The sequence below is a fragment of the Gymnoscopelus braueri genome (assembly GCF_963280865.1).
Source record: "Gymnoscopelus braueri genome assembly, chromosome: 2".
NCBI classification, from domain to species: Eukaryota; Metazoa; Chordata; class Actinopteri; order Myctophiformes; family Myctophidae; genus Gymnoscopelus; species Gymnoscopelus braueri.
In genome coordinates, this window is record NC_137604.1 from 24,191,952 (window position 1) to 24,264,040 (window position 72,089).

Genomic DNA, 72,089 nt, shown 5'->3' on the forward strand with positions numbered 1-72,089 from the left:
TAGGCTGCTGGACGACATAATTCTACGGCTCCCACCATCACCTCTCACCCAACAAACACACCCAAGTGGGGCGGGGATAAAGACATGTGTGTGTTGTTGCATCCACGTGAGGGTGTGTGGGGGTTAGTCAATGCTCACTATTGTCTGAGCATTTGCCCTTGTCAAGTGGGACAGAAAGAAATGTGAACATGGGTTCTTCTGTACAGATGCTGTGATAGTTCTGTATCAGTACTATGACGATAACTGTTGATGATAACTGATGATACTCATGATGATAACTACTGCTCCATGTCCAACTGTTCAAGGCCCATAGATTTGATAAAGTGTTGTCATTATCTGGTAGAGCAATAAAGCGAAAGAATCAGTGCAGACAAATACAGAGACATACTGACACGTGTGTGTGTGTGTGTGTGTGTGTGTGTGTGTGTGTGTGTGTGTGTGTGTGTGTGTGTGTGTGTGCGTGCGTGTGCGTGCATGCATGCATGTGTATATGCGTGCATGCGTGTGTGTGTGTGTGTGTGTGTCTGTATCTGTGCACACACAAGTCAGTGCGTCTCTGTATTTGTCTGCATGTGTGTGCACAGACATGTGAATGTACTAGCACAAACTGATATACATACACTCTGATATACATACACTACAATGTTCTGTGATAGTGATATCACATCAGATATACGACTAACCACATAAACCCTAGCGTCCCTAGTCTGGGGCAAACATTTGTCGGAAATTAGCTAATCTAAATGCTCACAACGTGTTGCGAGTTTGCGAGGATGTAAATCTGCAATTTTCAGTGAAGGGATTTGGTGTAGAGGGAAAAAGGAGCAAGCCAAGTATAAAGCCCTGGGGACTCCAGAGTCCAGTCAACGAAGTATGAATAGCATAACAGAATAGTACTTGGAGGCCAGTCACGTTGGTCACATGATGCACACACTTGGGAGAGTTGGGGGATCTCCATAGGCAAACGTGTCAACCAATCAGAAATGTTGTGTGTGTGTGTGTGTGTGTGTGTGTGTGTGTGTGTGTGTGTGTGTGTGTGTGTGTGTGTGTGTGTGTGTGAGAGAGAGAGAGAGAGAGAGAGAGAGAGAGAGAGAGAGAGAGAGAGAGAGAGAGAGAGAGAGAGAGAGAGAGAGGAGGAGAGAGAGAGAGAGAGAGAGAGAGAGAGAGAGATGAGAGAGAGAGAGAGAGTGAGTGTGAGTGAGTGAGTGAGTGAGAGAGAGAGAGAGTGTGAGTGAGTGAGTGAGTGAGTGAGTGAGAGAGAGAGAGAGAGAGAGAGAGAGAGAGAGAGAGAGAGAGAGAGAGAGAGAGAGAGAGAGAGAGAGAGAGAGAGAGAGAGAGAGAGAGAGAGAGAGAGAGAGAGAGAGAGAGAGAGAGAGAGAGAGTGTGAGTGAGAATGAGTGAAAGAGAGAGTGACAGAGAGAGAGCACCAGAGTGTAGCTTTAGTTTATGTATAGATTTTCTTCCTTGTTAAACCATGTCACATTACTTGCCAAAATCACTCATCAGCAAAACATCCAAATGGATCTTGGAATACAAACCGTTCCATTCAATTGCTGTTCCCTGGCTTAGAGCATGAAAGCATTGTCGCTCATACGGTAGAACAGGGGTTTTCAATTGTGAACCAGGGACCACCACCCTGACTAAATATCTTCCTGTGGGGATCACTGTTGTGTTGGGTGGGGAATGAGATATGGTCTAAGATTAGTTTTAACACTTGATCATGCATCCCATGTCTACAGGCATTATAAACATACTGATCTGCTTATACGTAACACTGTATAATTAAGAAAATAAGACTCATAAACATTCATAATGCTTTATAACACTGGTTTCTCAACCAATGATATGCAGGTGGTCCATGGGGAAATGTTTTAAAATGTAAATACATAAATAAATTGTACCTTTGTTAAATCAAATGTATTAAAATATGTTTACATAATACTTCATAAGTCCATCAAATGTAAGAAAAGCATTTGATTTAATAGGCGTGGTGTTGGGGAAAGCTTGAATTTAAATAATGACTGTTAAGGGCTTGATATAATTTGTTGCACGATACTTCCCCTTCTTGAGATTCAAACTCTCTTTTGTGAAACATCATCTAAGGTGCAACATTTCTCAATAAGTGTGTACTAGTGTCTCTTCCTGGCTATAGTGGACAGGGACATACGTCATTTTCTGGCTCCAACCTTGCCCTGTACATATTCTTCAGGTTTTCCAGTGTGGAAATACTTTTGTAGTTACAAAAAGTCAAATAGATTTTTTGCTGCAAGCTCTGGGAATTCTACCTGACAACCCATATTTGGATTGTGCCAAAGTGTCATTGAGCAAGACACTGAAACCCCTAACCGCGCTCTTGCAGGTTAGTACATTGCTTGCGAGGTTGCATCTACTGCATCATCGGTGTGTGACTGTGAATGGGTGTGTGAATGGGTGTGTGTGTGTGTGTGGATGTGGGTGTGTGAGTGGGTGTGTGAATGGGTGTGTTAAAGGGTGAATGTGATGCACATTGTAAAGTGCTTTGGATCGATGGTTCCCAAACAATTTAGCTCGAGCCCCAAAAGAGTAATGTGGTGTCTGCCCGGGACCCAAACGCCCAAAAATACATCATGAATGAACCACTTAAGCCCCATTTAATAATGAAAATCACTACTTTCAAGTTTTTAACATTTATTGAAATGTATTTTTGTTGTTGGGTCCAGAGCCCATTGGTTGGGAAACACTGCTTTTTTATAATACAGTTTTACATTGAGTGAAGCAGTGAGTTTTTGTCCGGTGTGTCTTGCAAATCTTAACAACATGTGTTTGTGTAGCCTACTGTACCGACATTTAGTGACACCACCAGGCACGGACTGGCACAGAAAATCGGCCCTGGCATTTGTGATCTTCACCGGCGGGGGTCGCCGCCAAAAAATTGGGGTTAATTGGCGGATCATGTTAGTTTTAGGTTTTTGGTGACTTTATTTCGGTTTTAGGGTTGGCCGCGGCCCCAGACTGCCCGGCACTTCTGGCATCTGCCAGAAGTGCCAGACCGTCCAATCCGGGCCTGGACACCACCACTTGAGGTGACTACTACTACCATGTGTCTTGTTTTGGGTCAGGGGTCGGCCCTCTTATCACCTAAAATGCCCTGCCGCCCCACCCCTCCCCCTCTGGCAGATGTCAACAGCTGGTTTTGAGTTTCAAACCTCAGGGTTCCTAGAAGTCAGGAAACCCATTCCACCTTCCTCCCACACTCTCCTACAAAGTTAAATCCTGAGCGTTAATTTAACACTGACAAATGGATCTGAAAGGGTCCATTTGGGTCCATTTGTACACTCTCAGGGTTGAATTTTGCTCAAGATTTTACAGTGCACTGTCTGAAGAAAACATTTCCAAGTTAAACACACTCCACACTGTCAAAATACTGTTGAAAACGCCCACTTGCTCACACATCCACGTGTGTGAGACACACACACACACACACACACACACACACACACACACACACACACACACACACACACACACACACACACACACACACACACACACACCATGACATCTCCCAAAGGGAGACTGTACACTGGTTCTTTCTGTGCCCGCTAACATTCTGAAAAAATAAATAGAATTATCAGTGGTTTTAGCAAGGCTGTTTATATCACCTGGATAAAGAAGTATTCATTTATTGGCAAGGAAATATAACTTGAAAATGTGTGTCAAAGGGTAGGCACTAGGCACATGGAGTTACTGGCCAAGATAGTTAAGGTCATACATACTGAACTAAACACACATCTTAATAACTAGGAATAAAAAAACAACAATAGTGATCCCTCCAGGTTGAAGGTCTGAGCATTTTCAAACAGTAGCATGACGTCCCTCTTTTAATAATTATTATAAATACCTTCCATATAAATCCCAAAGGAAAATCTGCTGGCCAGCACAGGCCCTTGTATACTGTATGTAATTTTTCCACATCCTACTGTAATACTAGTAGTTGTTGTAATTGTATGAGATTACCTCCTAGTGGACAGGCCAGGACATTACATCTCCCAGTTCTGTCAGACTAGGAATGTTCTAGTCTGACATGTGTCCAAAATAGTCCTGCCTAAATCCATGACCACAAGGCGTCTTAACCAGAACCAGTTCCTGTATATCCTTCATACTGTAATTCTTTAAATTCTTTCAAGTTATTTGAGAGTACATTTGTGACAGTGGCAGTGCCATTGCAACACAGGCTTTCGAGTAATGAGGAATGTAGACATCATCCTTCTAATCCTCCTCATTACTCCAGGCATGCAAACAGCCCTGAGGTGAAAATAATTGGGTTAAAAAAGGTGACTGTATATGAAAAGTGACACTTTTGCATGTCTGTTACTCAATAACTGTTGCTGCACAACCTAAACATGACCTGTTAGTCACCTGGGCCTGAACTTCTATCACTCCATTCAAGCCACATAACCTAGACCTCCCTTGACTTCAGCACTTAAAACATACATCCAAAGTGATGTATAAACAAATCACAACAGGAATTATACTGAAATTTATTGTGGGTTATAATTTTTTCCCCCTTCAAGTGACAATGTCCACCACACAATACAGGCAGGTCCCAATAAACAAGTGGAGAAAATACCAATGCTTTGGTTATATCTTCCAAATTCGAGTTCCTCATGATGAAAAAGGTACTGTACTATAGAATGGCATTCTACACACGCACACTCACACACGCTCGCACACACACACGTGTGTGCGCGCGCGCGCACACACACACACGCGCACAACTCTTTTTCACCCACACACATGCATAGACATTATTGATAAACAAAATGAAATAAAAAAAAATCTATACAGCATATCCAACACCATAAAGCCATAAGGCATTCACAAACAGAGAAGAACAACTGTCCCTCTGGTCCTTTGTCTTAAAATTAAAAACGTAAAAAGTGCCTAAGTATAAGTAGATCTGAACTGTCAGCCATTTGGAAAGTCAAAACTCACTACACAACACCGAAATAGAATTGTTTTAAGTTACAGTACTGAACGATGAATTACAACCTCATGAATGAATTTTTCTTTTTACAGTGAACAATTGCAAGTGCTTTATATTAGAAGAGTAACACAGGTACTGTAAGCAGCAGCAAGGTGGAATATGTAGTCTACAGTTGTACTGTAGTACGGTTAATATATCAGATATGAGAGTGAAGTGAGGTCAGCTCCATTAAGGCTCAGTCAAATAAATACAGGGAGTTGATAAAACAGATTCTGAGAAGTTTGGACACCGGCCTCCAACCACAGGATGCTATATTTCCAACTCAAACAGAGAGGCTGTGTCAGACCTATGTGATGTACAAACACCTAAGTCTCCCCAGTGGCTGATGAGAGCATACCGTTGAAAACATATTGCCCCAGTTACCCAGAAATATCAGAGTTGTTTACATCTGCAACCATAAGGTCAAGTCAGGTAAGCGACTTCCGTCTTAAGGAGAAACAACATAATATGAACGTTGTTTACATTAAGACGGGAAAAACAAGTTGTTTCCGTCAATTCTAACTTCACAAGTCTGTCTTTCATTTCTAGTAACTAGAGAAATAACATGTTTGTGTCAACCCAAGTACAACAGCAGATAGACGGCTGAACTGGCTATGTGATGAACTATAACCGAGTTGGAGTTCATTTAAAAGTTCAATCTGGGATTGTTTGGAACATACAAAGAAGGATTATATTCACATACATTCTGAAATAGTTCAATTCGTAGATGGAAAAATATGCTATTTGGAACACTCTTATCCTATCATCAATCAAAATATAGGTCAGCTTTACTTTACTTTAATGTTTACTCTCATTACCAATGTAAACAAACCTATTAAAGCCACTAAACACAGCAAATAGTTTAAAACCATTACCTAGAAAATAAAAACATGTCCACTTTTTTCATTTTTGGTGGCAGGGCATGCCGTTTGTTTACTTTGTATCAGAGATTGAGTCTTTATTAATCCAATATCTGTTCCATTTAAAGTGCAATTCAGTTCAGAAGTAGGTATTAACATGATGTCACGATATATCGCATTTTCCAGGTTCAGAAAACGCCTTCTTTATCTTTACACCATGTCTTCCTCATTACGTCACGTAATGGACACGATTATTCAGGTAAGAGTGCATCGTTTTCTTGCAAATGACATCTGACTGAGGGTGGATGGAGCTGACAAAAGGAGGGGGGGGGGTATTTGCTGCAAGTAGTTTTGGTAGAATATTCCTCATATTCATTGCTCCTTCAGTGCATTCTTTCAGTTTAGGACTCTTCATCTGTGGCACTCGGGGAACGCTCCTGGATAAGAGGAGGGGAGATGAGACAAATTAATTATGGTATCAATCACCTGAAGGCCTGCTACTGTGTACCTGTGTCTGTGGATCACCACTACAAAAATAAGTCACACTCTGTTAACTGACAAATACTTGCAATGCACGCACGCACGCACACACACACACACACACACACACACACACACACACACACACACACACACACACACACACACACACACACACACACACACACACACACACACACACACACACACACACACACACAGATATACACAACGTACACACCTCTTCCGGCTCCTCCTCTGTGTCGTCATCACTGACGACAGGCTTGGCTCTCGTACGTCCTGTCCGTCTGCTCCGGCCCTTCCCGCGCTCTCCGCCCTTCTCCTTCTCCTTCTCCCTCCGACCCAAACGGATCTTCACCTTCACAGAACGCGCTGGAGAGGAGAACACACGCCATCACACCTTACTGTTTACTGTGGACCACTTTCATCATCATTAGGGGTGCAACATTTAATAGCTGCGTGACACATTTGTACGATGAAGCATAAATATATATTGAATATAATAAATTAATAATTAAATCAGACAAAAGAAAATTGTCAATTGTGTTTTTATTTTATTTTTTATTCATTGATATATAAAGAAATGTCATCACTAGAATAATCGCTAAGGAAACAATCAATAGTTGCAGCCCAAATCAACATTCCAATGAACCCTCTTCGCTCACTCCGGACGTACTCACTTTCCGACTCTGAGCCTTCCTCCTGCTCCTCCTCCTCTTCCTCACTCTCCTCTCCCTCGCTCTCCTCCTCTTTCTCGATCTTCTGTCTCAGACTGGTGAACACCGACTGCAGCACAATAGAGTCCTCATAGATCTGCACACATGAAGACAGACAGCTAGTACACACTGCAGCAGTGGTAATGATTTGAAAATATTGAAAATATTTTGTGCCAGGGACGCCCAGAAGAGAAGATTGGTGTTAAAAAAAATGCAAACATTATTCAAAATCTTCTAAACATTTTCGCGATTTTTCAAGAAATGTCAAAACCCCCGGTGACCTTGTACAACTGCTATTTTTGAATAGCCAACGTACAAATGAATAAAGTGGTTAAAATGATTGTGATGCTGCATAAACAAATTAATCTGGGGACCCCCCCCCCAAGGACCCATGGGGGTCCCCGGAACCCACTTTGAGAACCACTACACTACACTACAGTACAGATCACATTACTATTACAGATGCCTTACTCTGGCACATGTACACACTTACTAGGACGTACACTGTAGTACCATAACAGTTACCTGTTTAGGATAACTGCTGGAAATGTTTCACAGTTGATAGATTGAATATTGGCCATTGTATTCACTGTTGATTGACTGTAGATATGTACAGTATTGGTATACCCACTGTGTAGGCTGGTTGACACTGTACATTTATCAGCCTCATTCACTGTCGATAGTCTGTCCATTTCCTTTCATGGATGATTAGATGTATGTATATTACTGGTAATAGATTGTACATTATTTTAATATTATCATTATTATTATTATTATTACTATGTGTGTGTGTGTGTGTGTGTGTGTGTGTGTGTGTGTGTGTGTGTGTGTGTGTATGTGTGTGTGTGTGTGTGTGTGTGTGTGTGTGTGTGTGTGTGTGTGTGTGTGTGTGTGTGTGTGTGTGTGTGTGTGTGTGTGTGTGTGCATGCTTCTCACCAGTGATCCCTCCAGGTTGAAGGTCTGAGCGTTCTGGAACAGCAGCATGACGTCTCTCTCCAGGTCACCTAAAGTACGGTACCTGTGACCACGGATCCTTTCCTGCGGCCCACCGGACACAAAAAACCACAAAACAATTAACAAGAAAATAGTCCTAAAGACGGGACAACTCCATGATGTGGGGATCACTTTGAATCTCCATTTCTTTATTAATGAGGTGGGGATCGACTGACATGTCTTTATTTAGGTTTTATAAAGACATAAAAAAAACATCCTCAGCTGCTTAGTCAACCGGGAGGATACACAGTCAAATTCTCAGTGTTCATTTATCCATTTGTAACTCAGAGAGTGTACAAATGTAATCAAATGGATCATCCACTGAAATGCGATTAGATAGGTACTTGTTTGTGTGCGCGCGTACCTTGATTTTCCTGAAGTCAACAGGCTTGCGAATCAGTTCATAGTACTCTGGTAGTTCTTTGCGAGATGGCAGCTGGATGAAGACCTCGCTTAGCTGGCGCCCGCTAGCGCTGCAGAGGGTGACATCATCAAGATGAGACGACAAGTTGCTATTATGTGTGAGCAGTTTATATTAACTTTCTATTGCATGCGGTTTCGACTTCTAATCTCTTAGTATCTTGGACACTGTTTTAAAGTTTTTACGTTTTTGTTCAAAAGTGTTAGCTCTATATTCTGATAGTAATCATTGCTATAGTATTTGTTCAGTAACTCTCCAGTTCTTTAGTTAAAGGTAGGGTAAGTGATATTTTTGGGTTAAAACTAAAAGTATTTTGTTAAAAGGTTAAAGCACTATATTCTGATAGTAATCATTGCTATAGAGTGTTTGTTCAGCAACAGGAGTCTCCCCGTCTCTCCAGCTCTTTAATAAACAGAAAATGCATTTTCCGGTAGGTGTCTGTCAAAATCTCAGCCAATCAGGAGAAAGTACCCATTTTTAAGCTTCATTTTTATAATGTTCCAGTTCAAATTTTGCCTGCTCATTTCTTGGTGTCATCACTTCCAATTTCACTTGTTTAATCTATATCCTGATTGAGTTCTCTATCCTGTTTGGATAAAATTGGAAATTAAACTGAAACTGAAACGAAAATGCATTTTCTGTTTTATAAAGAGCTGGAGAGACAAGGAGACTCCTTTTACTGAACAAACACTCTATAGCAATGAGTACTATCAGAATGTAGAGCTATTTAACACTTATTTTAACCAAAGAAAATCCCTTACCCTACCTTTAACAGAAAAGTCATGATATACATTTTATTTATTTATTCGTTCGGACCTTAAGTTCACGTTGACAAACCTGTCTTTGTACTTGATGACGGCATCCACGATTTTCCTCATCTTCTTGGTGAGGGTAGGGGGGTTGGGGGACAGCTTCTCCGTAGGGGGTCGCCCCCTCTTCCTCTGCCTCTTCCCGTCCTCGTCTTTGTCGGCCCGCCCGCGCCCCCCCGACGAAGATGAGGGACCGGGTAGGTCCAGGTCGCGGTCCCGTTTCCTTTTACGTGACGTCTTTTTGTGACGCACCTCCTCCTCGATTTCCTCCAATGTGCCTTCCTCTACTGCCTAGCAGACAGGAGAAGGCAGAGACACTGTGGTTATTTCAAACTTTTGATCACTTTCCCCCCAAAATAAATGTTTTGATTGTGAAACAATCATCTAAATGATTTTTTCTGTAAGCTGTCGGCGGCATGTTGCTTCCGTTTTCATTGGCGAAGGTATTTCATTAATATACTGATGACAGACTTGGAGGCAGGCTCCGTGGTACGCTGGTGCAAACTGACTAGAGGTGACTCAAGGAAATAAGGAAACTCATGAAACAGATGTGTTGTGATATGGAGTGTAGTGCGACATCTAGTGGCTGAACGTTGTATGTTTTTTACATGTCATTTCTACTCTGACCTTCCTCAAATGGACATCTGTTACTCAACCACAACCCCTGGTAAACTCAATCCCTAATACAGTGGTGGGGTCCAGGGACCCTCAGGGTTCCTTGAGGGGGTTCCAAATGGACCCAGGTCTGTGACTCTCAGAGTTATGGAGGTCCCTGAAATTAAAACAGTTTGAGAACCACTGGCCTAATATCTCCCACGTCCATCCTGTGCCTTCTTATGCACATTCCCCTGACCAACCTTGAGCCACTGCTTCTCAGTCAGCGAGTCGCTGTAATCCACTTCCTTGCGCTGGCGGGAGCCTCGTCCGAACAACTTCTCCTCCTCCTCCTCGCAGGTCAGCCGCTCCACCTCAGCGTCGTCCTTCATGATCCAGGTGGGCAGCTCGTCCTCCTCCATCAGACGAGGCTTGCGCCGCGGGTTACGCGCATCCTCGCGACGCCGGTCCAAGTCCATACGCTACGGAGGTACAGGAAGAGAGAGGGGCGAGATGAGATGAGACTGGAATTCAATGTGCTTATATGTTCATTCTAGAAAGTAGCCCCAATAGCACTGGATCTCAAAGTGGGGACGGAGTTCCTGGGGGTCCCCAGCATAATGAGGAACAGTTTAAACATTGAAGCCCTATTATATTGTTTGGCTATTTGAAAATAGCAAATCTACAAGCTCACAACCTGGCACGACACGACATGTTGTGAGCTTGTAGAGCTGCTATTTTTGTAAAATGTTGACAAATGTTGACAAATCTCTTATGGGGGTCTCTGGTACAAAATCTTTTCAAATAAGGCTTGCGGCCAAATACATATCAATTTGGGGGTCCTTGACATGAAAATATTTTGAGAACCACTGCCCTATAGTATATATCTACCCACACATGCACACACACACACACACACACACACACACACACACACACACACACACACACACACACACACACACACACACACACACACACACACACACACACACACACACACACACACACTAACCATGAAGTGCTCAAACTCCTCCTCACTGCGGGCAATCATCTGGTTGACCGTCTCGTCATCTGGCACCTCGTCCTCCTCCTGAACACAATAAACACTCATACATTTAATCTAATCTAAAAAAGTTAATAAAAATGAATGAAATGTCAACATGTGTGACTGTGCAACACACACGCACGCAAACAAAGTCATACACACCATCCCCTCTTCGCTTTTCTGTAGCCCCTGGCTACAGACCTCATCTTGCTCCTCGTGCTCCAGGATAGCCTGCAGGAAAGCCCTGCGCTCATTGCTGGAGGACTTCTGGTCAAACATGCCCGCCTGGATGACCTTCTGATCCACATTTAATTTGTACTTGGCGGCTGCCAAGATCTTCTCTTCCACACTGTTGACGGTGCACAGACGCAGAACACGCACCTCGTTCGTCTGGCCGATGCGGTGGGCTCTGTCCTGGGCCTGCAGGTCCTACAGGAAGAGGGGAGAGACATGCGTTGAGTTTTGTAGAGGAGGTTCAGTCTGTCCTGGGCCTGCAGGTCCTAAGAGAGAGGAAGAGACATGCACTGAGTTTTGTAGAGGAGGTTCGGGCGTTATCATGGGGAAAATGAATGGATACTTACCGCACATTATTTCACTGCACGGCCCCCAACATTAAAAGCATATGACCAAGAATAACTACTGTATGACAAGTTGACAACATTAACTGTGACAACATTAGGTTCCCAAAAAGGCCAACTAAATGAATTAAAAATAAAATACTGAAGCCCATTCCCTTGTTAATCTTAAACAAAGTAGGCCAATATCCTTGACAAGCTTTCCCTCAGTTAGCGATTCAGGATGGGACATCTCTGTGAGCATCCCTATGCAGTATGAATGAAATAAACTGAGCAAGTTCAGGAAGGAAACTCTTTGCAGTTGCTGGTGGCTGGCTGATCAGTGGTCAATCTCAGCTCCACATATCTATCGCCCTTCTAGGAATTACTGCTCACCCTCCACCACCCCAGCTACCACTTATCTGCTTGTATGTACTATTAGGGGGATTCAGAAGGCCTCCTATTTACCAAACCAAATAAATACATTGCTCATTTTATATTCATTAATTCACTGCCTCTGACGTAATTGACGTAATTATTCCCGTTTACCAATACTGCCACTGACGTAATTGACGTTTTTCTTTTTTCTTCAAAAGATATGATTTTTTGAAGATCTAGGGCCCTATTCCAGATGAAATTTGAACAAACCACTAATTACGGATTTCGGACTAGGCAAGAGGCGTTTCCCCGCAAAATTCGGTATTCTGTGGCAGTGGCACCCCTCTCACCCGCCAAACACCTGAGCTACCCCTTACATTATGCATAGGTGTGGTTTGGGCGTTACAATGATAAAACCAATCACCGTGCCAGAAGCCATTGCCTTTAAGAGAAGACTGCGCTAGCCGTCATCCCCGATCCAATATATGCTCTAGCCTATCTCCCTGTCTGCACTGTTGCCTGGTCTGATTATTATAAGCCGCATTGGGCTTGTTTTCCTTTTTTTTATTTTTTTTATCCAAATACATTTTTATATTCATTTGTAGCCTATTGTGTTCACAATAAGCTTGTCATATTAGTCAGATCCGGAATAGAATATGAAAGCCATTTAAAATATTTATACTATTGTATTGGTACACACCGGCTGCTCCCAAATAATTCATTACATCATGTTGCGACAACGCTCCTACGTGGTACACAGACAAACAGTAGCACATGGGTATAATAAATTGGACAGTTTTAGGAAAGGTCTATAGCCTATGTATTCACGTTGGCTGTTATTGTTCTATTTCCACCATTCTAATGGATTCCAGGGGTGTGTAAACATCTCTGAAGTAGCTCCATAGTTTCCTCTGAAGTGACGCAGTTAAAGTTATTACATCCATATTGTCCCCGTTATCTTTCATCATCCACCTTTGTTCAGTAATCCCGAACAGAGTTAAACTTTAAGTTTACATCAATCAAAGCCTCTCAAACCCAGACACATTGCTGCGATGCGTATGTGCGTCGCCTACCTACCCAAAATAACAGACATACAAGCTATCAACGGCGCTGCGTCATGTCTGTCGACAGCTTACAGATCTGTTATTTTGGACAGCATAAACAATGAGGCGCGCGCGCCACGGAGTAGCCTAACACTAAACCAAAAACATTACATTACGTGGTCAACAACATACTAGACATGTAACTTGCTTGGAGCTTTTAATGCAGTGGTTCTCAACCTGTGGGTCGAGACCACAATGGAGCACCCAACGCCTGGCGAGCTTGTAGATCTGCTATTTTCACAATATTTATCTGTGGAACCGAGTCAAACAAAATGGGGGGGTCCCCAGTTCAAATATGGTTATTTTGGGGGGTCGATGGCCTGAAAAGATTGAGAACCTTTAATGCAGTAAACATGACAGCGTTTACGTGGGGAATATAATAATAATATAATATATATAATATCTCTGCTGTCCAGCCCGAAACTCTCATTGTTCAGGAAACGCAAGAACAAAATATACATTTTTCAGGAAATGAAGAAAACCTTATATTTTTAAAACAAAGCAATACTGCCTCATCAAAGTTGGTATAGTGACTTTATATATTGTCAGATACTTGCATGTGTCATTATATTATCAACACTTTACCCAAATCGCGGGTAAATCAACACTTTACCCAGCGCTAGTGGAGTTAGTAGTTTCAGACGAGCAGAAATCAAGCTGAAATGGAGTTAGTGTCCAAAACAATAGCTCCACTCGCTGCTGAGGAAGAGGTTTCAGCGCGACAGAAATGCTATGAACGCCTTTCTTCTTGTCACATTGCTCTCCTCATTAAACACTTCATAGATTTTAGAAATATAATTACTTGTTTTCATAACATTAGCATCAGTGCTAAGTTTGATAAACAGGTACACTGCATAGTTTTAACAGACTACGGGGAGTGTGTTTACGTGATCCTCCTCCTCGTTCACTGCGCAGCGCGCTCTACTCATGCTCTGAAAACGCAGCACTGGAGAGGAGAGGAGGGAGTTGTTTGTTTTTGACAGTTTGAGGATCCAATGGAGTTGGGAGTTTTCGTCAGAGGCGCTTTTTAATACTTTTCATTGGTTCAAATGTTTAGATTTTTTACACAGACGTAAAGGGTGTTCAATAGCGTTGATTTATGGAAAAAAAAAAAAAAGATGAAAATGGAGTTAGCTGGTTCGTCCTGGACACCGACGATTATATAATATAATATTCACCCGCAGCATGGGTTTAATGAGACAGCAGCCAAAATGAAAATCACACTAGATGATTCGATCATCTTATAAAAAATTTAAGTGCTTAAGATTTTAGCCCAAACCCAACGGGACCCGACCCGGCCCGTCGGCACCGGCTGGGCCGGGTCGACTTTTTTTTTTAATCCAAATAAATGTATATATTAATTAATTTGTAGCGTATTGTGTTCACAATAAGCAACTTGTCATTAGTCAGATCCCCAAGAGTATATGAAAGCCATTTAAAATAGTTATACTCTTAAGGCGGTTACACACCGGCGAAAAAATAAAATAAAAAATCGCCCCCCCGGTGTGTAAGGACCTTAAAGGTCCTTACACACCGGGGCGATTTTTTTCATGCGAATAATACGTTTTTTTTTAAAACCTTATAAAGTCAATGCAAGCTTCCACACCAGTTTCGCGGAGCGAAAAAAGCGTCTTTTAATTATTCGGAACAGTCCGAATTTTGCGTATATTCGCATATTCGCCGGTGTGTAACCGCCTTTAGTCTTACACAGCTGATGCCAAATAATTAATCATCAGGGCAGCGCAGCGCAAAGTCAAATCAATTAGCTGTCTTGACAGTTGTCACAACGGCAGCAGCAGAGAGCCCCCTTTAAAGTTTAAACCATAACATGACGTATAGAATGGATCTTCAGACTATTGAGATTGAAAAGCTTTCTTCATGTCTTTTTCACCTCAAAGTAAATGTTGGATTATTTCTTCAAATGAGAGCACAGGCAGCGGGCAGTAGAAGGTAACATTGGATGTGATTTCTCCATCGCAACTCTTTCCCATCAAACAAAGTAATCCAAACTGTTTTGTACTGCTTATTTTGCTTGCTAAAAGCATGATTTTATTAAGACATGACAGCAATATGGAAAAAACTGAAATATCTCAATTAAAAATATATTTCGTATAATAACCGAATATCATTCTTAAAATGGTTATGGGGCAGTGTATATATTTATATAGCCCTATTTGATCCAAGCTGTTTATTAAATAAAATATAGACTGTTGGAATAGGGTGGAATGACTCCTGTTCTTAACGAATTACCAAGATTTAATGAGAAAAACGGCTGCATGCAGCAATTAAGCTTCTTTAGAAAAATGACTGACGGGCTGGGCTGGGCCTAATTTGTCAATTATTAGTCGAGCCGGGCTGAAATATTTAGGGGATATGAAAGCTCTAGTTAGTAGTTTGAAGACGTGCTCATGTGGCCTTATAGTTGCTTTTTTTTGTTTTCATAGACCTGCGGTTGCTTATTTCTCGCCAAGGCTGGCAACACGGATCATGGTCCAACGCACAAAGCCATTGCAGTGTCTGTGTGCACTTGGCGGGTGGTTTTAGAAACCGGCGGGTGGTTTTAGAATCCACTACCCCCCCCCCCCCAAAGCCGTACCCATGTGTGTCTGCAGAATGGCAATGTAGGGGATATAGCAACAACACGCCCACGGGCACACCTCCATGCGCAAATACCGGCGTCGGCATAATGGGTGACGGGTAGAGCAGGTGCTAGAATAACCTATTGGGGCAGCGCAGCTCCATTATCAGTATTTAACGTGGTTTAGGGGGGGGGGGAAGTGCTCCAGAATAGGGCCCCTAGACTCCCATCCACTTCGTTGTTAACTTAAAAATTCTGCATCTCGGCTCCTGAGTACTTTTTTTTTTTCAATGAAAAATCTCTGGCAGTGGGCAAACGCGGCCAGCAATAATTGTGGCAGTGAATGAGTTAAAACAATTAAATTAAATCCTCGAGTTGTTCCGACTGTTCCTTGACATGTCACGTCATGTCGTCGTACCTGGTGAGGGTTCCAGTCAGAGTCAAAGATGACCACAGTGTCCGCAGACTGCAGGTTGAGGCCCAGGCCCCCGGCTCTAGTGCTCAGAAGGAAGATGAAGTATGGAGAATCTGGGGCGTTGAATGTCTTCAACAGCATCCCTCTGTCTTCAGCCTTAGTGGCGCCTGAAGGAGAGGTGGAGGTGAGAGATAAGAAACCAGACTAGGAGATAAGAGAGAGCGATAGATGATCACGTTTGGGTGCAACAGTTAATCGAACTTATGGATTATAAAAAATATTTGTTTTTTTATAAAATAATCAATTTGGGCGGAAAAAGATTGTCATTAAAGGCCAAAAGTTACAAAATTGTAAACAAAATAACACAATGTTCTAAAAGTATTGACTACAAGAAGATTTGCAATATGTTGTGAGCTTGTAGATCTGTTTTTTAATCTATTTTGTGTGACATCCTTGTACAGCAAAGTATAACAATGAAGTACATTTACTCAAGTACTGTACTTAAGTACAATTTTGAGGTACTTTTACCTAACTGGAGTATATCCAATTGTCTATACTTTTACTTCTACTCCACTACATCTCAGAGGCAAATATTTTACTTTTACTCCACTACAATTATTTGAAAACTTTAGTTACTAGTTACTTTGCAGATATAAATTATCACATCATAAAACATACATTAACCACTTTAGCCCTATTTTATACCTAGGCTATTTGAAAATAGCCTATCTACAAGCTCACAACGTGTCGCATCGCGACGCGTTGTGAGCTTGTAGATCTGCTATTTTCAAACATTTTAGAACTTTTACTTTTGGTACTTGAAGTACATTTTGATGCCAATACTGTTGTACTTTTACTCAAGTCAATTTTGAATTCGGGTCTTTTACTTGTGACAGAGTACTTCTACATTGCAGTATTGATACTTTAACTTAAGTAAAACCTTTGAGTACTTTTTCCACCACTGCAGGCACACACACACAAATCGTCTCACCGTCGAGGCGCAGGTACTTGAAAGTACGGTAGGCGAAGTAGTCCTCCATGATGGTCATCAGTGTGGTCATCTGACAGAAGAGAAGCACCCTGTGATTGGTTGCACACAGCTTGGGCAGGATGCGGTCCAACACCTCGAACTTTCCTGATGCTCGATACAGGTCAGGGCTAATGGAAGGAGTTATAGGAGGGGGTTATATCTACACTGGCTCTGTGTGTGTGTGTGTGTGTGTGTGTGTGTGTGTGTGTGTGTGTGTGTGTGTGTGTGTGTGTGTGTGTGTGTGTGTGTGTGTGTGTGTGTGTGTGTGTGTGTGTGTGATATGTCCTAAAGGAAGAGGAATACAAGTGAAATGAGTTCTTACCCTGAGACTATCCCACCAGAGAAACCCAAATGCTCAGAAAAGGATTCCTGAAAGAATTCAAAATCACAAATTGTTCAGTGACCGTGGCTTTGAAATGTTATTGTGAAATCAATAATTTCAACAGCATCAAACCTAAAACTATTTCCACAACTAGATTTTCAGGTTGCTATGCAGCCTTTAAATCCAGCCCTATGTTGCGCTGATCAGAGCAATGGTCACTGAGTTATGGCCATTTGAAGTGTTAAACACTGCCGTAGTGCCCCATATGTGTGCAATTTTGTTTTTTTGGTGTGACTATTTTCATGGCAGACTCCTGAACAGTGTTTGTGCCAAGTTTGGTGCGTATCGGAGCAACGGTGCGCCTTGCAGTACCGGATGTTACGTTTGTGACCACGGTCCACCGTCCACGGTTGGTCCACCCACCCTCTAGGCAATTTTGATATAGAATGTCAACCTTACAACTGAGACTTTAATTGGTTGTTTTCAAAGTGGGGGCCGTGGCCACTAGGGCCAATTGGAAAAAAGAGGGAAAAGAAGAAAACTAGAAAAAGTGCTCCTTGGAGCACAGGTCTCCGACAGGTCAGGTAGGTTATTGTGGGCCAGCAATGTTCGTAATTCACCAATCAGGATGGAATATGAGAAATCGGACAGATCCGTCTTGATCACATGACTACAGAGATTATGTGTACCAAGTTTCCGTGACGTTTGGACAAAATCTGTCCGAGTAATATAAAAAAATTGTTTAGCAAAAATAGATGTTTTGCAGAATGCAGTCACAGAACTACGGTACTGAATTATTTCACTTCACTGAGTGATATAAAGGCTGAAATTGCATATAAGAAGAGAATGCTAAAGTTGTATTACCCACTCAGCTGTTGTCAAAGTTATAAAGTTACATAACTCACTTCAGAAAGTACTTTCCCTTTCTCTTATTCACTCAATCTATTTCTCTCTCTCAATCACACACAACCTGAGATGACGGCTGTCAGTAGACATTTACAACAATAGCATGTGCAGTGCACTTAAAAATATATATAATATACAAAATACTCAAAATATTTAGCTTATTTATTTAGCTTACGTCTTTTTTTTAGACTAAGCCTATTTTAGGATAGGCTAATTGATTTAAATCTATTTGTTGTTGCCACTGTCAGGACTGACTCACCCATTTATTCACAAAATGAAAGTTTTGTTCCATTGAAAATACTGTGTCTGTCTTTATTGTCAATGGGTCAGGTGGGGTTGTGAAAATAGATACTATGGAGAATTCAAGCAACATGTTTGTGCAATCAGAAATACAATGGAGGAGAAATGTAATAGAAGCTGAGAACTGCCTTTTGTCAGCCCAAAACAACTTGGCGGTGAACTGTGACAGCTGAGCTACAGGAGATGAACCTTACATGGGGCGAGGCACAGCATGCAGCACTGCCCTGCTGGCTGTGCCTTTTACATGGACGTCGGTTCGTTCTGTGACTACCTCTGCTGCCAGTTCCAGTTCCAAGCTGGTGAAGAAGGCTGGCTCAGTACTGGGTGAGAGGCCGGACTCACTGGAGTCTGTTGTGGAGAGATGCACACACAATAAGATGCGGGCCATAATGGACAATGTGAGTCATCCTCTCCACAACATCTTGGCAGGCCAGAAAAGAAGTCGCAAGAAATTGTTCCGTTCCATGCCCTGCAAGAATGAACGGTTTAAAACACTTTTGTCCCAACAGCAATTAGGCTCTTTAACTCCATGACCAGCCGCAAGGCTCATGAACTGGACTAATAGTTTAAGGTACAGATGGGCTATGTACAATGAGGATTATTATTCCCAGTGACACCTTCTTAATGCTTTTTATGCTTATTCATAATGTATTTTTTATATTTGTCTTCTCTCAGTTTTAACCTGTGCCCCGCTCTTTTTGTGATGTGTTTTAACTAACCTTACTGTAAGCCTGTATGAGCTAAGGGATATCTGAATTTCCCTTCGGGATTAATAAAGTATCTATCTATCTATCTATCAATCTATTCCTCGTCCATACCTTTTATACAGAACAGCAAGGCGGAATACACGTAACAGCACAACATTCCCGCCTTAGACAGGCTGTGTAAAAGGGCCAACTGTCAGGAAGTAGGATACCTCTATTTGTTGGAACATGTAGGGGTGGTTACAGATCTTCCTCAGTTGCATGATGGTATTCATCAGAGTCTTTGTGCCTCCTTTACCCTGAAATACAAAACACAGAAATGCACAGCATTACATAACATGTTGTTTTGCATTGCATCTCATAGCATCCTAAACAAAAACACACACACAAGCTCACGATGCATTGTGAGCTTGTAGATCAGCTTGAACATCTTTTGAACAATGTCCAAAAGTTTTTAAAATAGGGGTGAATAAATGCCTTCAAAACATTTTCTCCAGGCAACAGACAAGAAGGAACGACACTAAACGCTTCAATCCTGAAGTTATTTGAATGAATACATTTTTATTTAATCAATCTGTACAGTATGCTAGATTATGTTAATACAATGTAACTAGTACATCTGTAGTGGTTGGAGGTGGTCTCCCTACTCTTTCATTTAGAAATGTAGACCCTGGTGTCAGGTAGGACACCTACTGGTTGAAAAGTAGTACTGCCTGAAGATCATATGCAGAATATCTTCCCCATGCGATGAAATGCGAGAGTGCAGTCTAGCCAACACCAACTCAGGACTCCTGAATCGCTGCCCTCCACATTCTCCTATCTTCTCAGCATATTTCCTCTATGGGTACAGTAGTAATATGTCCTCACCTTCTTGTCTTTCTCTGATCCATCTGTCAGCAGGACTCCCTTGGCCTGCATGTGTCTGTAGAGAACCCTCTGAAGAGATGACATGTCACACTTGATCACATACTCCACCTGAGTGAAAGACACAAAACATGGACTGAATGAAAGCAATGAAGAGAGATAGAGAGTAAATGAAAGCATTGCAGAGAGAGAAAGAGTAAATGCCTGAATGAACGTATGTATTCCTCCTTTTGCTGATTCTGGGTAAGCATAAATACCAGCAGTAGAAACACTTTGTTCACCTACTCAACAGTGGACATGTGTTGCTTCAGAGACGCGTCATTATGACTGTCGTCAGGTGTTTGTGTGTTGACACAAGCAAGTCAAACCTTCTCTGGAAGCTGTGCCTCCACTTCCTTCTTCAGCCTGCGCAGCAGGAAGGGCCGCAGGACTTTGTGAAGACGGCGGATAATCAGAATGGTCTCTTCTTCATTCAGGTCCACCTGGATGTTGGGGAAGTTGGAGAGGTCGAGGGGTAGGAAGGACAAGTTAGGGTAGAAGAAGTGAGGTTTTTACCACTCAACATTGACCGGGGTTTCCCAGGGGTCTATCCTCCCCCTCCTTTTACCCTTCTACATTAAATCAGATTTTTTCGGCAAGGCCAGTGACAACTTCATAAACGTTCAAATAAAATCTAGTGCAGTAAAATAAAAACATTGTAAAAGGAGATGAAGCACTGAATGATTCTTTCAGTTTCTATCATAGTTACACTGTTACCTACAGCACTGAGCAGTTCAGTCCTACCAATGAATGAATGACAAATTGTTATCTATGAAATTAATAGCAAAGCATTGATAAATAATTGCGATGAAAACAACTCCAATACCTTCTCTCCGGTCATGGCAAAAGGGGCATTGAACCACTGTTCGAAGGTGATGCAGCTCTTGAAGATGGTGGGCAGAAGGAAGTTGAGCAGCGCCCAGAGCTCAGGCAGTTTGTTCTGCAGAGGGGTGCCTGTCAACAGTACCCGCCGCGGGGCCAAATAGTGTGTATTGAGAACCTGGGTCAGCTTACAGTGGTGGTTCTTCATACGATGGCCCTCGTCTACAATCATGTACTTCCAGCGGAGCTGGAGGGGTTGGGGTGGAAGGGGTGACAGAAGGGGTGATAGATGGGCAGAATAGGAAGAAGAAAAGGTATGGTGAGAAGAAAGCAGTGAAGAGAAGAATATAAGAATAATATTATATATTCCTTATAATGGTGATAATCTAGCCTGGCAGATTCTGAACATCTAACATACTGTACTAGCTTCTGGTGCGGCACGCTATTGCTAAATATCTCTAAAACGTTTGAATAAAATATATATATTTTTTAATGGCACAATAATTGTTTTATTGATCACTTTTAAAGCCCTACATGGACTGGCTCCCAGTTACATTGTGGACTTGCTAGAACCCCATGAGCCAGTGCGCCAGCTTAGATCCTCGGATAGGGCCCTCCTGGATCGTCCCACAACTCACTTTGTCACACGGGGGGACCGGGCTTTTTCGGCCCGGGCACCGTTGCTCTGGAATGCCCTACCCTTGGATCTTAGGTTAGCAGAGTCAGTGTCCTCTCTCGCTTTTGAAAACACATCTGTATATAAAGTGTTTTTCCTAAGGATTGTTTTATGGACTGACTACAAATGCTGTTTTTTATGTTTTTATGTTTTTATGTTTTCTTATTTATTTATTTATTTATTTGTAAAGCACTTTGTAACTTTGTTTGGAAAAGCGCTATACTAATAAAATTCCTTCGTTCATTCATTCATTCATTCAATAATCTTATGAATTGAATTTTAATTGAAATTAAAAAACGTTATACATTTTGTTCACTCTCCTTTCCAATTGGCCAACTTGGTGCCCTTGCCAGCCGCCCTGGGGGCTGTAGCCCCCAATTTAAAAAAAACACTGTATTAGAGAGACAAAACCAACATCCACTATCTACCCGAGTAAATTGCTGCGCTATCTTACGGCTTATGCCTACCCAAACAAAGACATGGAGGATATGTTTCCCCAATCAATCCCTGTGGTTCAAGTTGGCCTAGCCCCCCCACGAGCCAAAGCTAGAGCCATCACTTGGGGGGGAAATCTTTCCTGAGCTACAATACACACCTGGTAGGACATGCAGGATGCCTAGTATACTGTATGACTACATGAGAGCATAGCAGCATGGTGGGCCACAGTGGGGGGACGGCGGTGACGGCGGTGTGTGTGGCAGCACCTAGGAGTCAGCCCTGAGACGAAGCACAGATCGGTCTGGGACAGAGAAATGCTGGGGGGGTGGGAGGGGGGGGGGGGCAGCCCAAAGAGACAAATGGAAAAAAATAAACCCCCTCCCACCTTGGTGAAATGAACATGATTAGAACAGGATTTAAAAAGCAATACAAGCATGTAGGTATTTATGTATGAGAGAGAAAAGGAGCAGCAAGGGAGGGTGGTGTGTGTGTGTGTGTGTGTGTGTGTGTGTGTGTGTGTGTGTGTGTGTGTGTGTTAGGGCATTCACGAATAGTGATTTTTAGCATTCGAATTATTCGACCTATAAGTATTCGAATATTCGATTAATCGATTTGATTATAAAAAATAAAATAATAAAATTTCTTTTTAAAAGTTTTTTTTTTTTTTTTTTTTTTCAATGGCATTGATGACTCAAGGAATGCGAGTTGACGTCACACCAAAGCTCACAGCTGCGTGTCTGCTGTAGAAAAGCCAAAAATAAATAAAAATAAAATAGAATAATCGAATAGTGGTTTGATAGTCGAATAGTCGGTTTGATATTCGAATATTCGAATATTCAGTGAATGCCCTACTGTGTGTGTGTGTGTGTGTGTGTGTGTGTGTGTGTGTGTGTGTGTGTGTGTGTGTGTGTGTGTGTGTGTGTGTGTGTGTGTGTGTGTGTGTGTGTGTGTGTGTGTGTGTGTGTGTGTGTGCGTGTACGTGTATGTGTGTGAAGGTGCCTGGCTGTACGATCTCACCTTGGCCAGTACTTGTTTGTCCTTGATGATGTACTCATAGGTGGTGAGCAGAACATTGAACTTGCCGCTACGCAGCTGAGGGACGAAGGCTCGTCTGGCTTGAGGCGAACCCTGAGTAGACGGCAAAGAAGAACAGATTTAACCACTTAAACCCTATATGGTTGACCGGAATCCCCCAGGGCTCTAAACTATTGTCTTTCCTGTTTTCTCTCTACATTAAATATCTTCGCTGAAAATAGCCATCTACAAGCTCATAATGCGTCACAGTGCAATGCATTTTCTGCAAAAGCTTTTCCCACAATACGGATGCTGGGGTCTCATTATAGGGAAACATTTTCAATGATTTTCTTTTTTTCCCTTCTTTCAAAGTAAAACTTTTTAAAACATTTCCAAAATGTTCAAAAAATGTATTAAGTATAAAAGTGGTTATGTGGTTAACCAGTAAGTCATTGAGCTAAGTGAATAACACATTCATCATAACACTTCCAAGTTCTACAATAGTTCGCGGGTATTCTCACTGGATATATAAGTCAGCAAGTTAAAACGTTGGCACATTTAGGTCAAACACTCACTTTGTAGGAGACTTTCACAACAGTTGGCGCCCACTTGTCAAATTCATACACCCAGTTGGAGAGAGTTCTGTCAATCAAAGAAAAGCAAATCTGTCATTCACTATTTCTTCTGAATAATTACTGATTCAGGAAGCACAACCATGTTGGTTTGCTATTTCTCCATTTATTATCCTATGTGCATGTCTGAGTATGTCGTGTATCTGTGCCTGTGTGTGGTATCTGATGTGTTTATATAGAAAATATGCCTAGATGAAGAACAAGTCTCGAAACAGGAAATAAAACCGCAATAAAATGTCTCCCACACTCCACCTGAATTCCTCGGCTGACAAATGAGTTTTAGCTCACGAGAGTGGTACGATGATGAGGTAGGGTCCATTGAGGCGTTTCATCTCCATAAGGTATGTGATGAGGGCGATGGTCTGGATGGTCTTTCCCAGACCCATCTCATCAGCCAGGATCCCATTCAAGTTGTTGTTGTACAGGGACACCAACCACTCTAGACCTTTAACCTGAGACACGCAGAGAGAGACAGAGACAGAGACAGAGACAGAGACAGAGACAGAGACAGAGACAGAGACAGAGACAGAGACAGAGACAGAGACAGAGACAGAGACAGAGACAGAGACAGAGACAGAGACAGACAGAGAAAGAGACACTGTTCGGTTCAAGCCCATGTCTGACTAACCCTAACATACATTTATGAACAACATAACCTGCACACCCATGATGCAGGCCCATGCATCCATGCAAGACAGAGATCAGTCACTATGAAATGATGAAGACTACAATGTAAGATTCTCAGTGTTAATTTATCCATTTGTATTTGCTGTGTATATATGTCCTCTTTGATATCAAATGATTAATTTGCCATTCATTTGGACCACAAATACAACACATAAGGGAATAATCTCCTGTCATCATGTCTTTGCTCTCCTGCCAGTCAGTGACACAGTACCTGGTAGTGTTTGAGTAGACCGTTGATCAACAGACTGGACTGTTTGTCCACCGGCTCTGTGACGGCGTGGGCCACAGAGTAGTACGACTGGAGGCCCCGGGCGAAGGCCGCGCTGCCGTACTCATCGTCCACGTCCTGCTTGGCGTGCCTGTGGAAGAATCACATGACATCACTCCCACTTGTACACTCTCAGATAATGTGTGCATGCATCTTTCCCTTCATCACATGATTGTATGCCCAGCCTTACAGTCGGTTCCATTCCTGCCTTGTCTGGCTTATCTCTATCAGTCATACCTTGTATCTGCCGGCCACATGTACAGGTATGTGAACTCTGCAAATGTATATATATTCTCTGTACGCTTAATAAGCGTCAGAGCATGCTATCTGACACCATCATGCTGTCATCGTGATCTCGTGCTTGCTTGCAGAGGGGAAATTCAACTGAATGACCAGGCTACCACCTGACTATAGCTCTTATGCCTGATGTATACTTGCTTGCGCACAGTGTTCTGCACCGAAAATAGCTGATCTATAAGCTGGCAATGCCACGTGTTGTGAGCTTGTATATCTTTGATTGATTGATGTAGTTTATTTAGAAAGACATGAGAATAGTACATGACAGTACATAACAGTACATGGAAGTACAAATTCACAATACAAGGTCTACTAAACTGGAAACCCTCATTAAGCACTAAGCTTGTTTAAGATGAGAACCCCATGCACACAAATCATGATGAAATATAAGAGGCAGGCAGATATACACACTACTATACAGAATGTCATACAATCAGCTTTCAGGTTACTGGTATGACGAGAGAAAAAAAATATATATATACAAAAGAGGAAAATGAAGGAGGGGGGGGGGGGTAGGGGGGGGTAGGTTAAGACTTAGACAGGGGCCATTTTCGAATTGCAGCCTCCTGAAGGTGTATCTTTAGGGCAGTTTTGAAAGTGAGTAGGGTTTTACACTCCTTTACTCCTTTTGGTAGGGCATTCCACATTTTTGTTGAATAGCATGAGAACGAGTTCATACCCTTAGTTGAGCCAAATCTGGGTTGAACATGATCCGTGGAGCTGCCTCTGGTGTTATGATCATGGACTGCATTAACATTTTGGAAGTATTTTGACAAATACAGGGGGATCCCAATGTTGTGGTGTATCTTGAAGACCAGGCCCATAGCAAGTTGCTGTACTCTGTCCTCAACCCTAAGCCATCCAATCCTAGCAAAATGAGCAGGGGTTAGATGGGTTCTGTGATTGAGGCCAAGAAGTAGCCTTACAAGTTTGTTTTGGGATGTTTGGAGCCTTGTTTTTAAGGCCTTGGAGGTGTTGTGATACCATGAAGTGCATGCATAATCATAATGACCTTGAATGAGGGCCCCTGCAAGAATCTTCAGAGTATTCTTACTGACTAGGCGATCAATCCTCCACAAATAGCGTGTTGTTTGGTTGACAATTTTGATCACTTTTTCGGCGTTTTTGTTACCAGAGAGGTTTGCCTCCAAGATGGAGCCCAGGTAGGTAATTTCATCCTTTCTTTGGATGACATCATCACCCACTTTGATCGTGAAACTCTCTGCCTTGCTAAGGTTAGGACTGGACCCAAAGAGGATGGATTCTGTTTTACCCAGGTGTAATGAAAGTTTGTTGTCAGAGAGCCAGATGCAGATCTTGTTGAGTTCGGAGCTGAGAGTTTTCTCAACCTGCAGCCTGTCCCTGTCCGAGACTAGCAGGGCCGAGTCATCTGCGAACAGGAACAGCTTGCAGTCGCAGGCCGATGACATGTCATTCACATATATCAGGAACAGTAAAGGTCCTAGTATACTTCCTTGTGGGACACCACAAGTCACAGGGAGGGGGGGGGACTGGGTGCCGTTTACTTCCACCACTTGCTCCCTCCCTTCCAGGTAGGATCTCATCCAGTTCACTGACGTATCATCAAAACCTATTGCTTTGAGCTTATTGATCATAATTGGGTGATTGACGGTGTCAAAGGCCTTCTGGAGGTCCAGCATGACCATGCCGCAATATTTGCCCTTGTCGACATCTTGTTTGATAGAGTCGTTCAAATAGAGAAGGCATGTGTCAGTGGAGTGGTTTGTTCTGAAGCCAGATTGGAATTTGTAGATTAGATTTTTTTCGGCAAGATACTTATCGACCTGTTCATAGACTATTTTCTCCATGACTTTCGAAATGGAGCTAAGAATAGAAATAGGGCGGTAGTTGCCAGGGTCTAATTTGTTTCCTTTTTTGTACAGAGGGGTCACCCTTGCTTTTTTGAAATCGTTAGGGACCCGTCCCTGTATGATGGAGAGGTTTATTATGTGGGTAATGATTGGAGCAATGGAGGCGGCTGAGTCTTTTAGAAATTTGGCGGGGATATTGTCGAGGCCTGTGGCTTTGTGTTGATGAAGAGCACTCAATTTTTTAAACACCTCTTCTGTTTTCAGAGGGGAGAGTTTAAAATCATCTTTGCGTACACCCTGTTTTTTGTAAAATGAGTCAAAAAAGACGAATCTCCGCACCATGGGGGATCGGGCCTTCTGCTCAGCTGCTCCTCGACTGTGGAATGCCCTCCCGGACCATCTGAGAGCACCACAGTCGATTGACACTTTTAAAAAGGGCCTAAAAACCTTCCTTTTTAACAAGGCATTTGCTTAGACAGAGATGTAGTTGTTTTATCCTTTTAAACTTCTACTGTGCCTGATGACTTGATCTGAAGTTTATTCATTTCACTGTTTTACTTTTATTGTTGTTTTCTTTTTTCTTTTTATGTTTTTAATCCTGTAGCACTTTGAGATTTGTTTCAAATATAAAGTGCGTTACAAATAAAATTTATTATTATTATTATTTTTTTTTTTAATATGCTCTTCACCATCTTGTATACATTTTTGATGTGTGACACTGGCACACAACTAAGCAGTAGTATTCAATGTAGTATATCTCTGCTGTCCCGCAGAAGCCAGCTAACATCAAAATGTTCATTTTTCAGGAAATGACAAAAATAAAACAAAAAGTGGAGTTAGGAGGTTTTGTTCATCATTGATAAGAACAGCTGAATGGAGCTCAAAGCTCACAATGGGGTTGGAGGTCAATAGCTGGTGGACTTAGCTGGTTTAGCAGAAAGTTTGAGGATCCAATGGAGTTAGCTGGTTTCGTCAGAAAAAGCTTTTTAATACTTTTCATTGGTTCAATTTTTTTTTTATCAACACACAGACGTAAAGGGTGTTCAATAGCACTGATTTATGGAAAAAAATGTAAAAGCGGAAGAATGGAGTTCAGCTTCTTTTCTTTTTCATAAATCAACGCTATTGAACACCCTTTGCGTCTATGTAAAAAAAGAATTAACCAATGAAAAGTATCAAAAAGCGCCTCTGACAAAACCTCCCAACTCCATTGGATCCTCAAACTGTCCGTCAAACCACGCAACTCCACCCCCTCTACTCCTGCTGCTGTGCCGTTCCACAGCACAACGCAGTGAGCCGACACAGACAGAGGAGGACAGTTATTCTGCGGACATAAACAAACTGTAACGACGCAGGGTTTTCCCCCGTAGTCTGTTAAAACTATACAGTGCTGTTTATCAAACTTAGCACTGACGCTAATGTTATGAAAACAAGTAATTCTAATTACTATGAAGTGTTTAATGAGCGATGTGACAAGAAAGGAGTTCATAGCATTTCTCTCGCTAGTTCTACTGAAACTCCAACTCTGTGAACCCCTCTTTGCAGAAGTTATTGTAATTGTAATATATTAAGTGTCATGAAGCATCAGGGCATTAAAGGGATACTTCACTTTAGGGCCGGGGACACATTTAAAAAAAATATTAAAAATAAATGAAAAAAGTTATGGAAAATTCATGGCCCCCTCACGCATTAGAGTGTCCTACTAATGTGTGAGGGGGCCATGAATTTTCCATAACTTTTTTCATTTATTTTTAATATTTTTTTTAAATGTGTCCCCGGCCCGAAAGTGAAGTATCCCTTTAATTCACCGGTTGTGATGCATTGTGAGCTTGGAGATCCATTGTTAGCTTAGCCCCCGCCCCCATTTGAAACCTCTCCCTCCGCTGCGATTGGAGCTATTGTCAGGCGTCAGCTGTTCGGACAAAACTCCTAACTCCACTTGAGCTGGATTTGGGTGGGAAGTGGTGATAATATAATGATACATGCAAGTATCTGACAATATATAAAGTCACTATACCAACTTTGATGAGGCAGTATTGCTTTGTTTTAAAAATATAAGGTTTTCTTCATTTCCTGAAAAACTCTTTTAAAAATTAGCGTTTTGGAGTTAGCTGGTTGCGGCCGGACAGCAGAGATATGTTATAATTGCAATGTAGTGGAAATGCTAACACATCGATGCTATTAGCGTAAGGACTCACTCTATGATGTGGCGTACGTCCACCTCGGACACTTCCTCGCTGTCGGGGTCTGGGATCTTCTTCTTCTCCTCCACTGGAGCTGGAGCTGGAGGCGGCTGAAGCAGAGGCTCCTCCTCTTCCTCCTTGCAGGTGACAGGATCGACAGTGTGTCAATCAAAACGTACCTCTTATGCCTGTTTTACACTTGGTTTGCGCATTGCGTCAACAACAAAACAAAAACCCAACTCACCTCTTCCTCCTCCTCTTCCTCACTGTCTTCACTGTCCGAACGAGGAGCCACCTCATAGCTACACACACAATACATACATAAATGAAGGGAAGGTGTTTGTGTACGTAATCAAAAGTGCTAAGGGCCGTCTTCAGCTCAGAGGACAAGAAAAGCTGACTTTCACCATCACCATCATTTTTACTGTATAGGCTGGTGGCATTCTACCAGCGCGCAAAGAGTTAGGAACGCAAGACAATGCATGTGAGGAGGAGCACATGTGATTCATGTTAGAAAATTATTCAGGATTCAGGTTAGAAACAGGCAACATCGCCCCTTGAGGACAAATTGCCCTTCATATGCCATCTGACATGTTGACTCTAACCCTCCCAAAAAAACATACATTAAATAATTAGCTATCCATCCATCTTATTGGTTATACGTTATCCGTATCTGGACTTTACCTTGCTTACTGTAAGTCGCTCTGGATTAATTAAGAGCGTCTGCTAAATTGACAATTGTAAATAAATACCTAGACTTCCCTTTCCCTGGCTACATTAGCCAGCTCTGACTGGGGGGATTCCCGAGGCGTTTTGAGGCCAGTGTGGAGTGGACTTGGAGATATTAATCCCCCACCTGGTCCTCGGTCTGCCCTGTGGTCTCTTCCCAGCTGGGAGTGGCTGAAAAACCACCATGGGGAGCTGCCCAGGAGGCATCCTTACCTTACTAGGTGCCTGAAACCACCTCAACTGGCTCCTTTCTACATAAAGGAACAGCAGCTCTACTGCCCAGTCTCTCACAGATGACTGAGCTTCTCCCCTCACCCCTGAGGGAGATGCCAGCCACCCTAATGAGAAACCCATTTTGTTCGCTTGTGTCAGCGAGCTTGTTTTTTTTTTTTCGGTCATGACCCAAAATTTAAGCCTACTTGATACTTTGCTTACAGATCGTCTATTTTTGCTATTTTGGAAAATGTTCAGATCTTTGAAAAATATCCTCCGATAACGACACGCCCGAAATAGGAGCGCCAGATTGAAAGTGGTTAAACATGTATTTGTCTGACCCAGGGTTCATCTCCAGCCAGGTGTCCAGCTGTCCAGCCTTGGGAGCATCCGATCCTGTCAGAATGTTACCACTGTCCACATGGATGACCTTCACCGGTAGGTCACTCATCTGGCTGGTCTCATCCAGAGGCTGGATGGAGATGGAAGGACACAACACAAGGCTATGGTCAAGGAAGAAAATGTGATTATTATCCTTTTAGGCTGTCAAATTATTATCATTAGCCAAGTGGCTAATGCCAAAAATCATTTATCTCCATCTTTGGATACAGTATAACTGTTCAAGGTTCAAGGTGTTGAGGTGCCTTGTGTACAAGTACATATTCTTTTTTTCTGGTTCCTCTGACATTGTAGCAGCATTAGTGGTCGTCATCGTAATAGCATTACAAAAACATAATTACCGTATATACATCTAGGAAAATAACCCAAAAAAAGAATAATCATGAAAAAGAAACAGTTTGTTGTAGCTCAATTGCTGTGGTCACAGTTCAGAAACCACATTGTATGAATAATTGTATGAATAATCAAAAATGAACAGAACAGCTGACCCCAGTTCAAATTGAGGTGACATGTAAATACGCTGTATCTTGATACTATTTGAATGGAGTTTGTAGACAGAAAGAGACAAAGCTAAGTTACAAACAGCTGGAGCCACAGAGCTCATCTAAATGCAACAAGTAACCAATGACATTTACAGTAAATGCAGTGTTATTTGACACTAGCTATTTGAATGCATCTCTTACTTAATTCTAGTAGTAGTGGAAACAGAGTCATGGTCAGTTGGGAGTTTGGGATACTGAAGCTGTTCCGAATGCACCAGAAACCCAATGAAACATTTGTGCTTTATTTGAAATAAGAAGGCAACATAATAGGCAATCAAGCCTCCTTTCAATATAGGAACAATGTACTCTCAGAGTGTACATATGTGACTAATAATGGTCCCCAGAGTGATGTTTGTATAGGTGTCGTATGACTAAACTACTACAGTATTTACTCACCTCTCCATCGGGCCCCAGGGCAGGAGGCTGGCCCTCAGCGTTCTCCAGCTGGTGGACACAATAATAATAATAAAAATAGCTCTATTTTTATATCACCTTTCATACATAAAATGCAGCCCAAAGTGATTCACATTAAGATAACAAATAGAAGAATGCCAGAATAAAAAACAAAATTGGCTGAGACTAAACTAAACAGTATGCCAGTGGCAAGTCAATACATGTATTACACACTCTCTTGAATGTAGCGCTCGACCCATATATTGATTTGAACAGGTCATCTATCTATAAATTTACAAAACCTGTGCCGGCTGACTGACCGATTGGTGACAGAAAAAAGACGTATTAACAACACAGCGTGTGTTGGTTTCAGAGTTGAAAGAAGAGGAGACAAGGCCAACAGCACAGTGTCAAAGAAAGAGACGAAAGATGTGATGAGGATGGCGAAAGACGTGTGCTGAAACCGTATAAACACTTAACAATGAAAAATGTTTGAAAAATAAGTTGATTTTATTAAAAGAAAGGTACGACCCCAAGTTGGTATTACTAGCCCGGTCTGGCGTGATCCTACAATATTCTTTAACCAGCCCTGGCCTAGTAGTGGGTACCACACTGGGTACTCTGACAACAAGTACAACAGTTATTGCATAAACGGGTGGGCCATGCGTTCCCAACTCGCATCGTTCCTGAGTAGGCAAGTTATTCGACATCAGTATCAGCAATTATGCATCCAATTATTAACCTTTTCAAATTTATATGTCTATTTACTATTTCAACATCCATTTGAAATCAATTTGAAAACCTTAGATTTTATTAATCTGTGGTCTAGGACTCTCCAAAATCAGGATCAGCATCACACCCAAAAATCGGGCATTGGTCAGACTCTACATAACTGTGAAAGCAATCAGTACTACACAAAAGCACAATTCTCACTTTTAAAGTAAAGTTTAAACTTTTAGTAGTCTCTCTCTCATACCTTCTTCTTTTTCTTCTTCTTTTTCTTCTTATACTTGAGAGCCTGCACGGCCTTGTGCGCTCGGACTAGCTCTGTGAGGTTCGCCACATACTCATCCGTCTGCTGCAACAGATAGGCCAGACGCTTGTCCTTCTTCTGGTCGATCAGCTTACGGTAGCCCTCCTCATCCTCAGCCTGGAAACACAAAGCCATGTACATTGTGTGTGTGGCTGTTTACATCAGGGGTTTTCAATCTGTTTAATTTCAAGTTTATTCATTATGCCACGGATATAGTTTATCTCTGGGACCCCCATCTAAACTGTAAAGCATGTAATGTTAATGAACTCTGACAGTGTACAAATGGAACCAAATTAAATGGACACGTAATGGTCCATTTGGTTCCATTTGTACACTCTCAGAGTTATAGACCCATAAAGGTCAATTTGGTTCCTGACTGTCAATCATTTAGCTGTGTAGCACTATAATGCCTGATTTATACTTGGTTACGCAGCGTGTAGTAGCTTAAAGCTTAAAGTTCTTCCCTTACCATGAGTCTCCTCATCCTCTCCTTCTCAATGCGTTCATTCTCCTTCTTCTGCTCACGCTCCGTGTTGGCGTGGTAGGTGGCCACGGCTTTGGTCACTTTCAGAATCTTGCCTGTCATGGAGCGGTGGTACTCCTTGAAGTCTTTGGCATGCGCCAGAATGCTGTTGAGATACTCCTGAAATAAAGAGTGAGAGCATAGATGTGAGGTGAGGAGAGTAGGAGAGGAGAGCACTTCATGGTCTCTGGTCCCTCAGAAGTGTACTTTAAAAAGTTCTGTTAACTTGCAGTGCACGGTGATGTCGTTTACCTGATGTTTCTGTCTGCGTTTGCGCTCTTGTTCGATCTTCTGCTGTTTCTCCAGTTTCTCTGTGATTCGGGCCTCTCTTAAGGATTGGCGCTTACTGCGCTTGTAGGCCTTTGAATCCAAGGCGGTCTCTAGAGCTGTGTCACGACGCATACACACCACCACTTCTTGACGCAGCTGCAGGAAGGCACACACACGCATGCAACGCACACACACATAATTTCACCCACTTCTTTAGACCTGTAAACTTGTGATGTGACAATAATCTTAAAGGTTGAAGCAGTTGAACTTGATGTGATGTGGTGCGGTGTAATGATATTCAATGTGACGTGAATGTTGGTGATGGGTAGCCTTACAGTACCTGTCTCTGGAAGTTGAGCAGTCGGAGGGCTTTGAGCTCGATAGTTGCTTTAGTGCGCAGATCACCAGCCAGAGACCCCGGCAGGCACTCCAGCTCAGATATACGATGGCCGATACGAGCCTGCAACCTGAGAGGGCAACGTGACAGTCACAATTATACTTGAATGTCCAATTGTCTGTGTTAAAACACCATCCCATCTTTACAAGGAGGAGAGGACACTGGAGCAGCTCGGACATTTCAGCCCTTTTATTTAATGTGCTAGTATAGTAAAAGGTGACTGACGTTTCACTGTCTTCCTTTGAGTCATCGATCCCATCCTATGGGAGCTATCTTTAACCACCTGTATAGTTCATTGACTGGGGCCCCCCGGGGGTCCGTACTTCGCCCCCTCCTTTTTTCCCTCTACCCCAAATCTCTTTGCTGAGAGAGCTTGTAGATAGGCTATTTTTGCCAAATGATTATGACACGCCCAGAATAGGGATTCTAGGGTTCACGTGGATACATTTACAATGAAAACATTAAAGTTTTATGAACGTTTCATTCCCATGATGCATGATCAATCGATTGATCACTATTTCTCCAAATCACCGTCAGTACCTGTACTCCCTCTCCTGTAGGATCTCCACTGGGTCCAGACCACTCGGTTTCTGGATGGGGGTGATCCGGTTCTGCTTGACGTGGTGAGGCATCATGGGCGTGGGCTGCGCAGGCTGGCCAGGGGACTGGGTTTGCAGGGGTATCATCGGGGAGGCTGTGGGGGGCACCAAGGGGGGAGCAGGAGAGGGGCGACCGGTGGGATGAGGGGGGATCAGCTTCTGGAGCGTGTTGGAGGGGGCGGCGGCATTTATCATGGGACCTACAGAACGGAACCGACGTTAATTGAAGTATTTCAATTAATCTGTACTGGCTGCTACATACAGACTTATACATCTTTGTAAACAGAACCACACACACCCTCAGGCCAGGACTTTGGTGGTCCATTGTGGTTCTGTCCCTGCATCCCCGTTGGAACTCCTGCTGGGCCAGGCGGAGGCAAGTTGGGGCCCATCATCCCTACAGATGAAACAAAATGTTTATTGGCCATAATTACACAATGGGCCGTTTTGTTCTTGCATCATACTCAGGGGAGGTGTGGAAAACCTTCCACCCCGTCTAATTCTTCGAAAGCCTGATGTATACTTAGTTGTGGGTGGGTGTTGCACACCTAAAATAGCAGAGCTTATAGGTTGGCTATTTTCGGTACGTGACGTCCCGCGCACAAACTGAGTATAACTCCGGCTTCATTTCTGTCTCACCGTGGGTTCTGCTGTACCCTGGGCCCATCGCTCCTGGTCCGGGGCCCGGTCCTGCTGGCCCTCCCGCTGCACCCGCAGCTCCAGGAATCAGGCCGGGCATGGGCTGCTGCTGCATGCCAGGCATCGGCCTCTTCCCCTGGACGGCCATCTGGAGGTGGTCTGGCAGAGGCTGCCCACGGGACAGCATCTTGTAGGCCATGATCTGGGCCCTGAGCTGGTGGAGCTGGTTCTGGTTGAAGGGGGTGGGACCTCCGGGGCCAGCAGGGCCACTGGATCCCAGGCTCGTCATGAGGACGCTGGGACCGCCGCCGGACCCAAGACTGGGGCCGGGGCCGGGGCCGGGACAGGGCCCAGCGCTACCCTTCACGGGACCCAGAGCCTGCGGGTCTCCACTGGAGCCATCTAGAGGCGTAGAGCCGGGGCCAGGCCCAGGCCCCCCAGAAGAAGAGGACGACGACGAGGAGGAGGATGAAGATGGCATTAGGGGCCCAGAGGGCGGACCATTTGATGGGACAGGGCTGGAGTGGTCAGACCCTCCCAATGGAGAGTGGTAACCTGGAGTCAGACAGACAGACAGACAGACAGACAGACAGACAGACAGACAGACAGACAGACAGACAGACAGACAGACAGACAGACAGACAGACAGACAGACAGACAGACAGACAGACAGTGAGCAGGGAGAGGTGAACTCCACCCATATCTGACGGGCTGCAGACACAGCTGTGATTGTGAATCACCCACTCAGCTAACAGATCATCCTTGGATTAAAACCAAATCCTATACTTTATAGCCAGAGGTGTTGGTGTTCTTCTCACACACTGATAGTGGCAGTGCCACTGCAGCCTTTACCATACATGTTCACACCGTCACAACATGATAATAAAATAAGCATGACATTGCTACACACTGAGTCTGTCTTACCGCCTAACTACTGGGTGTAACTGTATATCCTGCATTACTACTGTACCTAAAAGGTGGCTGGACTGGAATCGAAAAATGCTCTACTTACCTGCCTTACCACTGTTAGCTGTTCTTTCTGCTTGGTTGGAGTAAGCATAGAATGATATGGTTGGTTTGACTACATTATGTTTAGAATCACTAACAAGCATTCATCAATCATTAAAGGTTTCACAACCTAGCCTGCCTCGACCATACACAGTAAAATCCTCAATGAGTTAATTTATCCATTTGTAACTCTGACTGTGAGTGCACAAATGTAACCAAATAGACCATTGAGGGTCCATTTGGTAACATTTGTACACTCTCAGGGTTAAAATTAACATTGTGGACTTTACTGTCTAACAATTCATTTTGAAACCTTTCCCAAAGTACTTCACCCCATGTCCAGGCCTACAGCAATCATATGGTGCAATAATGAGGCTCATACTCCAGTGTGCTATCAATGCTCCAAGACAGGGTCGAGCGAAGGCATCACGTGACAAAAATAACAGATCTACAAGCTAACAACGTATCACGTTTGTCATGTTACATATTTCACGTAATGTTAACAAAATCAATAGCCAAAAACAATATTTCCAGGATTTTCATGACCGTGGGAACGCTGTATGACTGAACATTGGGCAAGGGTGTGAAAACAGTAGAGGCACTCCCCGTGAGCAACCAAAGCCACAGCATGGGGTATTGGACAATACGTTCATGACATCACTTCGCTGTACATGTATTATTTTGTTTAGTCTTTCACAATGCTGGACATTTCTAAATGACCCACCAAACCACCAAACGTAATCCCGTGGTGTCTACCAACCTTGTGAGTGTTGATCAAGAGGGCTGGGTGGGGGACCCATGCCACTATGTGCACCCTGCCTCATGGACAAGCCTTTCATCTGGCTGAACCGCCCCTCCTCACTCATACCCTTCTCGTGCATGCTCTCCATGGGCTACGGGAAAAGGAAAACATGATGTGCAATGCGTACAACAACATATTTAAATAATGCTTCCAGGATTGACTGCATTTCTTATAGGAAGATGTCACTTCAATTAATGAATACCCCCAAAGCAAGCTGTTAGGAGGAATGATAGTGGTGTGTGTCACTGTCAACAATACTATGAAAACTAAAGGCTTCAGAGGGAATGTTATTCATGGGGGGGGGATTGTCCTTACTTTGTGCAGCGGGTGCATGTTATCTTGGCTGTATCCAGAGGGTCCCGGCTGGGAGTGTCCAGACGAGGGAGGTCCAGGGCTGGGACCCATCATGCCGTGAGAGGACCCTGGAGAAGGGCCAGGGCTGGGGCCCAACATGGCACCAGGGGAGGGCCCCGGGCCGGGGGAAGGACCCGGTCTTGGAGTGCCTCCCATGGGAGGGTCCGGTGTCGACATGGCCTAGATCTCCTGCTCTTGGCTCAGCATCAGGGACCTGGGTGACAAGAGGACGTGAGTGAAGGAGGGGGCGTGAGAGAGGAGAGACACGGTGGGAGAGATGGGGGTAATAATAACTGATGTAGCCTCTACAGCACGGGGTCTTCAACAGGGGGTCCGGGACCCCTAGGGGGTCCTCAGAGTTACTACAGGGGGCCACCAAATTTTGTGTGATAGGATTATGTATATTTGTTTTACATTAACCACTTGTTCCCCTATTCTGAGGGGAACATTAGAAGAAAATATCCGCTCTACATGCACACAACTTGTAGAGCTTGTAGATCGGCAATTTTCAGCAAAGTGGTTTGGTGTGGAGGGAAAAAAGAGCAAACTAAGTACAGAGCCAAAGGTCAAGTTTACAACGTTTTTTAAATGTTTTTTTATGTCACCAAAATCAATCAATCAATCAATCAACCAATCAATCAATCAATCAAGTATTAAGGGTTTAAGTGGTTAAATGTCTGAAATAAACAAAAAACATGAATTGACACAACACTGATGACAGTGCTGTCAGTCAATATGTACTGGGGGGGTCCTTGCTTCATCTCTCTCTCAGCTAGGGGGTCCATGGCCTGAAAACCCTTGAAGACCCCTGCTCTACAGCACTCAAAAGTATACCTTTGATATATTACCAGTGCAAAAATCAGTACACATTTGGTGCATCATTGAATCTGATAGAGAGAATACATTCCTAAATGAACACAATCGCTATCACAACAACAACGCGCATCTTTTCCCTGCATATTCTGACATGCCTGGCCCTTTCTATAAATGGAGGGGATGCCCAATATTTGCAGAAATATGGTTTAATAATTTGCACAACGCCTATTGATGCGCTGCACACCTACTCGTTGCGCGATATATGCCAGAGCCTGCTATTCCGGCTGCAAGGTAATAAAAGCCTGTACTTGAAGTTGAGACAGGGGAAATACTACTTAAAAACCCTCCTTACACAGAACATGAAAGGATGTTTATAGTTAAATATCATGGGGGAATGGCGGACTGTGCTTGTGCAGACTGACCTACCCGCATTCACTGAAGACAGTCCATCATAAACATATCTGGGTCCCTGTAGGCCTATGTGGCTATTAGGGGTAGGCTACCGTAGGCTGTGTAATAAAGACGCAGTTGGTTGGTTGTCGCAATTAGTCACTCACCGCTTGGTAATGTGCTTTGAAGCGTTGATTTGGTTCACAGACGTGGCTCGAGCGCCCCCTCTCCCCCCCTTTCACCACACCGTTCCACCACTTTACCGTCAAGCAGGGTTGCCATGTCGGCTTATTATAAGCGACTTTGGGCTTGTTTTTCTGTAAAGCGGCTTGTAAATATTGGTTGTTGCGGGTTGCGTTTTTTTTTGGGCTTGTTTCTAAAGTGTAGTTGCTTATTTAGGCTTGTTGTTTGAACCCAGTGGTTCTCAAACATTTTCATGTCAAGGAACCCCAAATCAAATGAACATGAATCAAATGAACCCCCCCCCCCCCCCCCCCCCATCTAAAAATATTTTGAGCCAGGGACTCCCTTACCAGATTTGTGTTGTTAAAATGTTTCAAAGAATATTCTAAATGTTTTTGCTTTTCTTTCAAGATTTGTTTAAAATAGCAGATCTACAAGCTCACGCATCGTGAAGCGTTGTGGGCTTGTAGGTCGGTTATTTTCAAATAGCCAATGTATAGGGTTAGAGAGTGCTCATGTGGCCTATTTGCTTCTTTTGGGCTTGTTTTCATAGACCTGGTTGGTTGCCTATTTCTCTCGCAAAATATGGCAACGCTGCCATCAAGTTCATTTCAGCCACGCTCGTCAAGTCATCCTGAAGTGAGCGTTTCACTTCTGGTGGAGGGACTTCAAAATAACAGCATTTTGACCAGCGATGGAAGAAGTACTCACATGTTTTACTTTAAGTAAAAGTATCAATACTGCAATTTTAATTGTATTCTGTTACAAGTAGAAGTCCCGTATTCTAAATGTATGAGTAAAAGTACAAAATAAAAGTACTCATTATGCTGAAAGTCCCATACGTTTCACAAGTTATGTCTAATAAAATGTATAAAGATCTTTTGAAAATAGCAGATCTACAAGCTTCCAACGCGTTGTGAACTTGTAGATCAGCTATTTTCAAACAGACAACGTTTAAATAGGGCTGAAGTAGTTAATGTTTGTTTTGTAATAATTCAAATAACAGTTCAAAGTCAATAGTAACTAAAGTCTTCAAATAATTGTAGTGGAGTAAAAGTATATTTACTTGCCTCCGAGATATTAATAGTGGTGTGGGGGTATAAGTATTAAGTATTGAAAAGTGGAAAAAGTAAAAAAGTACCTTACAATTGTACATAGGTACAGTACTTGAGTAAATGTAATTAGTTACTTTACACCACTGATTTTGACTAACAAATGTTATTCAGTGGTAAAAAAAAAAAAAAAGTTATTCACTGTGCTCTTATTTTGAAGTTGACCAACCGGATGTTAGATGATTATTCAGGTAAACTTGATGAGCGTGTATAAATGATTTATAGTGACGACCCACTGGTCACCATCCTACCTTCTATGACCGAATGTCTAGTCATCATCACGGCTATCGAAGAAAGCACATGCGTGCGCATTGGTGATCGGGGTCATGTAGAACACACAATTGTTTTGTTTTATTTTTTTGTCTAACCATCCTCGAGCTTATACATTCTATCACATCAGGTATCACATAAAATTATTTTTTTAGGTTAGGATAAGGATAATTCCTTTAACAGGTCCGTTCATGAAAGTCCTTGCAGTCTTGTTTCCAATGAGGGCCTGTGAGCAATTAGGGGTTAAGAGTCTTGCTCAGGGACATATTTCGACACATTTGCTGGCCTGGCCTGGAATTGTACTTGGGGCAACCAGGGCCTCTGGCTCCCTAGGCGGGCTCACTAACCACTCAGCTATGGCCGCCCCATCTATTGCCATATATATAGGCTATACTGTATTTTCTAATAAATACTATTCAAGGCTACCAATGTTTGCTTTCTTTTTTTTAACTATATATAAAAAGGTTAGAGAACCCGTGGTCTACACCCTCCCACATGAACAACTGAAGGGTTCAGCAGCAGTGGTGGAAAGTAACTAAGTACATTTACTCAAGTACTGTACTTAAGTCTGATCTTGAGGTATTTTTTTTTTTACTATACTTGAGTAATTCCCATTTTCAATACTTTTGCTTCTACTCCACTACATCTCAAAGGCACTTTATAGATTTTGGTTATTATTACAAAACATACATTAACCACTTCAACTCGGTATACATTTTGGCCATTTGAAAATAGCAGATCTACAAGTTCACAATGCGTTGTGATGTGACGCATTGTGAGCTTGGAGATCTGCTATTTTCCAATGATTTTTATACATTTGAAAACTTGTGAAATGGAACATTCTGCATGATGAGTACTTTCTACTTTTGGTACTTTAAGTATATTTTGATGCCCATTTCTTTTGCACTTTTACTCTTTACTTTACTTACTTTACTTTATACTGGACTTTTACTTGTAACAGAGTGATCTACATTGTGGGATTGATACTTTTACTTAAGTAAATGTGAATAAAGTATGGGAATGACGACAATCAATGCAAATTGAGTTGCAAACAGATCATGAGTATTGTTATTTGTTACCAACATGTATGTCCCCTGAAGAGCCGCTTTCTTCTACTGTGTGACTGGGATGTAGATATATTTTTCGACCAGTAGGTGGCAGTACGCACACGGGAAGTTTCTCCACATGGAAACAACTCTTTGTTTTGTTTTCAAGTGATGAGCTACGAGTTATTCTGTGGATTAAAATAAATGTTTTAGGTCTTGTCTCTGCTCTGCTCTTACATGTTTGGAAAGAGAAAATCCAAAAGATAAATCAGTGGCATCATGCAACATTGTTTTCTAGAGAGAGAGAGATAAAGAAATGCACCTGCAATCACACTTAATTATCAACAGGTGAACAATTAGAGCAGGAGAAGAACGAGGCAGTTCTGAATAGATCAGTGGTTTTCTTTTTGTATCTTTTTGTATCCAAGAGGCATCAAAACAAATGGGTAACGTATAATTCTCAAATCATTGCATAAATTGCTGATGTGTTATGTAAGCAAATTGACACCATTACATATACAACAAGCTCACAGCAAGCTCATGCATCACAATGTAAACATACTATTTAAAATATTCCCTAGCTGGCTGTAATAGCATGTGAAAAATAAATAATGGCGGGTTGGAAGTGGTTAAAATGTTTTCAAAGGGAAGACTATAAAAGATAATTCATATTTTTGTCTAGTTGTATAATATGTGGCACTGACTTATCTCATGGCACACCGTTTGGAGGACAGTGGTTCACAAAGTGGGGTCCAGGGGGTCCGAGGGTCTTCTAGGCCCTGTCAAGGACCCCCAAATTGACACATATTAGCCCTCGGACCACCATTTGAAAAGATATGCCAGGGACCCCCATAAGAGAAGATGTTAAAAGTTATAGCAGTGAAGGACCCCCATTTTTTACATGCATTAGGCCACGGACCCCTATTTGATACAATTTTGATGTCTGGGACCCCCGATCTACACTGTAGCATCATCTGTGTTAATTTAACTCTTGAGTGTATAAATGGAACCAAATGAACCCGTTAGGGTCATAGAGAGTTGAAAATAAGGTTAGGGTCCATTTGGTTCCATTTGTACACTCTTAAGTTACTGACACATAAGGGTCCATTTGGTTCCTAACTATCAATCACTTGGCTGGGGAGTGGTGACCCCCTGGAACCCCTTCAAGGATCCCCTGGATCCGTTTCTTTGAGAACCAACTGTTCTAGGGTTCCATGAGGGGGTCCAAATGGACCCTTGTACAGCTCTGTAACTCTGACCTTACGCAGGTCAATTGTACATTATCAGAGTTATGGGGGTCCTTGGAATTAAGAAGTGTGAGAACCAATGCACTAGACTGTTGGCCTTTTCCCTTTCCTCTCCCAGATGAGAAGGAGGCTGCAGCAGCAACAGAGATGGCTTTGGAGGAGTCCGGTGGAGCCAGGTTGTCTGGCGAGACTGAGAGCCACCATGAGCTGCCAGGTGAGTGTTACTGTAACTGTACCCAATGTATCCTAAGCCTACCTGGCTGGAAATACTTTGCCTCAGTTGTTTTGCTTTAATGTTAAATTAATTGAGTCAGACTCATTGGTGTAGATTTGACTGTATGCACTGCTAGAGGCAATATTGCCAAAAATGACGATTGTCAACAGGCTATTACCAGGATCAGTTTTAATGATTAAACTTTAAACATAGCCAGATATATTTGAAGTTCACTGTGCAACGCGTCAACGTAATGTTGTTTTAGTCGATGTGTTTTTTCCACTATGCTAGCAGTCCTGTTACACTCAGTTACTCGAAGGCTCTTTAATCATAGCCTGATATAGAGGCTATGCGCGTGACATCATCATACCCGGAAGTTATGCTGGAACGCCTACTGAGTGGTAAAAAACTACTTTCTGACAGCCCATACATCCAAACAGAAAAGTCCTATCTGATTGTATTAAACTACCGGTATGTTAAACTCACCAACATTGCAGCTGTACGGAAAGCTTGAATTATCCTCTTTCTATCTGCAAAGTTTTTGTTTCATAAAAATCCACCGTAGACATGTTATGAGCTACTTTCTGTCAATAAATTCCGTGCAGGTGATAATTGTTTTGGTTTGGAAGCGCTAGTTTTCCATAGCGCAATGTCCTGCTGCCTCCTGCATTATGTGCCATTTAGAAACAGGTGGTACGCAGGACCGTTGAGTGATTTCCAACGAGCGCTTCCAGACTCCAACGCTCCATGCTGCGCAATGTTTTGCCACTCAGTTTAGATGAGGGGGACGCATGTTCATACTCTCTACACTTGGAAGCATGGGGATCTGGCACAGAGGCTAACTCTCGTGTATCTTTGGTGTGTGTGTGTGCAGCAGCCCCAGCAGAGCAGTACCTACAGAAGAACCTTCCAGACGAGGTGGTGTTGAAGATCTTCTCCTACCTGCTGGAGCAGGACCTCTGTCAGGCAGCCTGTGTGTGCAAGAGATTTAGCCAGCTAGCTAATGACCCCATCCTATGGTCAGTGTCCAGCAAGAGGTTCGAAAGCCTCCGGGCTCCGGCCTTTGGCTTTCAGCCATGAAACAAAAGGTGCATGTAATGCTTGTGTGTTTTATATTATGTTTTTATTTTCTATAATAGGAAGCGTCTATACATGGAGGTGTTCGAGTACACGCGTCCCATGATGCACCCCGAACCGGGTAGATTCTATCAGGTCAGCCCTGAGGAGCACGAACACCCAAATCCTTGGAAGGAGAGCTTCCAGCAGCTGGTCAGTGGCCCCTCATATGGTTTAATGTTAATCCTAATGTTAATTATACTTGTAAATTGTGTGTGTTTTGTGTTCTAGTACAAAGGTGTTCATGTGAAACCAGGCTTTGCAGTGCATTACTACAATAACCCTGGCAGGTACAAAGGCAGAGATAATATGCTGGTAAGTCATATAAATTCATACCAGGCAGTACCTCAGAATTAATCTGTGCATGATTTTAAAATATTTTCTTGCAGTCAACACAAACATTTGCTTGCGTTTGCCAGCTGTGTTTCCATTAGGGCTGCATGATATGGGGAAAATAAATCTTATTGCCATATGGAGTAACACTGTCATTGAGTGAGGTGTTGTAAGAAGTTGGCTTTCCTTGTGGTGTTGTGTGACATGTTCTAAATTAAAGGTAGAACCTGCACACGAGTTAAGGTAAAAATACAACTTTATTAGGGAGACAACGTTTCGATCCCTTGTGGATGTTCTTCAGGTCATTTACAACACTTGTTCAGTCCATCATTATATACTGTTGCTGTTGAGTGGAAACCAAAATTGAAAATAGCCGGTGTACAAACGCGCAACGCAATGCAACGCTTTGTAGATCTGGTAGATCTGCTATTTTCGGGAAATACATTTGCAAACTTTTTTTTCCCACCAATATATGTATTGATTTTTATATAAACAATATACAAAATGACACAAATAACAAAACCAAACAATACACTCATAACAAAGCAGAAACTGACAAAAGAAAAATGCAAAAAAAAAAACGAAATACAGACAATTCATACAAGACAACGAGGGCACTTTATCTAATATCCCCATCCGAGTTCAAATGGCCATATGACCATTATACATCTACAGGAGGTACAATTATCCAACTTGGTCTCCGCCAGATCATGATGAGATAGATCATTGTCCTTGACATACTGAATAAATCGACCCCATATTTTAGGAACAGTTCTTGTTTGTCTTTAAGAGTATAAGTAATTTCTTCCAAAGGAAGGCATATATATAGTTAACTCTTCAAACCACTTACAGTAGCAATGCTTGGTTTGCCCATATTCTTCCATGATAAAGTGATAACCCTTTTTGCTTGTAATAAACAAATATCTAAAATGGTTTGCTCACTACGTTTTATTAGTGGCCCACTGGATACAGTCCTAGTAGAAAAGGTTTTGGGTCCAGCTCAAAATTAATCAATAACATCTTCTGTACCTCCTGCCTAATGTCCCCCAGAACTCCATCACTCTTGGGCATGACCACAAACAATGAAACAGTGTACCTTTATCTTCTTCACAGCTGGTAAAAATATCTGGAATATTAACATTACATTTATTTTGTTTTTCTGGTGTGATATACTGTACACTCTCAACAGCCAATTATATTGCCATGATTTTAACCGTGTATTACCCATTTGGGTTTGGGCCTCTTTACAAGTTGTACTCCACTGTTCCATTGTTTGTTCCCCCTGTAAGTCAGATGACAACCATGTGTGATTTGCACATTAGAATTTATTTTGTATATTATTTGCCCTGCAGCCCTAATTTCCATAAATGAGATATTATATTATCTATGGCCTGAAATTGTGTGTACATTTGTCTTGCAGTACTACGACACCATTGAGGATGCTCTGGAAATGGTACAAGAGACTCACTCTGATAGAGTGATCTTTGTCCACTCTGGCATCTATAGAGCTGAGTGGATCTTAATAAACTCCCCCATCAACATGATTGGAGCAGGTAAACATCTACAGCAAAGTACATGGCCAACCACTGTCTCTGTAAGAGGATACCAGTTTGTGTTGATACTGATGTTTTGCCTCATAGCTCCTGGTAATGTCGCTGACATGGTGGTGATCGAGAACACCAGACACTTCTCGTTGGCCTTAATTGAGGGCTCAGAGGATGCCTACGTCGGCTACTTGACCATCAGGGTAAGCACTGTTCCCCATCTTCATAGTTCTGATACATTGTAAAGCGCTCTGGGTCCGGTCTACAGAAGTTGACTAGAAATGTGCTATATACGTAGATTCAGACCATTTACCATTTTCCACCTTTCCAAACCAGCCTGTAGAAATTGCGGCATGAATCAAGAAGGCTTTCCCCTTTTGTTTTCATCCATTCCAGGGCCGCTGTGTACATCTTGCAGAGAGCAGGATCAGTGCCATAAGGGGTGCTGAAGAAGTTCCAACTGAAAATTTTTTTTACTACTACTGGGCCCTAAATTCTCACTTAACCAAGATTAAGGATTACCGGGAGAGAAAGAAAACTATTTTGAATATGCTGGATTTCTTAGTTGACACTGGATTAGTCTCTCCTGGATTATTTGATTTCTTAGTTGACACTGGATTAGTCTCTCCTGGATTATTTGCTATGATTGGAGAAAGAATTTGAACTGGAGACCCCCCCCCCCCCACCCTGACAAGCACTTGGAATTGTAGGCATTACATTTAGTTTGACTCCGTTCCACAGATAAATATTGTGAAAATAGCCAAACTAGAAGCTCAAGTGAGAAAACAATGTTACAAAAAAAACATTTTCTTTTTTTTAGGTTCTGGCAATAGATGTAGGCCATATACTGTATTTTCTAATAAATACTATTCAAGGCTACCAATGTTTGCTTTATTTTTAATACAATATGGAAAAAGGTTAGAGAACCTGTGGTCTACACCCTCCCACATGAACAAATGAAGGGCTCAGCAGCAGTGGTGGAGTAACTAAGTACATTTACTCAAGTATTGTACTTAAGTACAATTTTGAGGTATTTTCTACTTTACTTGAGTAATTCCCATTTTCAATACTTTTGCTTCTACTCCACTACATCTCAAAGGCAAATATTATACTTTTATTCCACTACAATTATTTGACAACTTTAGTTACTAGTTACTTCATAGATTGTGTTTATTATTACAAAACATACTTTAACCACTTCAGCTCTGTATCCATTTCGGAGCAGCTTGTAGATCTGCTATTTTCAAAAGATTTTTATATATGTGAAAACTTGTTAAATGGTACATTCTGCATGATGAGAACTTTCTACTTTTGCTACTTTAAGTATATTTTGATGCCAATACTTTTGCACTTTTACTCAAGTAATTTTTTTATACCGGACTTTTACTTGTACTTTTACAGAGTGTTTCTACATTGTGGGATTGGATTGATAGTTCACCTAAATAATGACTTTTGTTCTATCGATTAGTCACCCCATGGAGAATTCATGGAGATTTTTTTTGTTTTGTTGGATTCCTAAGCCAATAATTTGATGACCAGGACTGGTAGGCAGCGGTTCTGGTAGGAGACACAAAGGAGACTCTTTGTCTCCTACCGGAACCACTGCCGGTCATCAAATTATTGGCTGAGGAATGCGACAAAAACAAAAACATATCCATGAATTCAAGTCTTCATGGGGTGACTAATCCATAGAAAAAAAGTCATTTTGGGGGTGATCTATCCCTTAAGTAAAACATTTGAGTTCCACCACTGTTCAGCTGTGAAATGGACTACACAAGGGTAAATCTTGGAAAGGGTATAACGACTAAATTGGGAGAAAAGGGGAAGAATGGAAAAATGTGTGAATAGTAAAAAAAAAAAAAAAAACCTGAGTGATGCTGGTGGGGGTTCAAACATACCAGAAGTTTTACAGGAAACAAACAGTAAAGTATCTTTATACAATATTATGTAGTGAGGTGTTTCAGTTTGGAAAATTGTCTTATTACATAATCTGCCACTACACTATTGGGAACTGTCCCACTCCCAGTAAGTACACACACACACACACACACACACACACACAATTCAATTCAAAGGGCTTTATTGGCATGAGAAAACATACGTTTACATTGCCAAAGCAGAAAGCATAATACAACAATACAGCAATACAATCAAAACAACAAATATGTACATTTGAAAGTCAGAATCTTCAATAGATCAATTTCTATGTACCAAGATCACTGGGTGCAGGTATAGTGCCGGAATATACACAATGATTAGTCTTTAGGGTGGTTGTGTTCCGTTTGATATCCTTTTCCTATCACAGCAACTCACGAATCTTGCTGCTGTGTTTGCACATTGTTGTACTTCGCCCAGCAGATATGGGAGTTTTTTGTCATTGGTCATGTTTTCAAAATCTCCGTGTGTGGTTGTAATCTGTGGGAAGTATGTGTCTCTGATGTCTTGGTACAATGGACAGACGGTTAGGAAGTGTAGCTCGGTTTCCACTTCATTTTGTGTGCAGTGGGTGCATAGTCTGTCTTCTCTCGGGATACAGGTCTGCCTGTGACGACCTTTCTCGATCGCAAGACTGTGCTCACTGAGTCTGTACCTAGTTAAGATTTTTCTTTGTTTTGGGTCAGTCACGGTGCTCAGGTATTCTGCCACTGCGTATTCTCTGTTTAGGGCCAGATAGCATTCTAGTTTACTCTGCTTTTGTGTTGCTTCTTTCCAGTGTGTCAGGTAGTTTTCCTTTTGCTGTTTTATAATTTGGTTTAGTCCAATGGGTTTTCTATCTCGTGGCTCTGTTTGTGTTTGTGCCCGGAGTTCCAGGGCCAGCTGGCTGAGGGGGCATCTCTCTAGGGTTTCGCTGTGTGTGAGTGCCTTGTTATGGAGTGCATCTAGGTCGCTTTCTTTTAGGTGGTTGTAGAACTTAAGTGCTCTCTTTTTTATTTTGATAATTAGTGGGTGTAGAAGCCATTTCACTGTTTTTGTTTATTATCATTATTGTAGTTGTTATTTTAGCATGTTTAGTTTTATTAGTTGATTGATTAATTGCTATAGATTTGTGGGCACCAAGGGCACGCCTCTAGGGCATATCAGGAGACAAGTGATTGTGAGACAGGATGCACCTGAGGGACAAATGGTTTTTACCAGCACACAGAACAATGCCATGACAGAGAAATGTTTGTATCTGTATCTGTATATGTTTTGGAGTAAAAGCAACACAAAAACTTTTATCTGTGACATGCCTGTTGTTTTGCCACTGCCGTTTTATTTTTGATCTGTCGCTATCTGCACTGTGCCCTGTGAACTGTGCATTGCACTGCACTTTAGTTGTGTGGTAAAAAGCCAAAATGTCAGACATCATGAAAACAGTGGGCGATGGAGCCATACAACCTGAAAAAAGGAATCCAACATTTACAGAGAGAGGATTGGCTTTGCATATAGAAAAATGTCAGAAAATAAGAAAATTAAAAAGCCAACAGGCTGGCCAGTGCATGGAAAAACTGAAAGTGCTAATGAGTTCTAATGAAAATGTCAAAGAAGTACAATCTGAGCTGGAAATTATGAAAGAGTGCTTGGATGAAATGAGTGATAAACATGATGCATTGTTCAGGTTTTCTCTGCCTGAGGAGGAGGTTGCCAAACAAACGAAATGGTTTGAAACAAAAAAGACACTGTATTGTGGTTTTAAAGAAGATGTAAAAAAGTGGCTTTTTGAGGCTGGTCAACCAGCACAAACCCCTGCTAGCCTAAATGTGGCAGAAAATGAGGAAATAAGACCTGAGGACAGTATTTCTAATGTCGCAAGCCGGACAAAGTCCCGCACCAAGTCTCAAACCTCACGTACTTCAACAACAACCTCTGCACTTGTCAAAGCTCAATCTGAGAAGGCAGCTCTGATGGAGCGCGCCGTCGCTTTAAAGAAACTACATGAGCTGGAGGCACAGGAGGAGCAATTGAGGAGACAAAGGGAACAGCTAGCACTGGACACAGAGTTGGCAGCTTTCAATGCTAAAATCAATGTTTTGGAGGACAATGTATCAAGGAGCGGCTCAAGAGCATCAAATGGAATGCAATCTTATTTGGAAAAACATGCTCAAAGTACAAACCAGCTCAATCCCAATGCAGCCGTTTATAATCCTGCAACAGTGAACTATAACATGACAGGAATTGAACCAGTAGCGCCATCTCAGGTTGTTCGTCCAAAAGAAAGGACAAATACACAAATGTCAAATTCACAAAAGGTTGATGCCCAGACTCAAGGAACAATCAATGACACAACTGTTGCACAGGGTTCCTATGCAAAGACACTCGGCAGAGCCAGTGTCAGGCCAAGTTTCTCAAACACCTGTGTTGTGTGATGGCAAACAGAATGACATTGTCAATATTATGCAAAAACAAAATGAAATAACATCTTTATTAGTTCAACAGAATCGTTCATCTGCTCTTCCAGTGAGACAAATTCCTGTGTTTGATGGAGATCCTCTTCAATATTATGCTTTTATGCGAGCATTTGAAAATGGTGTTGAGTTGAAAACTGATAACTTTGGTGATTGTTTGCATTTCCTTGAACAATACACCAGGGATCAACCAAAGGAAATAGTGCACAGCTGTCAACATCTGCCTCCTCAACAGGGATATGAAAGAGCAAAAAATCTGCTAAAGGAGCACTTTGGAAATGAACAAAAAATCACTGCCGCATATATGGAAAAAGCTTTGAGTTGGGCACCCATTAAAGGTGATGACATTAAGGCATTGCATGCATTTTCCCTCTTTTTACGTGGGTGCTGTAATGCAACAGAGCAAATCATGCATATGAAAGAATTGGATATGCCATGTAACATGAGGAACATTGTTTTGAAATTGCCATATAAATTTCGGGAGAAATGGAGAAGCACTGCCTGTGACCTGCAAGATCGACGGGGTCAAAGGGCAATGTTTAAGGATCTGGTTCAATTCATCGAAAAGCAAGTCAGAATAGCTTCAGATCCATTGTTTGGCAACATACAGGACACCCCACTCGCTTCCTCAAATAGAAGTGCAGCTCCCACTCCCAGTCAGATGAAGGGGCACAAAGGAAGCAGTTTTGCCACAAATGTTGCTGTGGTGGAGAAGAAAGTACACTCCTCCCCTCCCCCTATTTACCAAAGCTGTTTGTATTGCAAAAGGAGCAATCACTTATTGGACAAGTGCTACCAGTTCAAAGGAAAATTACACCGGGAAAAGATCAACTTCGTTAAGGAGAAGAGGATCTGTTTTGGCTGCCTAAAGGAGGGCCACATTAGCAAAAACTGTGAAAATCGATTAATTTGCAATGTGTGTAGCCAAAAGCACCCAGGAATTCTCCATATTGAACATCAGGATAGAGGAAAATCCTCAGAACAAGTGGAGCCATCCAATGAACCAGCAGTAAGCAACGCAGCTGCTGCACCTCAGACATCATGTGGCCATATTGGGGCCGGTTGTGAGGACGATTGTACTTTTGCGATTGTGCCAGTCCAGGTTAAGTCCAAAAAAGGTGATAAAATCTTACAAACTTATGCTTTCTTGGATCCTGGTAGTTCTGGTACTTTCTGCACAGATGGCCTGGCCCAACGATTGAATGTCAGGAAACAAAGAACTAACATTATGTTGAGAACCATGGGGCAGTTAAAGACACTTTCTACCCATATAGTGTCTGGATTGGAGGTGTCAGCCCTTGACATTAATGATTTTGTAGACTTGCCCGACGTTTTCACCCACAGCAGCATGCCGGTATCTGAGGGCAACATTCCCAGGCAAGAGGATATTGACCAATGGCCATATTTGGGTAGTATCAAATTACATCAAATTGACTCTCAAATTGAGCTGCTCATTGGAACGAATGCCCCAAAAGTTATAGAGCCTTGGGAAGTCATAAATAGCCAGGGAAATGGTCCCTATGCGATAAGGACCAAAGTGGGATGGGTTCTCAATGGTCCACTTCGAGGTGACAGTAGGAGCAAGACAGGCTGCTCCACTATTTCCACAAATCGAATCTCTATTGTACACCTGGAGGAAATGATCATTCAGCAGTATAATCATGACTTCAGTGAGAAGACCTCAGAAGAACAAACTGAAATGTCAAGAGAGGATGTTAAGTTCATGAACATTGTGAGCAGCTCCTCTGTGTTAAAAAATTGTCATTATTCCTTTGACCTGCCTTTCAGGAATGAAAACCCCATATTGCCAAACAACCGCTGCATAGCAGAGCAGCGTCTTGTGAGCTTGAAAAGAAAGTTTGGAAAAAATGAGATGTTTCATGAGGAATACACATCCTTTCTGAGTGATGTAATTGATCAAGGCTATGCTGAGATGGTGCCAGAGGATCAATTGAATCGAAATGATGGTAAAGTGTGGTATATTCCGCATCATGGAGTTTATCACCCTAAGAAAGGAAAACTAAGAGTCGTGTTTGACTGTGGAGCTGTGTACAAGGGGACATCACTCAACTGCCAACTTCTACAAGGTCCAGATCTCACAAATTCCCTCATTGGAGTCCTTATTAGATTTAGGCAGAAACCCATTGCAGTGATGGCTGACATACAGGCCATGTTCCACCAGGTCCAAGTCACAGAAAAGGATATTGACTTTCTTCGCTTTCTGTGGTGGCCTCAAGGTGACATTAAGCGCCCTCTGGTTGAATATCGGATGAAGGTACATCTGTTTGGAGCAGTGTCATCCCCAAGCTGTGCAAATTATGCTCTGAGAAAGACTGCAGATGACAATCAAGCTCTGTTTTCTACAGAAGTAGTCAGTACCATAAACCACAATTTCTATGTAGATGACTGCCTTAAGTCTATGCCTTCTGAGGAGGAGGCAACACAGCTGGTTAAGGATCTAACTGCTATATGCCGCAAAGGAGGCTTTAATCTCTCTAAATGGATAAGCAACAGCCGATCAGTTTTATTATCAATCCCACAAGAGAGCAGAGCAAAGGAAATCAAGGCGCTGGATCTGGATAAGGACAGTCTCCCATTGGAAAGGGCACTTGGATTGCAGTGGTGTGTTGAGACTGACAGGTTCCAGTTTATGACCATCATGAAAGAACAACCACAGACAAGAAGAGGCATCTTATCAGTGGTCAGCTCACTTTATGATCCCTTGGGATTTCTTTCACCCTACACTTTGTCAGCCAAGATGATTCTTCAAGAGCTTTGCAAAAGACAGTGTGCGTGGGATGAAGATATTCCTCAGTTCTTCTCTAAGCAGTGGTCAGAATGGCTAAACGGCCTTGAAAAGGTGGCGGAGTTAAAGGTGGATCGCTGCTTCAAACCCAGAAACTTTGACAAGCCCAGTAGTGCACAGCTGCACCACTTTTCTGATGCCAGTCAAGATGGCTACGGTACTGTGTCTTATCTGAGGATGGAGAATGATGACAGAAGGGTGCATGTTGCATTTCTCTTGGGTAAAGCCAGAGTTGCACCTTTGAAACAGACCACAATTGTGAGGATGGAGCTTACAGCTGCTGTTCTAGCAGTAAGGGTTGATGGGATGCTGCGAAAAGAGTTGCAGCTGGAGTTGGAAAAATCAGTTTTTTGGACGGACAGTACAACAGTACTTAAGTACATCAGCAACGAAACCAAGAGGTTCCATACCTTTGTTGCGAATAGAACAGCAGTCATAAGGGAAGCTACCAGTGTTGAACAGTGGAGGTATATTGGCACAAAGGATAATCCAGCCGATGACGTTACACGTGGGATGAAGGCCACTGACTTTTTGACAAGCAAAAGGTGGATCAATGGACCTGGCTTTCTCTCTGGGCCAGAGGGGGAATGGCCTAAGTCTGACTTGGAATTCCATGGAATTGCTGCTGAAGACCCAGAGGTCAAAAGGGACCTGACAGTCAATTTCATTGCTACAAACACAGAGAATCATACCAACTGTTTGATCAACTACTTTTCGACTTGGTCAAAACTGAAGACTGCTGTAGCCTGGTTTCTGAGAATCAAGCAGTGTCTCATGTTGCTGCGACAGACAAGAAAGGAAATCCATGCTGCAGTATGCGTCGATGAAATGGATCTGGAAAAACAAAAGATTGAAGTAACAAAAAGAATGTACAACTTCAAAACCACAATCAAAAGGCACAGTTTGCATCCTGAAGACCATGCCGAGGCAGAAAAGGCAATTATTTGTTTTGTACAAAGTCAAAGGTTCAAAGAGGAAATTGCCATATTGTCAGCTGGTGCTGTAAGTGTCAAGAAGGACAGTCAGCTGTATAAACTGGATCCAGTATTGGAAAATGGAATCCTGAGAGTTGGTGGTCGCTTGTGTAGATCATCCATGCCAGAAGAAACTAAACACCCTGTTATCTTATCTAAGGATCTTTATGTTTCATCACTCATTCTTCGACACATTCATCAACAGCTGGGACATGGAGGAAGAAATCACATGCTCTGCCATCTGCGGAAAAAATATTGGATCACCAATGCTAATTCTGCAACAAGGAAAATCATTTCAGAATGTGTCATATGCAAACGTCAAAGAGGAAAGATTGGTGAGCAAAAAATGGCTGATTTGCCAAAGGAGAGAGTTTTGCCGGACAAAGCACCCTTTACCAATGTGGGGGTAGACTACTTTGGTCCCATTGACATAAAAAGAGGAAGAAGTCTTATTAAAAGATATGGAGTGATTTTCACCTGCTTCACTAGCAGGGCTGTGCATCTCGAAGTGGCATACAGTCTGGATACAAGTTCATGTATCAATGCCATAAGAAGATTCATCTGCAGAAGGGGTCAAGTGTCGAGCATAAGATCCGACAATGGTACTAATTTTGTTGGAGCCAGTAGAGAACTAAAAGAGTCCCTGGCTGCCTTAAACAATGAAAAAATCCAAGGTGCTCTACTGCAAGATGGAGTGACATGGCATTTCAATACTCCAGCAGCTTCCCATCAGGGAGGCGTGTGGGAACGCCTTATACGCATGGTGAGAAATGTGCTAAATTCTGTTCTACATCAACAGCCACTGGATGATGAAGGTTTGCAAACCGTCCTCTGTGAGGTAGAAGCAATCTTGAACAGTCGACCCATCACAACAGCTTCAGATGAGCCAAATGATCTGGAAGCTCTAACACCAAACCACATCCTTCTGTTAAAAGGAAAGCCAGCTTTGCCCCCTGGACTGTTTGATCGAGGAGATCTGTATGCCAGAAGGAGGTGGAAACAGGTTCAATATATTTCTGACCTCTTTTGGAAGCGGTGGGTCTCTGAATATCTTCCTTTGATGCAAGAGAGACAAAAATGGTTAAAGGCAAAAAGATGCCTCACTCCTGGAGACATTGTCCTCGTTGCAGATGCTACTGCTCCCAGAGGCTCATGGATAATGGGCAGAGTTTTGGAGGCTAAACCAGATGCCAAAGGCCTAGTGCGCACTGCACGTCTTCAGACGAAAACCAGTATACTGGAAAGACCTGTCAACAAGCTCTGTTTGCTCTTGGAGGCAACAGACTAGACTGTGAAAGAGAACTTTTATTTTCAACATCTTTCTCTTTCTTTCTTTCTTTTTTGCAGTTCAACAAAGAAGATTCAGTCAAGCGTAAATACTACACACATACTACATACCAATGAAAAATAATTTTCTTGTTTATGGCTTCTTTAGAAATGTATTTTGTAATTGTGTTCATATTTTGCACAATTAGGGGCCGGAGTGTAGAAGCCATTTCACTGTTTTTGTTTATTATCATTATTGTAGTTGTTATTTTAGCATGTTTAGTTTTATTAGTTGATTGATTAATTGCTATAGATTTGTGGGCACCAAGGGCACGCCTCTAGGGCATATCAGGAGACAAGTGATTGTGAGACAGGATGCACCTGAGGGACAAATGGTTTTTACCAGCACACACAGCAGCACACAGAACAATGCCATGACAGAGAAATGTTTGTATCTGTATCTGTATATGTTTTGGAGTAAAAGCAACACAAAAACTACAACTCAAACCTGTGGAAAATGTGTTATTTCGCCTGCGTAGAGCCACCACATAGGTGCATCAGTGGGTTTTGATGAGCAATTGGGAGCCAACAAAATAGCCATTACAGTGGGTATCGTCCTAATTCTGCCCTGCATGCATTATTTGGTGTTTTTCGCTGGGTACGGAGAATGGATTTGCAGAATTCTGTGTGTAGGGTCTCGGTTTGGTGTTTATCCCATTTTTCAAGGTCATGGTTTGCTAATGGTCCCCAGATCTCACAACCATAGAGGGAAATTGGTTCTATCACAGAGTCCAGTATTTTAAGCCAGGTTTGAATTGGGATGTCTATTTTGATGTTTCTTTTGATAGCATAGAATGCCCTTCTTGCCTTGTCTCTCAGGTCCTTTACAGCTTGGTTGTAGTTCCCTGTGCTGCTGATGTTTAGGCCAAGGTAGGTATAGTTTTTTGTTTGTTCTAGTGGGATTGTATTTAGGAAAAATTGATGGTTTTGGCGGCTGGATCTTTTTTGGAATATCATGATTTTAGTTTTAGTTAGGGACCAGTCGAAATTTACATAAGGGGGGGCATGGAGGAAAATAGGGGAGGGTCATGCCTTTCTAATTTTGGTCCAAGGGAGGGTCAGCTAATTTTACTTTGAATCCAAGGGAGGGTCATGCAATTTTGAATTGATAAAATAGTCCGTTTTTTATATACCTTTTTAGTACAGCAGAACAGTGGTCAATGACCCCTCTCCATTTCAAAGGATACAAAGAATTCAAATCAAGTAACACCTTGTCTATTTAGAATCAATGACGGTCGTTTAAGCCATCAACGCACAGCGAGTGTGAACGACCCAGTCAAATCTATTCAGCGTCTTAACGATGGTGGTTGAACAATTAAGCAAAACTTCAACAGGCGTTATTGGAGAGATGCATTATAAATAAACTATTTACCCGTATGGTAAATAGTATGTGATAGAATGTTCTGTTCTGTGCCCTATACAGTATGTTTAACCACTTAAACCCATGTGGTGTAAAAAGTACTCAAATGTTTTACTCAAGTAAAAGTATCAATACTACAATATAAAAGTACTCTGTTACAAGTAAAAGGGCCGGAATTAAAAATCTACTTGAGTAAAAGTACAAAAGCATTGGTATCAAAATGTACTTAAAGTACCAAAAGTAAAAGTACAAAAAGGTTACAAAAAGCTTGTAGATCGGCTGTTTTCAAATAGCCTATGTATAAAATAGGGCTAAAGTGGTTAATGTATGTTTGATAATATCATAATTTATATCTGAAAAGTAACTAGTAACTAAAGTTTTCAAATAATTGTAGTGGAGTAGAAGTAAAAGGATTGGAAATTGGACATTTTCAAGTAAAGTACAAATACCTCAAAATTGTACTTAAGTAAATGTACTTGGTTACTTTACACCACTGCTTAAACCCCATTTGGGTGACGGGAGTCCCTCAGGGCTCAATAATAGTGTCTTTTCTGTTTTCTGTTATTGTGGGGAAAGCTTTAGCTGAAAAGAGTGGTTAAGTGGAGGCGAAGAAAACATTTCTCGATTGGTGCAATTTATCCCCATCATCACACACATTAAATGACAATATTGAGCTCAGTATTGTACAGCTCTTCACCTGCATTTTTGTCTATAAGGACTCATGAAAGTCACTATACATTTTGAGATTCAAATCAGGATTTCAGTGTGCAGTTTAATCAGTTATCATCCACTGTGATAGTGCAACTTAATGGTAGCCTTTAAAGAAAAACAAAAACAGACAAACAAAACCCAATGACAATGCAATAGAACAGTGGTTCTCAAAATGGTGTCCGGGGACCCCCAGGGGTCCTCAAGGGGGTTCCAGGTGGTCCCCAGCAAAATTAGTTAATATATCATCAAAATCTTTTTAACCACTTAAAGGGGTAGTTCGTTTTTTCTATTGATTACTGACCATCTGGAGCCTTGAATTCATAGATATTTTTTTGTTTTTGTCACATTCCTAAGCCAATAATTTGATTATAATAAATGTGTCCCCATTGATTCCGGTAGGAGACACAAATGCATTTGTGTCTCCTACCGGAATCAATGGGGCTAAATTTATTATAATCAAATAATAAAGGAAGGAATGCGACAAAAACAAAAAAATATCCATGAATTCAAGGCTCCATGGGGTGAGTAATCAATAGAAAAAAAGTTATTTGGGGGGTGAACTACCCCTTTAACCTATATACATCGGCTATTTTCAAATCTTGGGAAAAGGGAATATTTTTTTTAAATATTTTACACAATCTTGTACGGGGGTCCCTGGCACAAAGTCTTTTCAGATGGGGGTCCACAGCCAAATACATGGCTATTTGGGGGGTCTTTAACATGAAAAAGTGTGACAACCACTGCAATAGAAGCATGAAGACAACATTCAAGGGGACAGCAGAGCAAAATATTCATAAAGTCCTACTACCATATCTTCTGGTACTGTACACACGGGTTATCTACCCACCCAACTGGTAGCTACTGTAACTCATGTTACAATATGAACTTGGTTACAATATATTTCTGATCGTATTGTCCTATTTGAACCCGATGGCAAGTAAATGTAAGAGCTGTAATAATGGTGTGAAGGTATGGTAGAATTAAAGCCCTAGCAACTTATCGTAGACATAATTGATTAGAAGTGTCAAAAGGCTATATTAGCCTTATTTTAAGAACATAATTATAATACTAGCAAGACAGCTGTTGAAGACGATGTTGAAGAACTCGAAACCTGTGGACGGAAATATGATCAAATCCAACAGTTCACTTATTAAACACATTTATCAAATGCCCCCCATGACACACACACACACACGCTGTGAATAAAACTCCATTGCGAGAGTACAGCAGATATTGCAACAGTAATACTAATCTTTACAGAGAACAGGAGTTCTCCAATATTTACGATATCTCACCAACTAGTCTGTTCATTAAATACCATGCACACCAAACATCAACCTCAGTGTCTCCAGTTCAAGCCAGGGTCAACAGTAGCTGCACACTGTACATTTGGAATACTAAAAACAACAAAAACAAAAAATGGGTGCTTGATATATCTTGTCTTACAATACACAGAATAAGCTGCTGTAAATGGGTCTGGTTAGTAAATCAAGCACTCCTTGAGTACTTCAAAGAACTGAAGCCACATTTCATGTTGAAATCGTGATTTTGTTCATTTGCAAAATAGCGTTGCATCAATACCCACTTGATAGCTTGATGTATAGGAAAAATTAATATATGCATTAAAGGTGACGTTTCTGTTGCCATGGGCCAGGGTGAGTGCTATAGTGTAAAAGCAACAATCCACCTTGAAGTTGCACCAACAAGATAATAGAATCCTTCCTTTGAAACAAACCAAAAAAGCAGATCCCTCTTCTTCCCCCTAGGGGTCAATGGTGGAACGGCTTCCATAGCTGTTCAGTGTATAGTCTCTCACAGGAAAACAAACTCATCAGTACTCCCCATGTTGTTACTCCTGCTCAGTATGCCTGTGGGCAGAATATGAGTTGCAGGGCTAGTGTGATTGCTGCTTTGAGCCTCTAGTCCATAGTCCTGACCCTGACCCTCCACAAACGTAAAGATGGGATACCTCTCCTTGGATGATGACAGGGCCTGGTGACAAAAACAAAAGTAGACACTGAGCAGATGTAGAAAACTGATCAATTATTAGGGAAAGGATGGACATGCATTTTTAAAGTTGTTAAACCAAACCTTTTGTTTTTGAAAATAATATTGCATTATACTGAGATAATGAGCTAATCGTTTTTATATTAGAATAGACAGGTTTTCAAAGTGATCAATTGCTGGATCGAGCTATTGATTGGATCAATCTATCCTTTGTTTTTTTTTAAATACCACTGTGTCACTCTAATATCTCTGAGTAATCAGAGTAATTAGATCTTCCATACCATTGCTACTGATCTACCAATCATACAACCATCATCAACTCATCCATGAAGTCATCCACTTGACCCATCCAATGTCAAAAACTACAGACCGGTATCACTCCTTTCCTTTTTGGGAAACAGGTTGTTTCTAACCATCTTGCACAGAATGACCTTTTGGATCCCAACCAGTCAGGATTCAAACCTGCCCAGTCAGCTGAAACAGCAGTCACAGTCAATCGCAGTCACAGTCCACATGGCTCAGGCTGCCTTACAATCCTCAATGATCGTTCGTCATGACCATTTTACAGTCATCCCTCCCCATGGAAGGTAGCACTAGTTTTGATTAAAAAAAGGGATAGTGCATGCATATCCCAATCTAAAGTGCAGGTGCTGGACAAACGGCAGATCAATAGTGAAATAAATAAAGTCTGCACACTGGCTCTCAGCTCCACTGTGGAGCTGAGAGCCAGTGTGGACTTTTTTTTTGTGGATTTTATTTCAGCACTAGATTTGATTCCTGCATATCTCTGGTCGTAGCATGCAGACTGCTCACAATATGATTAATGTACACAACCTGTCCTTTGCGGCACAGCTTTAGTACGAGGACCAAAACAAGCATTCCTAAAAGATAGGAGAAGAGGTAATTGAGCTAGACCATACAAACCCAGACTATATCAGGTAAGTGATTAAACACTATTTATTATGAGTTAGGTGCGCTTTGGTGTCGGCTGCACAGGGAGAGCCAAGGGGTGGCGCCTGGTGCAGCAGCCTTTCCAATGTCTGTGGAGTGCCTTTTCAATGGAATGTGTCCAATTAATAAGGCTGATTGGCAGTGAGCCTTGAAAAGGCATGCCACACAGACCGTTACAGATACTGAAAAGGCATTAGTTGTTTTAGAGCAATGGTTTTTAAACATTTTCTCACCAAGGGGGGCGAGTCAATCTCTCAAGGCACACCTGTATTCATAGACAAAATACAATGCATGGCAAGCAGCTACTTGTACATCTTATTTTCTGTTTTTTTTACTTTCTTTGTAAATAAATACTCTGTGGTGTCACCTGAGCAACATCCTTCCAGCCTTTAGGTAGACCTGTGTCACAGTGGGTAAATGATATTTATCCTCCACTACACCCCAGTGGGCTACCCTTGCCTACGGTACTACAGTATCTCTTCTCTGTAGCTACCACACAATGAATACCACACTATACAAGAGTCTCAAGTCTCAGCTAATGAGAAACCTGTGGTAAAAACCTGGGCGTTTTATTTTACTCTGAATATATTGCTAATTACATACAGTATATGCCAGTTCGTAACCTGAGTTGTTGCACTACAACTTGCACTACTGGTTGTTCCAGTCTAATAATTATAGCAAATTATAATTGGGTCCCCAGTCCTTTGTGGTATTGTTGTCACTGTATATTTGCACATACATGACATTTTAAGCAGTAGGTCAACAACAGACCAGGTGACCCTCTTGTGCCAAGACATAGAAGGCAGCTTTCAGGCAGGAGTAAGCCATCTTCCTGGACCCCAGAGCTGCTTACGGCACTGTCTGGCGGCTTAGACTACACATGAAGCTTCTGGAAACCATCCCAGACAAGCACATGGTGAGCTTCATAATGGAGATGCTGAACAACCGCAGCTTTCGGCTGTTCACCAGCCATGGCTAAAGCAGCAGCTCAAGAATGGCGTCCCGCAAGGCTCAGTGCTGGGCTGCTGGCACCTACTGTCTACTATTCAACATGTACATTCACAACCTACCCAACACAATCAAAGAAGTACGGCTATGCAGATGACCTGGCCATTCTACACAGCAAGCTATCATGGGAAGCAGTAGAAGAGGGCCTCTCAAGCTCAGTGTTGATAAGACCGTACCCAGAGCTGCCAACTCTCACGCAATGAGCGTGAGACACACGCAAATGACACTCTTCACACGCACTCACGCCACACATCGTATTTCTCACGCCGTCAAATCGTGGAAAACTGTGTCAAATCATGCACCACTGAGACATCCACTTCTGCGGGTATTTGAGTGACAAAGTGAATTAAATTATTGTATCTGAAGTAGCCCCATCTGTTAACTGTAGTGAAAATCAGAAATGATAGGTGCATGTGTGCGTGCGTCTCTTGTATGAGGGACACTGCGCGCATTTACACACCTGTCATTCCATTTATTACAGTATATCCCCCGACAGGAGGATCAACAACATAGATCTTAAGATAACTAATGTTCTATGTTCTACACATCCAAAATGTTAGCTGCCGGGTGTACCCTGGAATTCTCTGTCCGGTCAAGTTTATAACGTTAGTTTTTATTAACTTAATTCGACGACCTGTGTCTGTCTGTCTGTCTGTCTGTCCATTGATTGCTACTGCGCTGCCAAGAGCAGGCAGTTAAAAGGGGGAGGGACCTTTGGTCTCCTACTTTCTCTACTCATTTATTATGACTGTGAATACACTCCAGTCATTCCCTACATTATACACATTATACTCCATTTGAGAGTATGTGTGATAAATTCTAGTTCATTGCATGCAATCAACGAGATAGTAAATCAATGTATCTGTTTATCTCGTTAATGGGTGAACTGGTATGTTGCACTGGGTGCAACATCAAGTACAACAATGAATACAAAAATTAATTTCTTTGGCGTGCGGTGGTGACTCCATGGGTCGATCAAATAATAATAATAATAATATTTCTCAAAAGAAATCTCACTCCAAGGTTTTCCGAAAAGTCGGCAGCCCTGCCATACCTACAATGTTCCACCTCAACAACAAAGAAGTGACCCCCGAAGTGAACATCATCGTTGAAAATGCCTGGCTACAGTTCTAGCCCTTCCTGCGTATCTCAGTGTGAGGCTTGACAGAACACTGTAATTTAAAACAACAACTGGACAGTGTCAACTGTCAATGCAAAGACAAACGCCCGTGGCACACTTATATGCCGTGTAGGAGTAGGATGCTTCGCTGCAGCATTGCAAAAGTGGGGTCTCGGACTGCGCCCACTGCGAATGCGGGGATCCATTACAAACTGTGGAACACATAATAACCAGCTGCCCCAAACACCGGCCACTGAATGGCAATCGTAGTCTAATTGACCTGGACGATGACACACTGGACCGGCTCACATACGGCAGAACATCTTACTGCATTCTACTTGTAAGGACATTGTAACGAAAGGTGCTATACAATTAATAGATTGAAAATGAAAATGAAAATGTCCATTCTTTAATCTTCTTTAATTTCATCCTCTATACTCTGAAGCACTTTGGTAACGATGATTGTTAAACTAAACTTGATATGATTGAAGCAGGAAAGAGGAGTTATTTTATTAAATGCAAAAGTGGTATGCAAATACAATGTGGATTAAGCCCAAGGGGTGAATAAGTGACGTATTCTATGAGGCACTAGGAGACTAAACACCTCACTCACCACACTGACAGCAGAGCATAGAGACTCAAAGTCCTTCTGGCTCTTGGCATAGAAGCCAATGGTGCAGCTTGGATCCATACGACAGAAGGGCATCTTTCTGGGTGAGCTACAGTGGAATGACTAGAAGAGAGAGAGATTGTGCGAAATAATTATCATTCAATAGAACTTCGCACTCAAAACAGGATCTTTAACCACTTAGGCCAGCAGAAATATAAGGAAAATGGCTGATCTACAAGATCACAATGCATTGCTATTTTCACTGTTATTAAAAGGTGTTGAAATCTTATATTACATAATGTTTCAACTATAATGACATTCCCAAAATAGGGATGCTGGATAACCCCAAAGTCAAGTATCAAACTTCAATAGGTTCAGAGAGAAGCGACACCAACAAAGAGAGAAGAAGAGATCAACTCAAGGACAGAGAGAGAGAGAAAGAGATAGACAGAGGGAAGAGGGAGACACTAACCTCCAGTGGAAAGTCGACTTGTGTATCATCAACCACAGGCTGACAGTAGTGAGGATCCAGATAGAGTAGTTGCTCATCTACAGTAACAAACAGAAAGAGAGAGGCACAATTAGCATCCAAGAATTAGAAACCACTACGACTCTGGACAAGGAGTGGAAAGCTTCATTGGAGGTTGAGGGAATGGCGAGGACAACAAACAAAGCATGGGTTTGCAACGCCTTGAGCACAGGTGTCAAGTTTAGGCTGATAGGGAAACATTAACCACTTAAGCCCTATTTTCAAACATAGCAGATATACAAACTCGAAATACGTAAACTACGTGTCAATCTTAATTAATAAAGTTGTAACTTATCTACTAAAAAGACTCTTCTGTGCTGATAACTTCTTCCTTTTCAAATAATATTAATGATGATAATAATAATAAAGAATAAAACAAGGCCAGTTCTTTCTTACCTTGAAAGCCAATGAAATACAGTGAATGCTTGGGTTTGCCTCCAATGATTCCAATACAGCATTCCAAATTGAGGATATTCTGGAGAGGAATATACAGATTATCATTCAGAGGTGGAACTGAGAATACTAGATTACTAGTTAAGTGTAATCTAATCTTAGATTACCCTTTACTATCATCAGAGAAATAAATGTACCTAGAAATGTGCGCTCAGTAGAATGACATTCTCTGCCAGCCCAGGAGGCATGTCTTAAATAATAATAGCGATGTATGCAGTTAAATTACTATCTGCAGCCATGAAAGAGCAGCACAGCATATGATTACCAGTTGTACATCGTATCTACTGTCTTTATGTCTTTTACTGTCGTTATGTCCTGATAACATCACCCAAAACATGTTATCTTCAAATCCAGCATGTTTGTTCCGCAACTCTAAATGTCTGTGATTTCAAGACTGTATTAGAATTGTATCCATCTTGGTGTTAGCACTTTTAAACTCTAAAAGGAGCTTGCTGTCAGTGTGTACAATAAATATGATGCTGCCTAGTAGTGTGCAAGATTAGATGTGGACAGACACACACGCACAGGGGTGAAATGCATGATCTCCTGGCGGAAATAAACAACAAATAAACAACAGACATTCTATTCACAGCAACACTGTGCTTCCATTTCAAACACAGAAGAGGAAGTCATCAATCCACGGGGGCCTCAGTGACACGTTTGTTCGATATTAAGATGCATTTGTTATACGGTATAGCCATAGCAATAAGTGTCATAATAAATGAATGAGTGTTTATGTAATATGTACTGTACGTGAAAGAGCATGCAGACCTTGACACATTCAATGTAGGAGGGGTTGAGTGTTTCTCCTCCCAGTCGAACAGGTACCAGGATAATGACTGACTTCCAAGACTGACTGGGGGGCTCATGGATATTCTGGTTCAGAGAAAGGTCACAAAGGCGTACCACATCCTCTTTGTACACTAGAACACACACACACACACACACACACACACGATAAGGATGCCCCAAGGGCTGCTTGCTTCACGGCAAAGAAATACATCAGAGACTTACTGAGTAACTTATCATGCGAGACGCAGAACATATGCTGCGGCACTAATTCAGAGGCTGCTAACTCACCACTGCGCATCAGAAGTCATGAGTGTCTATATTACGTTACACACATTACGTTTGATATGCTCACAATTAGCACAATTATTACAGTTAGCATATCAAACTCACCAACACACATTACACAATGGGAGCATATCAAAATCGGTGTGTTGTCAAACTCAAATGTCAAACTCACCAGTACAATCCTGAGCCACATAAACAGCCAGATTGGGGACATCTGAGGCTTTGGCCACTGCTTTCCTACAAACACAAGAGGACCAGCACACTAAACATTGTGTATTCTACATTCTTTATACATATTCTATGTTTCCCCTACATATAAAGGTAATAAGGAGATGATTTTTACCAGAATGAGGGTGTTTGAAATGATGACATTAGTAAGTGCCATTACATCGGGCACTGGGCAGAACAACAGATTATAAACTCTAGTCTAGATATCATTAGGAATAGGAGCGAGTTTACGCTGGAGAGACACGGAGAGGGGGAAGAATCAGACGGATTCAGACAGAGGTTGAAGAGGACACAACCATAGAGGGTTCAGAAAGGGCTTTGTCATGCTCGTTTCCGTTGTCCGGCACGTCATCATCACAGGTGTGTGTTTCATCTATTTTAACTCCCTTTAATGGTTACCATCATGTGTAAATAATTTGTAAGCCATTTCAGAATCTAGTGAAGCATCAGTACTTACCTTAGTATATGTGCTACTACAGAGGGGCCGTACCAGTCTCCTGCTTTCTTTCCTGAACTCTTGCCAAGCTCCACCAGCTGGTGAACCCCAAAGGGTGCGGAGGGCTGGTCCCCAAACCAGGTCACCACCCTGCGATGGATGGGCTCTGCCTGCCTGTCCCTCACAGACTCTGGTCTCTTCTTTTGGATAGAGTTGGGTGCTTGCTCGCCTGGCAGGGACTTCTGGGGGTTGCTGGGACCTCGAGGGGAGCCAAAGGAGGGGATAGGAACCCCCCCAGCACGGGCTGGGGAGCGAGGTCGAAACACCTCAAAGTCCACATCGGCCAGTTGCTGTGCGTCTGGCCAAGCCCAATCTGGAGAACATCAAAAATGCTTGTGATTGAATCATGGCTGCAAAACACAAATGGATTCTGAATTAAGCAAGCAGGCAGCTAAAGACTAGTGTATCTGTAAGTAAGAACAGCCATAAAAGACATAAAGTAGACAAGAAAAATATAAAATATAGACAGGAAGAGAGAGAAAGAAACACCAATAAAGTATACAAGAGAAGTGACGCAAGGAAGAAGAAAAGGAAGAGAAGAAAAAAAAGACAGCTGCTGCCAGACAGAATGAGGAAGACATTGGTCAAACAGCAGTGGAAAACAGAATCTATAGTACTGGAGGAAGAAAATAGAGTAGAAAGAGGCAGGGCCAACTATCCAGAGAAACAATAGACAAATAAAGACAACTGGCAGGCTTGTGGCAGCAGAAGAACAAGGGAAAACCGAGGAGCAGAGGGACTAGAGAATGAAAGAACGAGTCAGACAAGAAAAGGTACAATGAGGTCAGCTTGTTGCGTAATAATGCCTATCGGTCTTGAGACTATTATTCATGGGAATGTTTTCACTTTAATGATTTGTTTGCTTTAGGTGGTACGGACGGAAGGGTGAGGTTTGCACTTGTGATTTGTTTTCAATGAGTGTGCCAAGCAACAAATCAATTACTATTATCAATTATTAATTGATAATAGTAATTATCAATTAATTAATTATGAATGAATTAAAAAAGGTAATGACATTTGTTTTAGTACTTGCCCTACCAGATTTTCTGTTTCAGAAACTGTGAGTGTATGGTAGAGAGGGACAAACCTGTGGGCATGAAATGGACAAGCAGGCCCTGCCCCAGCAGCATCTGCCCGCTGCGTAGCATACAGCCCCAGCCACAGTCTGTAGTCAAGCTCGAACCCTCCAACTGAGGAAACTCTCTCCTGTAAGTCAGCCACAACCTGGAGACAAATGCCAGACGGAAACGCTCCACCTCATCTGAGAGAGAGAGAGCGCAATAAAGGAATTCAGAGAAGAAAAAGAAAGGTAGAGAAAGTTTCACTTTAAAAACATATATGTCAACATGAGCTCCATATCTATCAACACCATGTGACCGTCTTACCTTCACTGTTGAGCAGATAGGAGTGTCCCAAGATTGTGACTGGAGAGGTCTTATTGAAGGAGGTCTTAGTCTTGACCGACCAGCCTGAGGGGGAGAGATAAGAAGCAGGGAAAAGAGAAGTTGGAGAGAAAATCCCAAAAGATGGAAAGCAGGGAAATTTACTTAGGCAATAATGTCAACTGTTTTGAAAGGTCTTTTACATATGCACATTTAAAAACACACATACATATACATACATACATGAATGGACACATCATGCACAAACACACAATCATGAACAAACACACTGTTCCCTACAGAATATCACACAACAACCAACCATATTTGACATTGTTCCACGCTGACATCAGCTTGGCTTTCAGTTTGTCCACTTCATCCGGCTCTACGGCTACTTCTCTGTTGTTGGCGTCTGGACTCGGGCCTTGAACGAGGCCAAAAAATCTGCCCTGCCGCTCCGGGGTCTGGTGCCTCCTGGTCTCCACCAGCTCATCCTGCATCACCACTCCCCCCACATACTGAGCCGCACTGGGAGAGATGGAATTCATGGCTCCGTGCTCTTAGAGCTGGGATGCAGTCCTCATTGCACTGAACAGCTGAGTTGAAGGGGGGGGGGGGTATAATTATTTGTGGGCGGGTCACTGACAGGACATTTTCCATTTAACAATGCTGTATTTTGGTGTCAAAACACGGAAGAGGAATCAACAGCGGCCTCTGTGACACGTGTTTGATGCACATTGATTTAACTTTTTTTTTTTTTTTGTGAAAATAGCCGATCTACAAGCACACAACGCGTCGCAATTCGCTGTGAGCTTGTTGGTCTGCTAGTTTTGCTATTTTTCTGTGACGCTGTTGGGTGACGAAGTTTAGAATAGGGCTTATAAGTGGTTAATTAGACTAATATATTTAGTTGATTGTAAAAATCTGTTAGAAATGTTTTGTGTCAATTCATTCATTGATATAAAGAAAATAACAAATTATAAAATAAAACCTGCTTCTTGATTATTAGATTCATCAAATTAAATTGAATGTTAAGGAAATAATTGGTAGTTGCAGCCCTACAAAAGAGCAAAAAGGTTTAAAGTTCAAACAGTCCAGTGTTATGCCGATTCAGTATTGTGTAAAAGCTCTTTTTCTGTTAGCTCTTAAAGCAGACATTTCTTCTCAAACTGTTTGCCGTTTATTGCTTAGTTAAATGCTAAAGTGACAGAATAACTTGGGGACAGGTTTCTTAAGAGTGTCCAAGGGTATTTAATAGAGGGAAAAAACTATAATCTTGACAGCACTTTAGATGTGCATACTCCATGAAATAATCACATCACATGGTGGTATTTGCAGATTTTGCACACTTGCATTCCTAACGATTGAAAAAAGTGAAGTGTACAGTGATATCATAACTCTGTGAATTACACAGAGGATGAGTTACACAATACATGAAACAGAAACATATCACCACAAAGGATCATGTGACATGTGACTTTTCCCTGTCTTGCACAAAAGTGAAGAGTTGTAGCCGGAACAAAGAACAGTATTGTTTCTCCTCTAATGGGGAATCAGTTCAATTAATGTCAAAATGTCACGTGACAACAGTGGGCTCCAACAGTTGCCTAAGCAGCCTATGGGGGGGTTCAAATCTCTATCACAGAAGCTGAGGCAGGCAACTATGCAGGCTATCAATACATAATAATAACATTAAATAAATACATAAGCTGTGAAATTCCTATTAACATAGATATATAAGCATGTGCTGTGATACTGCATTATAGTACTTTATGTCCTAGTTTTCTCAAACTGGTCACATGGACACTGAAATTTAACCTATCTAATCTACTTCTGTTAACTTTGGTCTCTATAAAACAACAATAGCCTATTTTTCACACTCTGTGACTGAATTATCCTTTTGTGCCAAACTTTAAGAATCTGAGGTTACATAATGTAATTTAGACAGCATGTTATGTAGACATATGCCAGGTTATTTGTAGACCTGGCATCCTGTAGTTTGTAGGACTTTCAATGTACAGATTATTGATTTTTGGATATTGTACCGTTTCAAGACTGATGATAGGTTCTTGGTTTACCGATCCTAGATTAATATTTCTATGCATTTGATATATTACCTCGTGTTTTCCTTGCTTACTGTAATGTTAATTGTAGGCTTCTTCTTATGTCTATGGACACATCCATGATCCATCATATCCCTCTAGCCTGCGTGGGTGGCTGTCTATTTTGTCCTGGGAATTAATGACCATCGTACTATCCTCAATTGATTATCCCTCACTTTACTGACAGTACATTTTTACCTTACTGGAGTATTTCCAATTTTCTGTACTTTTACTCCACTACATCTCACAGGCAATTATAGCCCCATTTGGAACCTCTCCCTCCGCTGTATAGCTCCAAGATGAGTACTAGTTACTTTGTAGATTTTTATTACAAAACATACATTAACCACTTCAGCCCTATACATTTCGGACATTTGAAAGTAGACTATTTTCCAAAGATTTTTATACATTTGATTTGAAACCTGTGAAATGGGACATTCTGCATAATGACTACTTTCTACTTTTGGAACATCGATAGCTCTGGTCCATAACGCCATGGACCAGAGCTAGCACTTCAAGTACATTTTGATACCAATACTTTTGCACGTATTTTTTTTAATACCGGACTTTTACTTGTAACAGAGTATTTCTGCATTGCAGTATAGATACTTATACTTAAGTAAAAACAATTGAGTACGTTTTCCACCACTGCTAAACAGTGATTCATTTTATTTAGGAAACTTATTTCACCATAGTGTTGTTAAAGTGTCATTTATACCTGGCAGGGCACGGGGTCATCTTCGTGCTTCAGTCCTTTATGCTTCAATGTAATCCAACCTTCAGTGAAAACACTGCATAGCTCGACAACGTTAGCTAACATAGAGTTTATATTAGCCTGGTAGCTATATGGCTGTCAACGCAGACTTCATTCACCACCGTGGAGCCTGGAGGCGGCTTTCCAACAACAGCAGATGTTCGTCGTAGGTCGTGAGGTTTCCTGTGTTCAACAAAAGTCCAATTTGTCGCTCTCACACTGTGAGGACAGTCATAATAACTTGTGAATAATGAAGATGCTGCTTTCGAGGATCGACTGGATTCTGTGCTGCTTCTCGGTCGGTAGGCGTCTGACAGCAGCAGAGGACAGTGTTGCCATATTTTGTGAGAGAAATAAGCACCCATGGTATATGAAAACAAGCGCAAAAGAAGCAACTACTAGGCCACATGAGCACTTTAAACCTATTTAGGCATAGGCTATTTGAAAATACCCGATCTACAAGCTCGCAACGCATTGTGAGCTTGCAGTCAGATCTGCTATTTTCAAAAACTCTTGCAAATTGTTTTGGAATATTTGGAATATTTTTTGAAACATTCTTTCTAACAATACAAATGCTCCCTGGGCACAACACATTTATGAAAATATTTGAGAACCACTGGTTTAAATAATAAGGAAAAAATGTGGAAGCAAGCCTAAATAAGCTACTACACTTTCTACACTAGACACAATTGCCCCCCAAAAAAGAACGCAAATCGCAACTACCAATATTTACGACTTTACAGTAAAACAACAAGCCCAACGTCGCTTATAATAAGCCGACATGGCAACCTTGCAGCAGAGAACATTTACTTCCTGTGTCCCGCCCCCGAGAGCACGCGATTGGTTTAACGTCAGATGTAACAGATCTGATTGGATATACGTCAACAATGAGGGTCATGGGGTGTAATATTTACGCTGACTGACAGTTATGTAATTTCTGACGTATACATTAAATGGTCTTGAAATGTTACACTATTGATTGATGTATTTTATTTAGTAAGACATGAGAACATCAGTACATGGAAGTACAAATTCAGGGTCTACTAAACTGGGAGACTCATTATGCTTCAACGAAAATATTTTAAAGCTCCATGTTCGGTCTTTGCAGCCAATAGGCAACATGAGCCGTGTTTTATCATGTTAATTAAACAGCATCATTGTTTGTTAAAATATTTAAATATTGATCAGCTTATCGGCGCATGAAGGTTTAGCAGGTGGATGTCACGTGGGATGGATCCAGTGTTGCCATATTTAGTGAGAGAAATAAGCAACCAGGTCTAGAAAACAAGCCCAAAAGAAGCATCTTAGGCCACATGAGAACTTTAAACGTACGGATCTATACAAGCTCACAACGCGTCGCGATGCTGAGCTTGTAGATCTGCACTTTCAAAAACTCTTGCAATAAAATGTGGAATATTTGGAATATTTTTGAAACATTCTAACAACACAAATGCTCCCTGGAACAAAACATTTATGAATATTTGAGAACCACTGGTTTAAATAATAATGAATACCTTTGGAAGCAAGCCTAAATAAGCAAGTACACTTTATAAACAAGCCCCCCCCACAACCCGCAACTTTACAGAACAAGAAGCCCAAAGTGATTGATTGATTGATTGATTGATTGATTTGATGTACTTGCAGCTAGCTAGTTAATTTGCAGAACTTGATGAGTATTACACAAAACATACATTAACCACATTCTGCCTTATATAATTCGGCTATTTGAAAGTAGCTGATCTACAAGCGCACAACAAGTCGCCTTGCGAAGCATTGTGAGCTTGTAGATCTGCTATTTTCAAAATATTTTTTATACATTTTAACCATTTGAAAACTTGAAATGGGAATATTCTGCATAATGAGCTCACTTTCTACTTTTGGTACTTTAAGTAGGCCTACTTTTTGAAACCAATACTTTTGTACTTTTAGGGCGCGGTCCCACCGCACTTTTATTTTACCTCTGGGGTGGAATCTGCCAATGGTTTGTCAAAGCAAATGCGTGAAAAATAAAAGTGCGGTGGGACCACGCCCTTATGGACTTTTACTTGTAACAGAGTATTTCTACATTGCAGTATTGATCAGTATTGTTATTGATTAGGGGCGGCCATAGCTGAGTGGTTAGTGAGCCCGCCTAGGGAGCCAGAGGCCCTAGTTGCCCCAGGTACGATTCCAGGCCAGCCCAGCAAATGTGTCGATGGAATGCAATTTGTCCCTGAGCAACCTCTTAACCCCTAATTGCTCACAGGCACTCATTGGAAACAAGACCGTAAGGACTTTCATGAACGGACCTGTTAAAGGAATTATCCATTATCCATCTACTTAAGTAAAACATTGGAGTAGTTTTTCCACCACTGTTTATTTATTCATTCAAAATATCTTGGTGGTGGATCCCAACAGAGGCCCTAAAAGCGGCCACTCGTTGCCTAATATGAGAGTTGAAACATAAAAGGGAAGGGGGGGGACATATAGAGGAGGAGCAGTAGTAGCCTATTTACTACACACACACACACACACACACACACACACACACACACACACACACACACACAGACAGACACACACACACACACACACACACACACACACACACACACACACACACACGTTGAAGGAACGATAAGCGACGCACACATCTGCATCTACGCTGAT

The 72,089-nt window shown here is 41.9% G+C and overlaps 3 protein-coding genes across 4 annotated transcripts in view; 1 reads left to right on the forward strand and 2 right to left on the reverse strand.

Moving 5' to 3' along the window:
* Positions 1 to 4,504: 4,504 nt before the first annotated feature.
* smarca4b (SWI/SNF related BAF chromatin remodeling complex subunit ATPase 4b) lies at positions 4,505 to 37,067 on the reverse strand (the record flags this gene model as incomplete). The annotated part of the gene is made up of 33 exons (XM_080412535.1): positions 4,505 to 6,302; positions 6,587 to 6,738; positions 7,047 to 7,179; positions 8,019 to 8,120; positions 8,440 to 8,548; positions 9,334 to 9,596; positions 10,163 to 10,381; positions 10,915 to 10,992; positions 11,110 to 11,376; positions 15,979 to 16,142; positions 16,967 to 17,133; positions 17,328 to 17,374; positions 19,450 to 19,536; positions 20,105 to 20,212; positions 20,470 to 20,583; positions 20,967 to 21,209; positions 23,094 to 23,204; positions 23,666 to 23,732; positions 24,011 to 24,174; positions 24,621 to 24,768; positions 29,005 to 29,126; positions 29,234 to 29,291; positions 30,273 to 30,403; positions 31,269 to 31,316; positions 32,242 to 32,415; positions 32,768 to 32,941; positions 33,074 to 33,247; positions 33,432 to 33,558; positions 34,029 to 34,287; positions 34,386 to 34,484; positions 34,727 to 35,281; positions 36,495 to 36,627; positions 36,852 to 37,067. The coding sequence occupies 33 exons, from the start codon at positions 37,065 to 37,067 to the stop codon at positions 6,267 to 6,269; spliced, it is 5,049 nt and encodes a 1,682-aa protein (XP_080268661.1). The 3' UTR covers positions 4,505 to 6,266.
* A 20,104-nt stretch (positions 37,068 to 57,171) lies between these two features.
* Positions 57,172 to 69,737, reverse strand: atg4da (autophagy related 4D, cysteine peptidase a). 2 transcript variants are annotated; one of them, XM_080455174.1, is made up of 11 exons: positions 69,405 to 69,737; positions 66,907 to 67,112; positions 66,588 to 66,671; positions 66,290 to 66,463; positions 65,164 to 65,515; positions 64,651 to 64,715; positions 64,173 to 64,324; positions 63,345 to 63,423; positions 62,892 to 62,968; positions 62,423 to 62,542; positions 57,172 to 58,715 (listed from the first exon to the last, which is right to left on the reverse strand). In XM_080455174.1, the coding sequence occupies exons 1-11, from the start codon at positions 69,422 to 69,424 to the stop codon at positions 58,536 to 58,538; spliced, it is 1,509 nt and encodes a 502-aa protein (XP_080311300.1). In that variant the 5' UTR covers positions 69,425 to 69,737; the 3' UTR covers positions 57,172 to 58,535. The 2 variants fall into 2 exon arrangements, with proteins under 2 accessions (XP_080311300.1, XP_080311299.1); XM_080455173.1 differs by having other exon boundaries at positions 66,907 to 67,180.
* A 2,269-nt stretch (positions 69,738 to 72,006) lies between these two features.
* The window catches only part of LOC308099912 (uncharacterized protein), a 10,960-nt gene continuing 10,877 nt past the window's right edge, over positions 72,007 to 72,089 (forward strand). The window contains exon 1 of the mRNA XM_080448774.1: positions 72,007 to 72,089. This exon is cut by the window's right edge and continues 77 nt beyond it. The gene's annotated coding sequence lies outside the window, so the exon portion shown is untranslated.

Excerpts from the sequence above, each read along its gene's own strand:
- atg4da (XM_080455174.1), bottom strand. The coding sequence starts at position 69,424 with ATGACCCCGTGCCCTGCCAG. Across the intron at positions 66,672-66,906 it reads GTGGAACAATGTCAAATATG|GCTGGTCGGTCAAGACTAAG; the intron begins GTTGGTTGTTGT and ends TCTCCCCCTCAG. Across the intron at positions 58,716-62,422 it reads TATGCTCTGCTGTCAGTGTG|GCCCTGTCATCATCCAAGGA; the intron begins GTGAGTGAGGTG and ends TTTTGTCACCAG.